This window comes from Capsicum annuum, chromosome 6 (genome assembly GCF_002878395.1).
Source record: "Capsicum annuum cultivar UCD-10X-F1 chromosome 6, UCD10Xv1.1, whole genome shotgun sequence".
Lineage (NCBI taxonomy): Eukaryota > Viridiplantae > Streptophyta > Magnoliopsida > Solanales > Solanaceae > Capsicum > Capsicum annuum.
In genome coordinates, this window is record NC_061116.1 from 187256192 (window position 1) to 187328280 (window position 72089).

Sequence of the window (72089 nt, forward strand, 5' to 3'; positions counted from 1 at the left end):
TTGCTGCTTAGGAAAGAGGATAGGGTATTGTGTAAGGACTGTAAAGTCATTTTGAGTGAGAATCTTTCGACTCAACATACGTTTTTGGTAGTGGACTTGGGTATAAAGAGAGATAAGAAGAAAAGGCATGAGGAGGGTAGACCTAAAATTAAGTGGGGCAGTTTAATGCCGGCGACTGTGCGGGTAATAGAAGAGAAGATGGCAGGATGAGGGTGTGGGAGTGTAAGGAAGATATGAATGATATGTGGGATAGGGTGACTAGGTACATCAAGGAGACTGCTAGTGAGGTATTGGGTATTTCTAGGGGCCAGGTGGGCCACCGTCAGAAGATTGGTGGTGGAATAAGGAAGTTAAGAAGAAAGTGGAGGTGAAAAAGGGGGCATATGCTAAGTTGGTTGAGAGTAAGGATGAAGAAGAGAAGCGGGCCAATAGGGAGGAGTACAAGATAGCAAGGAAGGAGGCTAAGGTAGCAGTTACGGCGGCTAAGAAGGCAGCTTTTGAGAGCTTGTATGCGAGGTTGGAGGCAAAAAAAGGGGAAAAAGGTTGTTTAGGCTTACTAAGTCTAGGGAGAGAAAGGGTCGTAACCTTGACCAGGTGAAGTACGTTAAGGGGGAGGATGGTGGAGTATTGGTGGAGGGCGAGCTCATTAAGATGAGATGGCAGTCGTACTTTGATAGGTTATTGAATGACGAAGGGGATAGAGCTATTGTGTTAGGAGATCTAGAGCACTCTAAGGAGTGTCGTGATTTTAGGTATTGTAGATACTTTAAGGTAGAGGAGGTTAAAGAGGTGGTTCGCAGGATGCGTAGGGGTAGGGCGACGGGGTCTGATGATATTCCAATGGATTTTTGGAAGTTTTCTGGTGAGACCAGCTTGCGATGGTTGACTATTTTATTTAACGGCATTTTCAAGTATGCAAAAATGCCCGAGGCTTGGAGATGGAGTACTATAATCCCATTATATAAGAATAAGGGCGACATTCAGAGTTGCAACAACTATAGGGGAAAAGTTATTGAGCCACACTATAAAGATTAAAGAGAGAGTAGTCAAGTTGAGGTTAAGGAGGTTAGTGACTATCTCGAAGAACCATATTAGATTTATTCCTGAGTGCTCGACGACGGAGGCAATTTATCTGCACATGGTGTTTATCGACTTGGAGAAGGCGTATGACAAAGTCCCTAGGGAGGTTCTTTGGAGATGCTTGGAGGTGAGTAGGGTCCCGATGGCGTATATCAGAGCAATCAAGGACATGTATGATGGAGCTAAGACACAGGTTTAGACAGCGGGAGGAGATTCAGATCATTTCCCTATCTTGATAGGGCTACATCAGGGATCTACTCTTAGCCTGTTTTTGTTTGCTTTGGTGTTGGATGTGTTGAAGCGACGTATTCAAGGAGGGGTGCCTTGGTGTATGCTTTTTGCAGACGATATAGTTTTGATTGATGAGACGTGGGGGGTGTGAATGATAAACTAGAGGTGTGGCGATAGACCCTTGAGTCTAAAGAGTTCAGGTTGAGTAGGACCAAGACAGAGTATTTGGAATGCAAGTTTAATGACTTGCGGTAGGAGAACGATGTGGTAGTAAGGTTGGATTCCCAGGCGGTATGCAAGAAGGATAGTTTCAAGTATCTTGGGTCCAAGATTCAGGAAAATGGTGAGATTGATGAGAATGTCTCCCACCGTATTGGGGCGGGATGGATGAAGTTGAAGCTCGTCTCAGGGGTGTTGTGTGATAGGAAGGTGCCGCCCAAGCTTAAAGGCAAATTTTACAGGGTGGCAGTTCGTTCGACCATGTTGTATGGAGTGGAGTGTTGGCCAGTCAAAAACTCTCACATCTAAAAATTAAAGGTGCCAGAAATGCGGATGTTGCGTTGGATGTGTGGGCTTACTAGGGGTGATAGAGTTCGGAATGAGACCATTCGGAAAAAAGTTGGAGTGGCTTCGATGGAGGACAAGATTTGAAAAGTTCAATTGAGATAGTTCGGGCACGTGATAAGGACGGCACGGATGCCCCGATTCGTAGGTATGAACGACTAGCATTGGATGGATTCAGGAGGGGTAGGGGTAGGCTAAAGAAATACTGGAAAGAGGTGATTAGGTAGGACATAGACCAGTTGCAGCTCACTGAGGACATGACCCTAGATAGGAAGATCTGAAGGACGTAAATCAGGATAGAAGGTTAGTAATAGTTTGGGTCGTTGGAGTAGGGCAATACTGGGTGGGTGTACTTTTTTTATTATGCCACATTGTTGCATGCCTTATTACGCATTTGTTTACTATTCTTTGTTTATTATCCTTTGTGGGTGGATTAGTTATGTCTTTTCATCTTTTCCCATGCTTTATTTCAGATTTAATTAGTATTTCGTGTCATGAGCTGGGGGTCTATTAGAAACAACCTCTGTACCTCATTGGAGGTAGTGGTATAGACTGCGTACATCTTACCCTCCCCATACCCCACTATGTGAGAATACACTGGGTTTGTTGTTGTTTGTAATCCAAACTAACGCACATGCTATAAGTTTACTTTTGTGTGCACTTAGCGGAAAAGACTACGACAAGATATCAACTTGTGAAACTGTAAAGGAAATGTGGGACAAATTGGAGGTAACCTATGAAGGAACCATTAAGGTAATGATTCAAAGATCGCTGCTCTGGTCAATGAATATGAGTTGTTCAAAATGGAAGAAAATGAGAACATTGAAACAATGTTTGCGAGATTTAGTAAAATCATGTGTGAACTAAAATCACTAGGATGATCTATCCATATAGCCTGCAAGTCCAGAAGTTGGTCCAAAGTGTAACACCCCGTATTTCACTAGCATAATCTAAGTCCCAATACATGAGTATATATATATAAAAAGAGTTTAAGACATTCATTATTTTCCAGTTTAGAGCCTGCCCTTGTGTAGGAAATTTAATTAGCTATCCAAAGAAATAAAATTTGCCGAAATCCAATAGCCAGGTAAGAAGTTATGGCAATTTTAAGTTTTAAATGTTAAACACTATCATTTTAACCCTTAACGCGTTGTGTAGGAAGCCCAAATTACAATTGTCGATTTCCAGTGTGACTCTGTGATCATTGCACGTCGTAGAGAAGGCCAATTTCCCATTTGCCAATTTTTAGTGGGCCTCTGCGATCATGGCGCGTCACGGAGGTGGTCAAATTGGCATCCACGGGCTTACCGTGATAGTGGCATGTCACAGCGTTTGTCTAGGTCCCAGTTTTCCCTTTTTCAGTGGTTTAGCGTGATAGTGGCGTGTTGCGCCAAGGCCAAAAATCAGGATTTCAGTTTCCAGCTTGTGTTTTTAAATTCGTTTAAGGGTATTTGGGTCTTTTTTCTAAGCCCTAAAATCGTCCTAAACATAAAATTTAATCCTTAATTGGCCTAAATGTTCATCATTATTCACTTTCTCTCAAATTAAAAATCCCCTTTTTCAAGAAACTCTAGCTCTCAAGAATCAAGGCCAAATCTCAAGAACTCACCATCAACCCTTCCAAATTCATCCATTAATGTATGTTAGATGTTTATCCGTGGATTCCTTTCATCCATGGAGCCCAAGTAACCCTTTTTAAACTATAAAATTATGATCTTTTCAAGTTAATTGATTTTAAACTATGTTTTCATCCATGAATCTCTATGTGCTAGTGATTCCATACTATGTCACCATGAAATTATTGTTAACATTCAATCTTCCATGTCTTTATATTATTAGTCATTGAATTAAACCGTGATTCACTACTATTATGATGGATCCATTCTATTTTGATAATTTTCATGACATTCACATGATTATTTTATATCATGAACTACAAGTGTTTGATAAAATGTCTACAAGAGTAAATGTTTTCATGAAAGCCTTCATGCTTTGTCCCCTAAGCTTTAGTGTCCTTTCAATATTGTTGTTTTGAGCCCTGGGGGTATTGAATACCCAAAAACCATAGCTGTTTATTTAGTCTAGTCTCAGTATATTATAGAATAGTCTTCAGATTATACTATGAGCATAATCAGAATAGTCAGATATCAGTCATTAAACTCAGAACAGTCTAATATCTTAGTGTCTTTCAGCTGGGAGTAGGATTTAGCACCAAGTGAGTGTAGGGATGGCGGCTTCTCTATTAGATAGGCAGAGTCGTTAGTAGCAGTCCCTATACTCCAGAACTACGTAGCCAGTATAAGATATGAGTAGTCACCCATTAGATTAGGCTTGACTATCTCACAGGGGTCACCCATCGATTCAGGCTTAACACCCTTAGTCCTTTGGACATTATATCAGTTTAGTGGATCTAGACAGCCAATGTTAGTACTCGTGGCAGGGTATTAACACCCTTCTAACTGGAGTTACAGGTTGGACCCCTATTAGATTAGATTGGGAATGTTGGTTAGATGATACCTCCCATAGTCTCAGATTTAGTCTCAGCTACAACTCTAGTCAGTTATTCAGTTTTAGTGTTGTTTGACCAAAGCATACAGATACCAGTTATTTCAATATTTTAGTTTACAGATTTTAGTCAGTCCATGTTATATGCTTGGTCATGCATCCATAGTGCCTACAGATTTTTATGTATTTTTAGTATTTACAGACTCTCATGCATATATAGTATTTACATGCTTTACATAACTCCAGTATCCATAGATTTTATGTCCTATACTCAGTACTCCATGCTTTACATGAATATTCAGATAGTTTATTACTCTTAGTCATGAAACCTTGCATATTAGCCTACCTCATTTAGCATACCAGTATATTTAAAGTACTGATCACATAACTTTTCTTTTGTGCTATAATGTATCATATTATAGGTGGTAACGTTCAATTTTTGGATCGCACTGTCCCACAAATCATCAACAATACAGTAGCAGTGGTGAGTCCTCATCATTCGAGGATAGATTATATTACTTTATGTCTTTATCTCAGTAGTTAGGAGAGTTAGTTGGGGGCCTGTCCCATCAACTCTTAATCAGTCGGTCATAGAGGCTTTTCAGACATTTGAGTTAGCTATTTAGTATTCAGATTTCCAGTTGACATGTCAGTTTATCAGCATTTTCTTAGATTTGGACAGTTGTTTTCAATAAATTTATATTCCAGTATTGATTCAGTAATAAAAACTTATGGCAATGCCAGTTAATCTTTCATATTTGTAATGTTATTATTCAGTGCTCATAGTAGGTACCAACTCATGGGTTAACTTGTGGTCCCTCAGGACTGTAAGCACCGTGTGATGACTAGGGGGTGTCCCGAGTCGTTACAAACTTGGTATCAGAGACTATGGTTTTAAAGTGTCTTAGAAAATCTGAAAGCCGCATTGAGTAGAGTTTTATGCATGGTGTATAGCATGCCACACTTATGGGGGAGAGGCTACAAGGCATTTAGGAAAAGTTTACCTTCTTTCAGTATTCATGTCGTGCGAGTGAGCATGAGCTCAAGTTAAACTCTCAATCTAATCAGTTTCCTCCTTCCATTTACAGAACATGCCTCCCAAGAAGAATAGAAGAAGAACAGAAACTCAGCCAGCCTTTTAGCCCATCCAGGAAAATCCTCTGGACGAGCATGTCTCTCATGCAAAATTTAGAGTTGCATTCACTACTCTAGCAAACTCTGTAGTAGCACAAAATAAACGACCAGCTATTGTTCCAGCCAACCCAATGGCTAATACTGCTGCAACTATAATTCAGGACTTTACCCGGATGAATCCTCTTTTATTTACGGGATCCAAGTCTGAAGAGGATCCATAGGAATTCTTAGATATGGTTCAGAAGGTAACGAATGCTATAGGGGTGACGTCTAGTTAGAGTGTTGAGTTGGCTGCATATCAATTACAGGATGTAGCTCATACTTGGTTTAAGTAGTAGAAAGTTGATAAAGGTATTGATACAGGGCCTATAGAATGGGAAGAGTTTGCCATGGCTTTCTTAGACAGATTCTTTCTACTAGAGTTGAGGGAGGCCAAGGTGTTAGAATTTATTAATTTGAGGTAAGGTAACATGAGTGTAAGGGATTATTCTCTTAAGTTCACTCAGTTAGCTATATATGCTCCTCATGTGGTAGCTGACAGTAGGTCCAAGATGAGTAAGTTTATGTCTGATAGTGTGGTCAAGGATTGTAGGACTGCAATGCTGATTAGTGAGATGGAATTGTCTATACTGATGGTCCATGCTCAACAGATAAAGGAGTAGAAGATTAAGGAAGGGGAGAAAGGAAACAAGAGAGCTAGGACGGGTAGTTTTAATTTCAGTCAGCCAAAGTCAGAGGGTGGTAACCGTCCTCCATTTTACCAAAGGTCTTCAGCCCTAGTGCCCTTTTCAGCCAGTTCCCCAGTATCTAGATTTTAAAATGACAATAGGGATAGGGCACCAGGCTCTACGTCCCAGGTCAGTGTTAGTAGTGTTCGTACTAATCCTCTATGTCAAAAATATGGCAAACACCATCAAGGTGAGTGTAGAGCGGGTAGTGATATGTGCTTTGGGTATGGAAAGTCATGCCATCAGATTCGAGAGTGTTGGGTAGTTGCTCAGAAAGGTAGGGATGCGCGTCAACAGGGCCTGTCCCATCAATCGTCAGTTCTATCCGGCCGCCCAACTCAGTAGGGTGCCGCTTCCAGTGCTACCAGTGGTCAGTGTCCAAATAGATTATAGGCTCTTCAGTCCCGCTAAGATCAACAAAATTCTCTTGATATAGTTACTGGTATGGTGCAAGTCTTTCTGTTACATATTTATGCTTTACTAGACCTTGGAGCTTCTCTTTCTTTTGTAACTCCATATATAACTGTCAATTTCAGAGTTAGTCCCAAAACTCTAGCAGAGCCATTTTCAGTGCCCACTCTAGTAGGTGTTTCCATTGTAGCCAGGTAGGTATACAGGAACTGTCCAGTCACAATATCTCAGAAATTTACCTCATTGATCTTGTAGAGTTAGAGATGACAGATTTTGATGTTATTCTCAGCATGGATTGACTCTACTCATGCTATGCCTCAGTTGATTATAGAAATAGAATAGTTCATTTTCAGTTCCCAAATGAACTAGTTCTTGAATGAAGGGGTAGTACTACAGCTCTCAGGGGTCAATTAATCTCATACCGTAGAGCCAGAAAGATGATATCCAAGGGGTGTGTCTACCATCTTGTGCGAGTCAAAGACTCTAGCTCAGAAACTCTTACTCTTAAGTCAGTCCCAGTAGCAAATAAATTCTCAGATGTATTTCCAAAAGATCTTCTCAGAGTTCCTCTCGAAAGGGAAATAGACTTTGGAATAGACCTTCTTCCAGATACTCAGCCCATATCTATTCCGCCATACAGAATGGCTCCAGTTGAATTCAAAGAGTTAAAAGAACAGTTAAATGATCTCCTAGATAAAGGATTTATCAGACCCAACGTCTCCCCATGGGGCACACCTATTCTATTCATACGTAAGAAAGACGGTTCTCTCAGATTATGTATTAACTACCGTCAGTTGAACAAGGTCACAGTCAAGAATAAATACCCACTTCCTATAATTAATGAATTGTTTGACCAACTTCAGGGTGCCAGTTACTTTTCCAAGATAGACCTTAGATCAAGCTATCATCAGCTTAGAGTCAGAGAATGTGACATTTCAAAAATAGCTTTCCAAACTCGGTATGGTCACTTCAAATTTCTAGTCATGTCCTTTGTTCTTAGCAATGCCTCAACAGCCTTCATGGACCTGATGAACTGAGTGTTCAAATAGTACTTGGATATGTTCACCATAGTCTTTATTGATGACATTCTTGTTTACACTCATAGCGAAAATAATCATGCAAACCATTTCTGAATAGTACTTTAGACTCTTAAAGCTCACCAGTTGTTTGCTAAATTTAGTAAGTGTGAATTTTGGATAAGATCAGTAGCTTTCCTTGGCCATATTATTTTTGGTGATGGCATTAGGGTTGATCCTTAAAAGATCGAGGCAGTGACAAACTGGCCTAGACCAATCTCTCCATCAAACATCACGAGTTTCTTGGGTTTGGCTGGTAATTACCATTAGTTTATAGAAGGGTTTTCTTCTATTGCATCCCTCATGTCCAGATTGACTCAGAAGAAAGTTAAGTTTCAGTGGTCAGATTTCTGCGAGAAGAGTTTTTGGGAGTTGAAGATTTGACTCACCTCATCCCTAGTTCTTACGCTACCAGATGGTTCTGATGGGTTTGTTGTGTACTGTGATGCATCTAGAGTAGGTTTGGGTTGTATCTTTATGCAGAGATGTAAGGTCATAGCCTACGCCTCCAGACAGCTTAAGCTTCATGAAAAGAATTATCTGACTCATGATCTTGAGCTAGCAGCAGTAGTATTCACTTTAAATATTTGGAGGCATTACTTGTATGGGGTGCATCTAGATGTATTCATAAATCACAAGAGCCTTCAATATGTGTTCTCTCAAAAAGATTTGAATTTGCATCAGAGAAGGTGGTTAGATTTATTGAAGGATTATGATATGAGTATTTTGTATTATCTGGGCAAGGACAATATAGTAGTTGATGCTCTCAGTAAAATGTCTATGGGTAGTGTAGCTCATGTTGAGGATGGTAAGAAGAAGTTAGCTTAGAAAGTTCATCATCTTGCCCGACTAGGTGTCCGTTTACTCAATCCAACAGAAGGTAGTGTATGGGTCGAGAGTAGCTTAGGGTCATCTCTAGTTTTCGAGGTGAAAAAAAGTAGGATAGAGATCCCAGTCTAGTTAATTTAAAAGAATTAGTCAGACATCAGAAAATGGAGGTCTTCTTCCAAGGGGGAGATGGTGTATTGCGCTGTTAGGGTAGATTGTGTGTGCCGGAGTAGATGATTTAAGGCAAGAAATTCTTAAAAAGCGTATAGTGTGCGTTACTCTATTTATCCAGGGGCCACTAAGATGTACCGTGATTTGCTAGAAATCTATTCGTGGAGTGAGATGAAGAGAGATATTGCAGAGTTTATAGCTAAGTTCTCTACATGTCAGAAAGTTAAGGTTGAGCACTAGAAGTCTAGTGGGTTCATGCAGGAGTTCAGTACTCCTATGTGGAAATGGGAGGAAGTGAACATAGACTTTGTGATAGGTTTGCCTTGTACCCATCATCAGCATGATTCTATTTAGTTATCGTAGACAGGATGACCTAATCAACTTATTTCTTGCCATTCCATACCTCTTATTCAGTCGAGGACTATGCCAAACTCTATCTCAGAGAATTAGTTAGGTTGAACGGTGTTACCTTATATATCATCTCAGATAGAGGTACCTAGTTTACCTCTTACTTATGAAAAGCATTCCAAAAGGGTCTTGGAACCCAAGTCCATCTCAGTACAGCATTCCACTCTCAGATAGATGGTTAAGTAGAAAGAACCATTCAGACTCTTGAGGATATGCTGAGAGCATGCGTTATTGATTTTAAGGGTAGTTGGGATGACCATTTTCCTTTGATTGAGTTCGCATACAATAACAACTATCATTTCAGTATCCGTATGGATTCATTTGAGGCTCTTTATGGTAGGAGATGTAGATTTCCAATTGGTTAGTTTAAAGTAGGTAAGGCTGCAGTAGTAGGGACTGACTTGGTGTTTGATGCCTTAGAGAAGGTCCAGTTAATCCGAGCAAGGCTTAGGGTTTCCCAGAGCCGACAGAAATTGTATGTAGATGTAAGGAGAAAGGATCGTGAGTTTGAGTTTGGGGACTTTGTATACTTGAAAATATCTCCCATAAAGGCAGTGAAGAGATTCAAAAAGAAGGGGAAATTCATTTACCCAATATGTCGGTCCTTTCAGAATTCTCAGTCGCCTGAGAAAGGTAGCTTACGAGCTTGAGTTGCCTTCAGATCTAGCCTCAGTACACCCAGTGTTCCATGTCTCATTGTTAAAAAAGTGTATTGGTGATCCAGCTGTGGTTGTTCCCTTTGAGATTGTAGATATTCAGAATAGTCTTTCCTATGAGAAAGATCCTGTCAAAATTCTTGATCATCAAGTTCGTAGATTAAGGAACAAAGAAGTTCCACTAGTCAAAGTTCTTTTCCTGAATCAGTCTGTTTAGGGAGCCACTTGGGAAGCAGAAGCAGACATGCGGACCAAGTACCCTCATCTTTTATCCGTGAATCCAGATTCAGTATAAGGTACCAATCTTCTTAAGATTTTCTCTATCACACTCAATTTTAGCAACACATTATGTTCATGTCAGTCGTGCATTTATAAATAAGTTCAGTCATGCATCAGACATGCATATTTAGTGTGTAAGCTTAGTCCATTAGTTTCCTCAGCTTAACCAGTTTCATTCAGGAACGAATAATCCCAAGGGGAGATATTGTAACACCTCATATTTCCTTAGCATAATCTAAGTCCTAATACATGAGTATCTAAATATAAAAATATTTGAGACACTCATTATTTTCCTGTTTAGAGGCTGTCATTGCATAGGAAATTCAATTAGTTTTCCAACAATATAAAATTCGCCAAAATCCGATAGCCGGGTAAGAAGTTATGGTGCTTTTAAGTTTTAGAAGTTGAACACCGTCATTTAACCCTTAACGCATCACGTAGGCATCCCAAATGACAATTGTCGATTTCCAGTGTGACTCTGTGATCATAGCGCATCGCGGAGCAGGATAATTTCTCTTTTGTCAATTTTCAGTGGGTCTCCGCAATCATGGTGCGTCGCGGAGGTGGCAAAATTGGCATCCACAGGCTTACCACAATAGTGGTGCGTCACGATGTTTTTCCAGATCCCAGTTGTCCCTTTTCCAGTGTCTTGACGCGATAGTGGCGCATTGCGCCAAGGCTAAAATCGAGATTTCAGTTTCCAGCTTGTGTTTTTAAATTCGTATAAGGGTATTTGGGTCTTTTTCCTAAGCCCTAAACTCATCCTAAACATGAAATTTAACCCCTAATTGATCTAAATACTCATCATTATTCACTTTCTCTCAAATTAAAAATCCCCTTTTTCAAGAACAAGAAACCCTAGCTCTAAAGAATCAAGGCCAAATCTCAAGAACTCACCATCAATCCTTCCAAATTCATCCATTAAGGTATGTTAGATGTTCATTCATGGATTCCTTTCATCCATGGAGCCCAAGTAACCCTTTTTAAACTATAAAATAATGATCTTTTCAAGTTAATGGATTTTAAATTATGTTTTCATCCATGAATCTCCATGTACTAGTGATTTCATACCATGTCACCATGAAATTATTGTTATCATTCAATCCTCAATATCTTTATATTATTAGTTATTGAATAAAATCGTGATTTACTACTTTTATGATGAATCTATGTTATTTTGATAAGTTTCATGACATTCATATGATTGTTTTATGTCATGAACTATAAGTGTTGATAAAATTTCAACAAGAGTAAATGTTTTCATGAAAGCCTTCATGCTTTTTCCTCTAAGCTTTAGTGTCTTTTCATTATTGTTGTTTTGATCCCTTGGAGTATTGAATACCTGAAAACCATAGATGTTTATTTAGTCTAGTCTCAGTATATTACAGAATAGTCTTCAGATTATACTATGAGCATTATCAAAATAGTCAAATATCAGTCATTAAACTCAGAACAGTCTAATATCTCAGCATATTTCAGTTGGGAGTAGGATTTAGCACGAAGTGAGTGTAGGGATGATGAATTCCCTATCAGATAGGCAGAGTCATTAGTAGCAATCCCTATACTCCAGAACTACGTAGCCAACGTAGGATATAAGTAGTCACCCATTAGATTAGGCTTGACTAACTCGCAGGGGTCACCTGTCAGTTTAGGCTTGACACCCTTTGTCCTTTGGACAATATCAGTTTAGTAGATCCACACAATCAATGTTAATACCCGTGGCATGGTATTAACTCCCTTACAACTCGGGTTACAGGTTAGACCCCAATTAGATCAGATTGGAGAATGTCAGTTAGATGATACCTCCCATAGTCTCAGATTCAGTCTCAGCTACAACTCTAGTCAGTTATTCAGTTTTAGTGTTGTTTGACCAAAGCATACAAATACCAGTTATTTTAATATTTCAGTTTATAAATTTTACTCGGTCCATGTTATATGCTTGGTCATGCATCCTTAGTGCCTATAGATTTTATGTATTTTCAGTATTTACAGACTCTCATGCATATACAGTATTTACATGCTTTACATATCTCCAGTATCCATAGATTTGTTGTCCTATACTCAGTACTCCATGCTTTACATGTATATTCAGATAGTTTATCACTCCTAGTCATGAAACTTTGCATGTCAGCCTACCTCATTTAGCATACCAGTATATTTAAAGTACTGATTGCATACCTTTTCTTTTGTGCTATGATGTATCATATCATAGGTGTTGACGTTCAGTTTTCGGATCATATTTAGTCCCACAGATCATATTAGTACACTAGCAGTGGTGAATCCTCATCATCTGAGGATAGATTATATTACTTCATGTCTTTATCTCAGTAGTTAGTAGAGTTAGTTAGGGGCCAGTCCCATCAACTCTCAATCAGTCGGTTATAGAGGCTTTTTAGACATTTGAGTTAGTTATTCAAATTTCCAGTTAATATGTCAGTAGATCAGTATTTTCTTAGATTTGGACAGTTGTTTTCTATAGATTTATATTCCAGTATTAATTCGGTAATAAAACCTTATGGCAATGTCAGTTACTCTTCCGCATTTATGATATTATTATTTAGTGCTCATAACAGGTACCAGCTCATGGGTTAGCTTGTGGTCCCTCGGTATTGTAAGCACCATATGACGACTAGGGGGTAGTCCCGAGTCGTTACACAAAGTCTCCCAAAGATTTGGGGAACCAAGGCTGCCATTTTGGAAAACGAAGATCTTCACAACATGACATATGACGAACTATGAGGTAACCTTATTGCATATGAAAAAAATTAGAATAACGGGTACCACAAGGAGAAGAAAAAGAAACCAGTAGCCTTCAATGCTACTCCAATCAAAGAAGTGGACATTCTTAAAGAGGCCAACAGTGAAGGAATGGCTCTTATAAATCGTGGAGTAAGGAAAATCATAAGATAGAGACAGTGAAGATCCTAAGAAACCAAGAATAATGATTTGACCAGAAAAGATAAACGTTGCTATTACTGTGGAACGCCTGGCCACTTCAAACAGAACTGTCCAGAATTGAAAAGTAAAACATCTAGGAAAAACCAAAATTTTAGAGCTTGGAGTAATGAGGATGAAACTAAATAAGAAACAGAGCTCGCTAATATATGCTTTATGGAAACAGGTGGACCTAACGAGGTAAGATAACACGACTGTCATAACTGTAATACTCTTGAATCCAACTTGGATATGATAACCGACGAGCTTTAAAAGTCATAGATGAATACAATAAACTAGCTCAAGAGAAGATGAGTTGTGAAGCTCGATTTAAACAAAAAATCAAAGAGGAACAACGAAACTGGCAAATAGAAATAGAAGCATGCCAAATTGAAATCAACCTGCTTCATGAAGAGCTTGATGATGGAAAAATAAGATTAAACAGTATTACGACTTCCTCAAACCATAGTTTCATAAGATCAAATTCATTTAAAAACTATTCAAGTTTCTCATCAAGGTCGTTTAAATAAGCTAAAACCTCATTCTCCTCTCGAGGACCCATTTGTTTTATCTGTGGATGGAGAGGGCACAAATCCTATAGTTTTAGGCATAAGCCTAAAAGTCTGTGGATTTGGAAGCCCAAATAAAGCATATCTAACCCACAATGACCCAAAACCGCTTGGGTATCCAAGCAGAACTAAGCTCTTATTTTGCAGGAACATGTCCACAAAATCTATAAAAGGGAAGGATGGATAACGGATGTTCCAGGAGTATAGCCGGAGAGAAAGGGATCTCTTCTATTTTAAAAAATATATATGGAAAAGTAGTCAGATTCAGTGACTATGCCGGAGGCAATATCACCAAAGTCGACTATGCCCTCCTGAGAGTTAGCACTTGCATCTGAAACGATGTACATAGATGAAGATAGGTTCCCTCCAAGAGGGCACTGACCTCAATAAAATCTCCAACAAGTTCAGAATCAATACGAATTATCTTTATCAGTTGCTACCCTCAAATGTTTAAACTACCTCATATGGGTTTAATCATGAAGAAATTTCTTATGAACAAAACCATGTTTTTTGAAATTAAGTAACTTTTTTTTAAAAAAGGTCAATTTGATAAAAGCCTAAGTCATTAAATAATTCTTTTTATGTTTTAATATTATTCTTGATAATTCTAACATTTTTTTTTGAGAAACTCTATTCTGATGAAAGTTTCCATCACATGAGCGATGCTCCAAATTCATGACTCATCAAGGAACAATATTTAGTTGACTCGCCAACAATTGAAGGAGTATATATAGCCTTTTGAAAGTTGCTACACTGAAATTCAATGAATCGTGCATCAACGAGTTGATTCTATTTTTTTAATATGTGACAATACTGTGTTGTTAGTCTATCTATGCATTCGGGGTAAAACATATTGACATTAAGCATCATTCTACTCGTGATCTTGTAGAAAGTTGAAATTTTTTCTTTTATTGCTAGAAGAAAGATCTTGACTTTCCAGAAAAATATTTGGCATTAATGTTTTATGAGTTATATTTTTGGACACAAATCTTTTTACTTAGTTCAATTCATACCTTTTTCACCAAAAAGTTTTATTTTAAGAGGAAGTCATTATTAATTCACCGTTTCCCACACCACCAAACTTTTCTCTTCCCCATGCAGTGTCCTTTCAACTCCATCAGTTCCCTTTCACTTCACGCCCCTTCAGATCTCCATTCTTATCCTTTCTGAATAGTCGCCTCCCCTAGATTTTCTTAACCGGCTTTCTTTCTCACTTACCTCTTTTTTCTCCTCTTTCAATCTATCTCTTCCCTTTTTTCCCCTTTTATACTCATTCATCCCTATCTTTCCTACTATGACAAAAACCCGATCAATAGCTAATCTCACCAAAACTTTTCTTAATCAAAATTCCTCCAACTTTGACCCTATCCTTCTCTCTAATCCTTTGAAGAAGCCTCCTCTCACTCTATCCTATCAACAGTGTCCAAAAAATATACCGCCTCTAGTCTCTTGTAGTCCTCTAACAAAAGAAGATACTCTTTTTTGGAGTCTCTTCCTCTAGAGGACGTGCATAAGTTATGGACTATCACTCACAAGGAGAAGTTTCTCACCTTCAAGAATCTCTCTGTTGTTCCTGGTCGAGTAATTAATCTCTCTCTCTAATGCCCCAAATCTGGTACCCAAAATGCTACATGGTGCCCATGACCCCTAAGGACCACAAGCTAATCCATGATCGATATCTGTATCAGAGTACTATATGATATACTGTATAAATGCGAAATATAAGTTATAAGGCCATAAGGTTCAAAACTGTAACATGTCTGATAAAATAATATCTGAACGAGGCATAGAAATACCCAAAACTAAAATAATCTGTCTGAGCATACTATAGTCTGAAAGCCTCTAACTGTCTGAATAAGGAGTTAATGGGACATGTCCCCCAACAAACTCCAACTACTAAAATAAACTAAGTAATTAAATAATAAAGTAATGATCATGTCCTCGAAGGATGAGGACTCATTACTGACTCTGACTGCTAGAACTGGAATATTACTGATGCTCTAGAGCTCGTGCTTCTAAACCTATGGTATAAAACACCATAGCGCAAATGCGTCAGTATGTTAAATATACTGGTATGCAAATAAGGTAGGCTGAATGCAAAGAGTTCATATGCTTGAACAATACTAACTGACTGTATAACATGAACGTGAGAATACATATATGCATACATAACTGTAACTGAGGTCGTGACAAGACTAAATATTAAGTTCTGACTACTGAATATACTAATAACATGGATTTATTGATATCTGAGTTTACTAGTAACTGATAACTGAAAGACTATTTTTAACAGTCCTGATTATAAATAACTGATATAAGTGTTATACGGAGCTGGATGACTGTATCTGACATTTCTAAAATCTATATAACTATCTGAGTTCTTTACTAAAGTGGGTGACTGTATCTGACAGTCTTGAATTCTGATGGAACTAGCTGAGTTTTGAACTAAGTTGAGTGACAGTGTTTGAGAGTACTAATTTCCTTAGAACTGGACTGAGTTCTATTCTGAAGACTGGATCTGAAACTAAAATTGTGGGAGGTAATCATCTAACTGACATGCCCCAAATTTGAACTGGTGGGGTCCAATCTGTAACCCCAGCTGGAAGGGTGTCAGTATCGTACCACGGGTAAAGACAAGCTATGAGTAAACCCTCTCTGATAGGGAGCTCTTCCATCAACCCCTTCTATAAGGAAAACTCAAATAAGATGTATAGTCCCTAGACTCGTCGGGATACATCTCAACCTATGCTGGCTACGTAGTTCTGGAATGCAGGGATTGCTACTAAGGATCACACCCTCTACTGGCTAACAGTATGTGTCCTCATCCCTGGGTTCACTCGGTGCTGAATCCTACTCCCAACTGAATAGACACAAAACTGATTTCCTAGTTCATACTAGGATGGACTGATCTATTGCTGATTTTACTAATTAACTAGATTGAACTGAGTTCACTGGATCTCTGTTGACTGATGAAATACTACTAAATTCTATTAACTGAAAGAATGCTACTGAGTTCTGCTAGCTAACTGAGTTTACTAAGGTCTGAACTAAATACTACTAAAACATGATGATTGATTGAGATCACTGAGATTCTAAAGATTACTAAGATTACTAAATGGAACTGGACTGATACTGAGTTTACTGAATTTTCCTGAGTCATATGACTAACTGAATTCTACTAATCATGGCTTGACTGAGAGTATCATGAAAACATAACACTGGCTCTAGGCACACAGCTAAATTTTTAGGTATTTAATACCCCCAAGACTCGATAGCATAAAATTAAATCATGGTACAAGCTTGAAAGGACAACAATGGCTACATATATCCATAATTCATTGACTAAGACATTTCATCAAACATTTTACATGCACTAACTTGTACATGAATGGATATTTCATAATAACATGCTATGAAGGCACTATTTTCTTCATATAGGCATTTTATCAAACACGTGGAGAGCATGCTTTGGTCATGCAATAATCAATAAATCAAATTATCATGGCTACATAATTCAACTTGCAAATTGAAGGTTTTCTCATGAATATTATGAAAAACATCACATACTAGGAACAATCATTAGAACATGTAATTTGAAACATGAATCAAAACCCAATAATAACATAAACATGAATTTCAATTCAACTAAATCATGAACATTCATAAATACAAAATCTTTGGATTTTGAAAAGAGATTCTTGAGCTTCATGGGTGAAAGGGACCCATGGATCAACACTTGACATACCTTGATTGCGAGTTTCTTGAAGTTCTTAGAGGGATTCTTGAGATTTGCTTTTGAAAATTGGGGCTAGGGTTTTCTATCTTTGAGATAGAGTGATTTGTTTCTTGAGAGATATGGGTAAACAATAAGATAATAGGTCTTTTTAGGGTTTAATGTCGTGTATAGGTTGATTTGGAGTTTTTGGAATTTACCAAACAACCCCTAAAATTAAATGATGAAACCTGAAAAAAAATCCCAATTTTACATGCTGGCGCGACGCTGTGAAATCGCGCCAGCTCATTAGAAACTGGACAATTGGGAAACTGGTTGGTGGTAGGATGCGGTGGATATCACGTTGCCACCTTGGTTGGGAACTAGAATGGCACCGCGATGCGGTGGAAGCGCATTGGTGCACTAGAAATTGATAATTATGAAATCGAGCCTTGGTGTAACTCGCTAATATCGCACAGGCTCACTGGTTTTTGACGAATGCCATTTTTGCTGGCTCCACAACGCGCTAAAGTACCAGGTGGTACACTGTCTTACTAAAATGGCTCTAACTCTCTGCCTGGGTGTCGGATTTGGGCGAATTTGGTATCGATGGAAAGCTTATTCAATTTCCCACACAAAAAAAGTCAAAATCTTGAAAATTTCACATGTATAAAAGTGGATTTATCTTTTAAAGCAAGTCTTTAACATTTTTTGGACGAATTTAAGTTAGATAGAAGTACATGGTATTACACTCTCCTAAAGGAATCCCACTACAATATCGATCACTTTCTCAAAGCTCAACACTTGTCGATAATGTTTTGCCTATGTGGATTGAAAGTTTTTGAAGATCCCATCCGCATGTTCTTCACGAATCTTTGTCTTTCCCCTGACAGCGGGGAACTGGAAACCCTGGTTCTTGGTACTCGTATTATTCTAAATGACTTTTTATTTGAGAAAGTATTTGACACTAAATTCTCGAGTGTTGTTCCTTTCATGAACGACACCTGGCCGAAGAATTTTAAAGCTTGTTTTGATAAAGCAAAATAGACCGCCTTAGATCCTGACTCAAACAGCAACTCTTTTGGTCCTCTATCCCTCAGTTTCTACAATAGGATTTTAGATCATATCATTGCAAACACCTTGATTCCTCGAAAAGGATCTCTTAGTAATATGACTTATAGAGATGTATTTATACACTACTGCCTGATCAAAAAATACAAAATCAACTGGAGCACCTGGATTCGTGAATACACGATAGAAAATGCAACTGGCTCTCATGCCTCGGCGAGTCTACCATATGGTTTGCTTATCACTAGAATTTTTCTTCACTATAGAATTGACATTTCAGCCTATCTAGTGGTAGAAGTCTCTGCCACCTATGATTCAAAGACCTTCGCAATAATGGGCTATGTTTTGATTAAAAAAGAATGGTGTAAAAAGGTGACTGTCAAAGGCTCATCTGACACATCTAGGGTAAGTAAACCTGTGCCTAAATCTATGTCCTATGAAGATAAGGAGACTGAAGAACTTAAGAGCAGGCTCATGGCCATCAAAAAAGGAATATCCAGCATCAAGAAGTCGACTACCAAGCTACTACAGTAGGGCAAAGAGACAGGTATCGACATAGGCAAAGTGTGATTCTCTCTTTATGGTTTTAAATAGGAAGGAGTGAGAGTATTTAACAGAATGTTCTCCCAAGTTGATTCCATCAAGTCTGAATCTTCCTCCTCCTCAAATGAGCTTGCTATCTGTATTCAGAACTCTTACTTCAAATTTATCAAAAGTGTTGAGAAATCTTATGATCGTTTTTGCTCTAACATGCACAACACTCTTACTTATTTCCTTGCTAAATGACGCTGAGCTCTTTCATTCAAAAGAGGGTTTGTCCCTTCTCGTACTCTAGCCTATATAAAGACACTACATACTCCTACTCTGACGTGTTTTTGCTGCCACTTTCTCCATAACTTTGTATGTCTAGTATTCTATGTTTTGTGGCTTGTTATTTTCTTACTGTGTTGTGTTTTTGCTCTATCCTTTTCCTTGTTTTGTGGCTTGGTATATTATTTTTATTGTGTTGTGTGTTTGGTCTATCCTTTTTTATTATATCAAAAGGGGGTAAAGATGTGTATCAGTTAACATGACAGGGGAAGAGCAAGATAAGGGAAACAAGTCAACTATCATCATATCAGAGTCAACTTCAGCCACTAAGATAGAAAGTCAGGGGGAATTATCTAGCATCTTAACACCATCTTAACAGGGAAGTCAACCGATGTTTACTCGTGTTTGTCATTATGAAAAAATGAGGAGATTGTTAGCCTCTAAAGTATATGTTTTAATAATGACAAACTAACAAGTGGATCTTTACAGGATATTAAAGACTATTGATAAAGGAAGCAAGCTCCAGGAATGGAAAGATATCCAATCATAAAAAGAAGGATCATGGCACTCAAACAATATGGCAAGAAAATCAATCAAATATCTCAGAAATGGAAGAAGAATTATTATCCCAGAATCACGATCTCTATCCCAGAATTATGGCGGAATAGATAAATCAGAAGATCAATCAGGAAAAAATAAGCAAAAAGAAGGAAGGCCATAATCGTTACATGAACATCAATCTAAACAAGACTGAAAGAAAAATATATCACAGACATATCTGATATGGACGTGATCCAAAGCCGCATTTGGACATATCAAACAACTATATTCCTCAATCAAGGAATCAATTTAAATCCTTGATTAAGAAGAAATCTCTTGGGTTTCCTTATGAAGAGTAGCAGTCGAAGAAAATAAAAGATAAATACTGAAGACAGACACGGGTTACGCAACTTCAAGGAGAAAATTCAAAGTGTCTCATTCGTAGTCTTACAAGGCTTTGTAACTTTTAGTTTACAATTGTTATATAAAGTGTAGGATCTAGTCAACTTTGTAACATCAACTGAAGCTGTGTCACAAGATTTAAAGAGCAAAATAAGTCTTCAAAACTTATTTCCTATCATTGTACTCGAGTCCAACATTCAACGATCTAAGAAAACTTTAAAACCCAAGGGGACTGAAAGTAGGCACCACATTGGTGTTCCGAACCAGGATAAATTTTTGTGTTATTACTTTATATTTTGTTTATGTGCTTAAATATTTTAAATCTAATCTATTTGTGAAGTGCACTAATCTACAGGCGAGTCAACTGTAAGGAGTCAATAGTTGACTCACAGAAAAATTTTAATTTACCCCCCCCCCCCCCCCCCCTCTTGCATTTCACATAGGGTGTTCTTCCCTAAAGAACTCCTGAAGGTAATCTATTAATCAAGAAAGTAGCATTTAGAATCCACTCACCCCAATAGATTAGAAGCACCTAGGAATGAAATAACAGTGCTCTTGTAATTTCAAGTAAGTGCCTATGCTTCCTTTCAACTATCCCATTCTGTTATAGGGTAGTAACACATGAGATCTGATGAATAATTCTGTGTGAATTTGGGAAATTTGATGTTGCTTCACTTTTTCCTAATTTCATAATATTATCAGATCTAATTATCTTTATGTTAGACTTGAACTGACTTTCAACCATTTACAAGAAACTTTGAATAACAGAGAAAGCATTATTTTTAGCACTTAAATAAGTATGCCCATATTGTCCTACTATAGTAATGTACTTTAGTTAGGAAATATCTATAGTTGTTATAAGTATGTACTTTATAGTTCACCATATATCAATATGAATAAGATCAAAGTTTACCTTAGTTGTAATCTGACTAATGGGAAAAGGCAATCTAGACTGCCAAGCTTTTGGACAAATATCACAATAATAGTTGAAATGAGAAGGAATAGAATTGAACCTGACATTTTTCATTGATGAATAAGGCATATGCCTCAGTCTTACATACCATAACCTTACATCATAAGAAACATTTGAATATACTGGATAAGATGCAAAAATTAAATTAGGGAAAAAATTGAACTACTAATGCTAGAACTTGTATGAGACTCCAAAGAGAGATTCTAAATAATACTAAGTTGATTGAGAATGGACTGTAGAAAATAAAGACCTTCTTTTGATTTACCAAAAAGTTGAGACCTCTTCAATAAAGAGCCCTACAACAAACAACTATTAGAATTGAAAGAAATTGTATAGTTTAATTGATTACTGAATTTATGGACAGGCAAGAGATTATACTTTAAACTTGAAACCTATAAGGCATTGTGTATAGTCATATCAGAAAATAATTGCACACTTTCTATATTTGTAATAATTGTAGAATGAAAGTTAGGTAGATTGATGTTCATTGGAACCTTAAGAACAAACAATTTGATATAAAATTTAGAAATTAAACACATATGTTCAGAAGCTCCTAAATTCATGATCCAGGAGTTGGAGCTGAAACTTGAAAAACAAGTCCTAAAGTACTTTAGAATAGCAACAACTATTGTATTTGCATTGATTTCAGTTCTTGCATTATTGACTAATAACTTCTGTAGTTTTATATGCTTTATCTTTTGAATAAAGTGATTGAATTACTTCTTGTTGAAATGTTGGTTGATCAGATCCATGTAAGCTCTAGAATTATTTTCCTTCATACTTGGAGATGCATTTCTTCTAATCAGTCCTCCACCATTCTTATCATTTTCAGCACGTGTAAATTGAAAATCCTTAGAAAAATTATTCAATTTAAAGCAATTTTTCATTACATGACATGTCTTTCATAGTAAGTACAAGAAACATTTGGATTATATTTCTCTTTTCCTTTAAATTTCGGGTTGTACCTTGGGCTCTTCCTGACTATTAGTAATTGTACATTCTAGGTAGACACTACCTATTCTAGATCAGTTATTGTGGGTGGTGATGGGAACCTTTGAAATTATTCTTTATTTTTGTTTTGATTAAAACTACCAATCATTAAATATGAGAATCAACAGGAACAAAGGGACTCATATACCTTTTCCTTTTGACTCTCATCTTATAGAATCAGTGAGTAAGCAATGTTATTATTAGGTACGAGTTCGTCATAAAAATGCTACCCCTAGCTTAAACATATGTGTCATTAAGTACCATGAGGAATCGCATAAGCATTTCATCCTCCATAGATTTCTTCAATTTATGTTTACCCTTACAAATACAACACAACTCATTTATCATGTGAATTAAGAAAAGATAACATATACCATAATCTCTTAAACTTTGTGAAATACCCTGCAATATTGTTAGTTCCTTGTACTAATCTATTGAGTTTTTTTTCATGTGAAATAGTTTTTCACCGTTTGATTTACCAAATTTGTATTCTAAACTAACCCATAGATCCTTAGCAGTCCTACAATATATCACACTATCTACTATATCCTTTGAAAGAAAATTAATAAACCAAGATGTTATCATGTCATTGCACTTACTTCATGGATATAGATTCGATGATGTTAAAATTAGTGAAGGATGGGTACCAGTGATGAAACCTAACTTGTTCTTAGCTGACAATTCTATAAGCACTAGTCTCTTCCATCTCTAGTATCCCCTTCCATCAAATGGGTTTATGATCAAATCAATAATAGGTGAATATGAAGAATTGATATAGAAAACATGGTTGATATCAATGGTTTTTGCTGTTACAACACTTTTTGTTGATGATTCAGAATTGAGAACTGATTCAGCAGTCATTCTAGATCTGATGAAAATTTTAAAAATTGATGGTTGATTATTGATTATCATTTTGATAACATGAAGAAAATATAAGAGAAATGCAGAAAATGAGAAACATATATGAAAAATTTCTCCTATGTTTTATTTGATTATCTATCCCTATATACAAGAAAGACTATATGTTGTCCTACTTTTTACTAGCTATCAACTTTATGGAATGCAAGTAACATGAAAAAAAAATAATTAAAATACTATGTATTTACGATTCATATACTTTTACAGCTAAAAACATTAGAAAAAGTTATCAACTTATTTTCGCATTTTGGGTCTGTGTTGAGTTTGTAATTAGTGGTCTGGTCATGTGGTGTTGAAATTTCAACAAGCTACTAGTAATACACAAAACTGACAAATAACTTAGTTGATTGACTATTTGAACTTTTACCTTATTGATGAGGATTCGATTCTCTTAATGTTTTCTTGCAGGACCCCACAAAAATCAAACCAACTCTTTCAAAATATTTTTTTAAAAAAAAAAAAAATTATAATGCAATTACCTTAGATAGTACAAACACAAAACAAGTCAAGCAACAAGTATATATGTGTTTAGGCCTTGTACAGAAAAGAGGAAAAAAACAGATACGGCCTCAATAAATAAGGTTAGCAGTAGAGGGCTAGTTAGAAATTTGGGAAAAGGCTCAAATATGCCACTGAACTATCAGAAATGGCTCATTTATGCTATCCGTTAAAAGTTGGGTTCATTCATGTCATCGCCGCTACGAAACTGGCTCATCCATGCCATTACTTTTAACAGCCGGTTTTAAAAAAACAATTTTGCCACGTGGCAGCATATTAGAGGTCCATGTCAGTTAAAAAAAAAAGAAATTTAAAAAAAAAATTAAATTTTTTTTTGATGCATTAAAAAGAATCTACCCAACTTTTTGATCCATTAAAAATTAGTTTTATCTATGCTTTTAAAATTGGTAGGAAAATGAGATTCTCTAATGTTAAATTTTTAAAAACAGACAGACGATTAAGATTAACTATAAATTTCATGCCGAATAAAAAGACTTACAACCTAGAATCTTGCAAAAAGATCACATCTTAAACAATGCATATGTTCAACAACACCAACATCATAAAACAGATAACATTATTGTTACACTTCAAGTAAAAACATCATATAAATAGTTAAACACCAAGAAATTGTACTAACAACTCAAGAAACTTACTTTTAAACAACCCCAAACTGTTTAATTCTATGAAAAAAAAAGTGGAATTTTACTCAAAAATTGTACTGATGAAAACCCTAAATTTCATGCCGAACACCCATTATTATTTTAATGTTGAAAGTTAAAGCTCAAACCAATAATATGCAAATAAGTATTGTTGAAACATAAACAATGTTATACTAAAGTAAGTAATACCGTGAACATGAATCCTTTGCCATGTAACATAAAATAAACGCAGGATGAATACATAGAGCCATAGAGGGAAGGACATCCTATATGGTGCTTCCTAAAGAAAACAAGCTTTTCGAGTAAATTCCATAACAACGATTAAACACAGCACTCTTCACTAGTCTGAAACATTTTCTTTCCAAGTGATAGATCACGACCACATCCAAATGCGTAAATATTATTTCTTCACTCCATGTCTTGAAGAAAGACGTGATCTTCTAATTAGACCCATAGTTGATCAAATCGATGCTATATTCCTTTATCCAAGTGCAACTTATTTTATCCTTAAGTATCCACAAATCTAGAATTGAACTCCTACGAAAGCGACGTGCGTCTGGCACGCAAAGCATCTCTTTCAAATCCATTAGATCCAGGCCAAAAATACTTTCAAAAGGCGATGGGGATTGTACAGTTGTGAATTTTTCATTTTCAAAGTCAAGTGAAATAATCCGACTAGTATGGGAATAAGGATAACATAGAGTCAACCAATACATACATTCATCTACTAACAAACCTGGCAAGCACGGATGATCAGAAGGTGTGTTTGAAATTTTTTTCCATCTATTCAAAGAAATGCCACCAGATAGCTTATTGAAGCAGTCATCAATATTTGCACAATTCCTTGATATTTTTTTTTTTTGTTAGGCTCCTGCAATATCATCAATATTAGATACTGCACTTGTAATTTTAATAGTTCATTTTTTCTTTTCTACCATAAACCTGAATGATATTTACTAAGTTCAAATTATAGCATGGATATTCAGTTTTATCGTTGATAAAAGACCAATGATAAAAAAATATCACTCAAATAAAGTGAGAATTAATATAAAGTTGGGTGGATTCTTTTTAATGCATAAAAAAAAATTAAATTTTTTTTAAAAAGAAAAAAAAATAACGTGAACCTCTAATATGCTGCCACATGATAAAACTGTTTTCTAAAAATTAACTATTAAAAGTAATTGACATGAATGAACTCAATTTTTAATGAATAATATAAATTAATCATTTCTGATATTGCAGTGACCTATTTGAGTCTTTTTCAAATTTTGACTATGCTGAATTGGCCGGACAGCAGAAGTAGTAGATTAAAAGATAGCAGGTCCAATTTTACATAGGAAACCAACCACCTCCATCGCTACATATTACTTACTTAAACAACCTTTCCTATCCTATAAAAATAAAAATTGTCTTCGCAAGCAAAAAGTCGAATTCATTGAGCTACCGCCGCTTCAACAAAATCATCTCTCTCTTTAAGTATTTTTTCCTCTCTTGTTCACCGTTTGTGTAGAAGGAAGTAGTAGCGTTCAAGATGAGTTACAACAACGATCCGTGAGTTTCTTCTTCTCTTTTTCTTTTTGCGGGGAAAAAGGGTTAGGTTTCGATTGTTTCTTTTTTGATTTATTGGTTGTGTTTTTGCCCTTTTTGTTGAATTTTGGATGACCCTTTTTCGTTTCGATTTTGATTTATTTTTTGTATTTTGCCCCTTTTGGTCGATTTGGGTCGTTTTTGGATGACCCTTTTGGTGAACCGGAGTTTCTGATTATGGATTTCAGCGGGATTTTTGTGATTTTCGGTCGATTTGGGTTGTTTTTGGATGACCCATTTCGGTGTTTTGTTGAGTTAGCTTTTTCAGGGTTGTGAATTGATCCAGATTTGTGTGGATTTTTGTGTTTTTTTTTTGTGGGTTATTCGATTTTTGGATGATCCGTTTTGGTGATTTAGTTGAATTAGCTTTTATGGTTGATGAATTGATCCAGATTTGATTGGCTTTTTGTGTTTTTCTTTTTGTGTGGGTCATTTGGTTTTGGATGGTCCATACTGATTGCGTTGAATTTAGGGTTCTGATCATGAATTGATCAGAAAGTTTGTGGCTTTTTGTGTTTTTTTTTCCTCCGGTGGGTCTGAATCAATTTTGGATGACTCTTTTTGTTTGTGATGAGTTGAATTGGGAATTCTATGCGTGTGTTGCTTTCTTATGATCTATTTTGAACAACAGATAAAATTGTGGTTTCTAATGATGATTTTATCTGGATTTTTTGTTATCTTTTTGCGAGATCCCTGTTGTGTGATGAGCTGAATTTGGGTTACAGATGGCGTATTGATTGGGAATGTTTTCATCTTCCAGGTACGTAGATGAGGAAGGAGAGGCATTGGTGGACTTTGATGAGGATGTCCGATCAGATAATGAGCAACAAGAACACTTCCTTGGTGACAATCTGGACGATGACGATGCGTGGGATCAGAGACAGCGAGAACGGTCACCGACCCCCGTATATGATGATCCTAATAAGTCTAAGCCTAGGAAGAGGTTGGTTAAGAAATCTTCGGCTAGAGAGAACACACCTGATATTGGTATAGGAGATGAGGATTCTTATGGCGGTGCTGCTGCTGATGACATGGTCAGCATTGTGCGTGATGAGTCGGACGGCGGTGGTCCTTCATCATCCTCTGCCGGTGGTGGGAAGAGGAAGAGGTATGGTATGGAGTTTAGTGAAGAGAAGAGGAAGGAGAAGAAGAGGAGAGAGAAAGGAGAGAAAAAGCTAAAGTTGAGAAAAAATGGGGGTTACTCTGGAGGAAGCAGGTTAAAGGACCAGGAGGGTGATCAGGAGATGAAGGAGATGTGGGATACCATAGCTGGTGGTGACTCTGAGGTTGGTGGCCCATATCTCTGTTGTTATTATGTTTCCAATAGTTTTTGTAACTCTTAAAACTCTTTCTTTTCCTTTTGGGCAATCCTGACTTAAATATGAGTTGTTGAAGTTCCTTTCGGGAAAAGCAAGAGTTAATAATAATGATAGTTTAGTCTCTAGAAGCTAATAGAGTTGAATGGATATCCGAATTGAAGGTAGTTTGGTTTTAATGAAATGTTAGTGATGTGTTCGTTTTCAAATGTGTAGGATGACCAAGAAGGTCCAAAAACGCTGGATGATGATAACTTCATTGATGATAGTGGCGTGGATCCAGCTGACAGGTATGGAAGCGACAATGAACCACATTCTCCCAGCAGTGCTCCACAGGTAGAAATTGGGATCCTTGTAGTTCTTGCTATATTTTTTAAATCATCACTTCCCAATATTGCAGTTGCTTTATGCACGAGGTTTAGTAAAAATCTAAGGAAGGGTTCTGTTTTCGGAGCTTTCTTGCTTTTATCTTGAGTGCTTCGGTGCCTGTGAAACCAATTGATGATTTGGTTGATACATTTGTTCTTATTTGAATCTTTTCAGGCTGAAGAAGGGGAAGAGGATGACGAAATCAAGCAGCTCTTCAAGGGAGGCAAGAAGAAAAAGAAAGCTGAAAAGAGTGCAGCAGAAATCGCATTGCTAGTAGAGAATGTTATGGCTGAGCTGGAAGTTGTTGCAGAAGAGGATGCAGAACTGAATAGACATTCCAAACCTGCTATAAATAAACTAAAAAAACTCCCTCTTCTCATAGATGTCCTGTCTAAGTGAGTGAACTTGTCATTTATTTTTCATGGCAGTAACTGAATTTGTATTTTGAAAACTAATCTGTACACTCACACTTCCAATTTCTTAATTTGCAGGAAGCAACTTCAGCAAGAATTTTTAGATCATGGAGTGTTGACTCTTTTGAAGACTTGGCTTGAACCCCTTCCAGATGGTAGCCTGCCCAATATAAACATTCGTGCTGCAATCCTGAAGATCCTTTCTGATGTATGACCATGGTTTCTAGATTCATGCTAGTTATTTATCTGATTGCAGTAATGTCGTCTGACTTGACACTTCTATGTTTTATGTCCTGTAGTATCCAATTGATCTTGAGCAGGCTGATAGAAGAGAGCATTTGAAAAAGAGTGGTCTCGGAAAGGTACCTTTCACGTAGAAGTGGTAACGTAATAGCTTTCAAGATGGATGCATAAGGGGGAGACTTATTGTTCACTTGCTTGTTGGATGCAGGTTATTATGTTTCTCTCGAAGTCCGATGAGGAGACTACATCTAACAGGAAACTTGCTAAGGATTTGGTTGACAAATGGGTAAGTTGGATTTAACTATTTATTATTTTCTTCATTCCCTTTGTGAAAGGAAATATAAAAGGAGGGATTCTCTGTTGGGGTCCTGGCTTTCTCCATTTACTGGTGTGTGAACAATCTTTGGCTGCTAATAGCTGAGTTGGTTTTCAAGTTCATTACTGTATCTGGAGAATATGTTAGGCAATATCTTTCCAGCTATAGCTTATTGTCATTCAGCTATATAGCTTTTCTGGGGTGGTTGGAGATTGCAACTCATGCTGTGAAGCTATGTATATGGTATTTCGAAATAAAATGGTTTATAGGATTTTTTTCTTTTTGGGTAGGTCATATCTTTCTAATAGAATATAGTCCTTATATGTTTATATTTAAAAGAGGGTATCTTCTTACTGGAAGATCTTCCACCTATAAGATCGCTATAATTATGATCTTCTTGTTTGTTATTGCACAGAATAGGTGCTTATCAATGTGTAGAAACTGAAATTTGATTATGTTTGATCCAGAGTCGACCAATATTCAAAAAGAGTACAAATTTTGAAGACATGAGAAACTTTGAAGATGAGAGAGCTGCTCAATACAGGCGGCCTTCCTTGAAAAAGTATGTAATATTTTCAGTTCTTCTATTGGTCCTCATATCCGTTGTACAAGAAGTCTGAATCTTTACCATCCATAACTATATTTTCTATCTTGTCACAGACCCATGAATAAAGCATCAGGAATGGAATCCAGAGACGATGACCTTGACTTGGCTGGATTTTCACAGTAAGATGCTCCAATGTTGCACCTTTTGATCCAAGTATATCTTTGAATTGGGTGCTGTCTGCTGCGTCTTTACTTTTCTCAAGGTTTAATATGCTTGCAAATCTGCAGAGGCCAAAAATCTGGTCAGTCATCTACCAGACAACTTACATCAAGGCCTGAAGCAATGTCAATGGATTTTGTGGTGCGTCCCCAGTCTAAGATTGATCCTGAAGAAGTTAGGGCCAGGGCTAGAGCAATGGTTCAAGACCAGCGCCGGATGAAGGTGTGTACCTATTGCCAAGTCAATTTGTATTTATATTATTTTCTTCGCTTTGCTCTCGTCCATCTTAGGTTCTTCGCACTAGAGGTATGTAAGAACAAAAGGGGGTGCTTTATACGATGGAGCTATTGATACCCTTGTCAGAAGAGCCAGTAATAGTTTTCTACTTAAAAAATGAAGTGCTCAATTTGACGTTGGATCTTGGAAATTCCTCTTTACTATTATGCTCTTGTGAAATCCTTTAATTTGGAGGAAATGATGTAAATTGTAAGGCTGGAGTTTCTGCTAGTCCGTGCATTCAGCGAATAGATCTTGTTGTGCACAATAACCTGATATTAATCATCCTCTGTACTCTCTTCTTTTTGGGATTGTATCATCCTCTGTATAACTATTTTAACCATCTGGAGTTTGATTTTGTTATGATGTTATTTCCTTTGCTGCTACATATTAGGAATTGCTTCTCATCTAACACTTGAATATTGTTATGTTCATTGCAGATGAATAAGAAACTGCAGCAGTTAAAAGCACCAAAAAAGAAGAAACTCCAAGCTACAAAACTCAGTGTGGAGGGTCGTGGCATGGTGAAGTACCTCTAGGCTCTATTTATTGTGCTTGCCCTTAATAGGGTAATTTGGGTCAGCTACACAGCAGTTCAATGCACTGGAATATGGGTGTTCTTCTGAGATCAGTATCTGGACAGTGGCTAATCGAAGTGCCTTGTGAATGTGGGACATGTACATCATTTTTGAAACTAGTTTGAGGGCTTCTAGTATGTTGTGCTACTGATCAGACGCCATGATTAGTGGTGTCGTATGTTATTTACTTGTATTATTCCTTCCTCAGCCGCCTCCTGAGGATGTCATCTTCAATGTAATATGTTGGCATGTCAGCTAAAAACCAAATAAAGATAAGGTAGCTGATACTCATTAGTTTCGTTTCCCAGTTCCCAAATAAGTTCCAAGTCATTAATGTAATGGAAGTCATGGCTGTTACTACGGGTGATGCAACTCGGAATTAGTTATTGCCGTTTGGACTGTAGTATGATGTTTTCCTGAATCTCTTTTGCCAGGGGTTCTGCCCTTTCATAGTTTCATTTATTTGTTAGTTATAACTATAGAATGAGTTGAGAAAAAAGACCTCATTCTTTTCTGAAGGCAAAATGTACTTTTTCCTGTAAGATTAAGCAAAGTATTGTTTCGTATCATATATTGCTCCAAATTGACTTAGCCATGCTTTTCGGACAGACCTATAGTATCAACTGTTGTTCATCGGTGAGTGCTGGAAATGGTGCACTTTTTGGCAGGAAGTGTCCTCTCAATAGGCTTACAGCCTTGCCTTGCTTGAACCTGAGTGCTGGAAATGGTGCACTTTTTGGCAGGAAGTGTCCTCTCAGTAGGCTTACAGTCTTGCCTTGGGTTTATTGAGGAGTCATAGTTAAACCGAAGAGAGAGACTGAATATTTGGTCCCTCTTAGTTTCTGGTAAATCTGATATTTGTCCTCTTGATATCCAACTTCACCGAGTTCTTTGCCTAGAATGCAACCAAAATTAATATAATATTCTACACGCTTTGCTTGTATTGAGATGGAAACATAAAAGATAATCTAGATAGCATTCTCGCAGGCACAAATTTTGGGAACTCTGATACTTGCCTAAATAACATTTTCTGTAGTTACAAAAGGTCTTCAGCCATATACTTTCAGCAGACCTATGACAAGTTAAAATAATGCACTAAAGGCATAGTTGAACTAAGGTTACTTTGATCGAACGGGACCGTGGTCTCTAGATCACCCTCCGTGGACATAAGCCCACCTGGAATGACCAACTATTTAAGTTGGAGTACTGCACAGAAAATAAGAGTCAAACTCGTGAATACAATGGACTTTTAAGTGGGTTAACAAAGTAGATTTTGATTGTTTTTTCTCATTTCTATTAAAAAAAATATATGCTGACCATAATAGAATTTCTCATTTATGTTAAAGATAAACTCCAAACTTGTTTAATATTTATTTTTGTTGGTGAGAGGGTTGTTTTGGAGAAATGTATGTCCTAGGCTCCTAGCCTCTCAAGTTTGATTTCAGGCCTGGCAGTTCATTTATAAAATACTACTACTATTCTCGTTGTCAATACTTATCAATACAAATCCACTAACGACACGCTAGTTCCTTGTTTTAAAGTACTCTAAAATTTATGCTGACATTAAAAAGGAGAAAAAAAGGTGATACATAGCAAATGAATTACCAAAACGAATAGTTTAGTTATAATGGTGTAATCTATCATATACAATAATAAAGGTAAGTTTCATTCTCAACATTTGCATCCTCTTATACATTAAATAAATAAAACATTACAATTCTCAACATTTGCATCCTCTTATATATTAAATAAATAAAACATTATTTAATATCATTTATCTATCCTACAAAATATTATTTCAAAAAATTTTTATTCCAACGTAAGAAAATATGGGTGAGATGGAATATAGAGGTGGGGAGGAAACGATATCTTAAAATGTTATTTATGTAACTTGTTTACTCTATTTCGTTTATAGAAGACATTTTTTAAAGTAAAATTTTCAAGAGATATGTTTTTTCAAAATAATTGATCGTTAAAAAAGATTGAAGAATATTTTGTTTTCCTCTGTGGCGAGCATAACCATCAATCATACTCCCTCCGTTTCGAATTAATTGGTCGTTATAGACTTGGCACACCCATTAAAAAAATATTAATTAGGTGCTTATTTATCAAATTGACCTTATTAATTATGATTTGAATATATAAATTTGAATAAATATATTTTATTTAGTCATTTAATATCGAGGATAGTATAAAAAAAAAAATTCCCTTGATTTGACAATTAAATTGAAACAAATAACGGAGGGAGTAGTAATTGTAATAACAACAGTTGAGAAGGCATTATTTTAACATGTCGTAGTGCAAAAAAGGGAGTGAAGCTACTTTGAACATTATAAAAGGAATGTCAAAAGTGGAGTGCTGGTGGTTGACATCGTTGTTGCCGCCCCGCCATACTCATTTCTCTCTTCAAATTCTTGAGCTTCCTCCTGCACACTTGCAATTCCAAACGTATCTTCTTCTTTCTCTCTTCTCTCTCTATTGCTGATACTCCTTTCAATCTCAAGTCCATCCAATTTGCTGATTGATAATTGTAAATTTGTGAAATATTTGCTATTTCCTCTTTCTGATTTCAGTTATTCTTCCATTCCTTGGTTAGGTGACACATCACCTTGTAGTTTTTCTTCACTGAGTTTGTATTTTAGATGATCAATAATCAGTGGTCTCTTGTCAATTTGAATTTAATCCGGTTTATCTGTATGGAACTGTATTAATACAGAACTGGGAGCTACTGAATTCATTTTTTTTTTTTGACATTGTAAATTGTGAAAGATTTGATATTTTCTCCTCTAATTTCATTTCACATTAAGTAAGTAGGGGTGTGTGTGTGTGTATGTGTGTGTATATCTTTCCACAGTATATGTTTAGTTAATATAAATGTATAAGTTTCAAGTGTATATTGGGTTCGAAACTGAAGCAATGTGCCTGCCCATCTGATCAGCAGATCATTTTCAGGAAAGTCAGCTCTTTTTTTATTTTTTTATCCGTGGTGTCCGGTCCAGGTTGCGTGCACCTCGACTAATTCCACGGGGTACATGCCACGTCCACCAGTAACAGGTACCACCAGGCAACTTTTTCCACGAAGGGTATCCTAGTGTTTGTTTCTATTGGGAATTGAACCTGAGTCCTCATGGTGTTCAACACACTTTATTGAACCACTAGGCCACACCTTTGGGTACCAGTTTCTTGTATTGCTTCTATTGCTTCTGTCATGATTTTAGTGAAAGTACAAGTTAAATGATAAGAGGGTGTGGAGGTCTTGTATTAGAGTAGAAGGTTAGTAGGGATGGAGTGTTATCTTGCTTTTCGAGGGGTTTAGCCTTATTCTTATAGTTTCTTGCTTTTTATCTCTGTCATCATATGTTGTTTATTGTGTCTAGGTTATCGCACTATTCTGTGGTTGTTGCTGTTCCATTATTAATTGCTTTGTTTTCTTCACTGTCATTTTCCCTTTTTCATACCTACTTTGATATGTTGTACTGGAGCCTAGGGTCCTCCGAAAACAACCTCTCTACCTCCACAAGGTAGGGGTAAGGTCTGCGTGGACTCTACCTTTCCTAGACCCTATTTGTGGGATTTCACAGGGTACATGTTGTTGTTGTTGTTTTGAACTGGCATTATTTGCTTTCGTTTTAGTGAAATCAAATCAAGGATCTCTGTTTCCTTTGATTGATACTTTTGCTGTTTAGTATCAGCGTTAATTGGGCCTGCATAGAGTGAAATTGTTTCAAATGATTCATATAGTCTATGCCCACTTTGTTTCGGATTGACCTGTCAAATGAATGCTTAGTATCATACATTAGTTTTTTCTTTTTCTATTTACTTCTTCACAGTCAAATATTAAGGATGCAATCTTTTCTTTTTTTCTCCTGCTTCATTTTCTCTTTATCTTTTTCCAGACAATGAGTAGGTCTTTTTTGTAATTCTGGATTGCAGCTAATCTCTGTCAAGAAACAGTTGCTCGGTTCATCCAAGAAAGAATTAAAAAGAAATGGCTGTGTAAGTGTGTTTACTTGATCTTCGAATGTGTCCATTTGTATATAAGCTTTTGCATAAGATGTGTCTAATTGCAATTGCTATTTATGGTTAAATAGTGTAGCCTCTGCTCCTGGAAAGGTTCTGATGACTGGAGGTTATCTTGTTTTGGAGAGGCCAAATGCTGGTATTGTACTGAGTACAAACGCTCGTTTTTATGGTATTGTGAAGCCACTTCACGAGGAAGTTAAACCCGAAAGTTGGGCATGGGTGAGTGATATCTTCCACACTAAACTGGGTAATCATTCGATCAGGAGTCAATTCGATAATTTACTTTTTCTCTTCTCAAGAAGCACTTTTGTATTAGTTTTCCTCCTTTTCCCTTTGTAAGTAAATTATAAATTACCCATCCTCTTATACCTTTTTAGGGATGGGCAGATGTTAAATTGACTTCTCCTCAGATGGCGAGAGAAACTATGTACAAACTGTCTCTTAAGAATTTAAAACTTCAGACTGTCTCTTCAAGGCAAGTACTGTAAATCTCAAAGCTTATACCTTTCCAATTAGAGGATCTGTTATTATTTCATAGTGTTTCCTTTTGAATCGAACGATATTTGTTATTTAAGGAATAATCACTTAGATACTTGTATAATTCAGTCTGTTTCTTTATTAGAAGATATAAGTGTCCAGAAATGTAATAACTACTATGTTCGTTAATCTCAGTGAATCAAGAAACCCCTTCGTAGAACATGCAGTGGAATATGCCATAGCTGCTGCCCATGCAACATTTGACAAAGATAAGAAGGATATGTTACATAAACTACTTCTGAAAGGTAATGCCTGCCTCTTTAATTTTGCCTTTCTTTCCTGATGATAAATCGTTTGTTGAAATTGAAGTTAAATGCCTCATTTAAAAAGATAAAAATAAATCTCTCAACATTAATAGTCATGCAGGTCTTGATATAACAATCTTGGGATGCAATGAGTTCTATTCGTATCGGAATCAGGTGGTCCTCCTTTGCATATTACTTATATTTGAATATTTCCAATTTGACATGTAATTCAGAGATATAAGCATATATGCTTATTTATTCTAAGTTTGGGTTGTAATTTTACCATGGCCTAAATGTAAAATCCGAAGCTCTGACATTCGATTCTGTAATTTGTGGCAGACATTAAATCCTAATAACATGTCCGACAATTTTTTTGTTATACCCTTTGATCCATTTGATGGGACCATCTTGACATGAGCTTTAGATATCCATTTCTTCTTAAAGTACTTAAAAATTTGACTTGATGATAAGAAAAAATCAAATATTTCTTGAAATTAAAATTTGAATGATTGAGAGTTGTAATTGTCGTATAGCACACTATTATATGTAAAAGCGTGCCAAACATTTTCCGGATGTCCCAAAATAGAATGTCAAATATCTTGGATGAAGGGAGTATTGAAACATTGACTTATTGCTATATTAGTTGTGCACTGTGCAGTCTGAGCTTTGCTGAATTTCTTGGATGGTTTTAAAGAAAAAGTTGCTACGTCAATACTCTATCCGAATTAAGTAATCTAAGCTGAATTTTATCTTGAATTGACAAAGGCGAATAATGTTTGACCAAAAATCTTATGTTTAAAAATAACGAACAAGTCAAAACTAATCAGAAGTGCTATGCAGTAATGTTTCAGTTACCTTTGTCAAAACAATGGTTTTTTGTTACATAAGACCAGATTGAATAAGTAAATCTTGGTATTTAAAGTCACATGCATTTCATACCAGAGTCAAACTAGAACACTTAATTTGGTTGATGCCACTTATTTCCTTCATCAACTCTACTTAATGCATGAGCATAGGACAAGAAATAGTAGTGTCTTCTAGTAGGGATTTTGTGTGTGGCTGGGATGGTCAACTTGGATGCATCCTTTTTCATAATTTGATGACCGACTCAATTCAAATTTCTTTGCGGAAATCTCAGTTGGACAATATATACGTAACAAAATACATGGCCAAAGGCTTTTATTACCTTTTTAAAATTTTTTTGCAAGTTTTTTGACATTAATCTATTAAATACGTCTTGTAGATTGAAGCACGTGGACTCCCTCTTACACCTGAGTCATTGGCATCCCTTGCACCTTTTACATCAATCACCTTTAATGCAGAAAACTCCATTGGAGAAAATCAGAAGCCTGAAGTTGCAAAAACTGGATTGGGGTCATCAGCAGCTATGACAACAGCCGTTGTTGCTGCTTTGCTTCATTATCTTGGTGTTGTTAATCTCTCTTCTTTTTCTATGGATCAATCTCACGGAAGGAAAGATGTTAGTGATCTTGATATTGTTCACGTGATAGCTCAAACTGCCCACTGCATTGCACAGGGTAAAGTTGGCAGTGGATTTGATGTTAGTTCTGCAGTTTATGGCAGCCAACGTTATGTGCGGTTTTCACCTGAAGTGCTTTCTTCTGCTCAGGTCTTTCTCGTCTGTCCAATTTATTTAATCAATTCCGAGTCGTAGTTTAATGATAGAAGAAATGATGTTACAATTCTCGAAAGGAAAAAACAAAAAAAAGAAGAGATGGCATTTTCTCATTTAGCTTTGAGTGTAAGTGAGAAACAGGAAAAATGAAAACAATTGGCCTAGGTTACTATTTCTTTCTATTTTAATCTCCCAAAGACTTCTTCTCTCATGGAAAGTCCACATCTGAATTTAAATAGCTTTTGGCCTGAAAAATGATAATTAAAGTTGATACTCTTCTCAAATCGAGACAGCGTCTAGAAAATATACATAAATCACATCATTAAGATGCTGTTTGTAGCACCACAAGGTGCTATTCTCCTATTTATTGTTAACTTGATAGAATGACGCTGTTCTGTGATGCAAATAAAGACAGTAAGGTGAAAATTTATGTTGGGCTAGGCATGAAGCCTGGAGAAAGTGGTACCACCTTCATGGCAAAGTAAAGCTATGGTGGAACTAAGTTCAGAATAACCGCTTGGTTCCGCTGGGCCTGTTGTTCAGCAGCCTGATAAAACTTGCTTTAAATTATTGACATTGGTTCTAAGGCGAAACTTTAGCTTGGCTGCTTGAGTCTCTAGTTGTGCCCTATAACTATCTATGGTTATTTTCATGAATTAGAGAATAAAAAGGGTAAAAAGGGAAGCTGCAACTAAGATAGTTCTGCGCTTCAAAATGTTGGTCATTTGTATACATGAAGCCTAGTTTCCAGAAATTCAAACGATCTACTCTCTAGTTAGGTTATTAGACAAAGCAGTCATGCTAGAACCACCTCTAGTCAAACCTGTTATTGGAATTCTAACTTTGGTCTTACAAAGTGCCTAGTAGGTTAATCATATTATTGCCCAGTCTAAAGCTAATGTTGGTTGCGTGGAAGTTGTATGGTAAGCAAGCTTTTGCTTTCTATTTGGCAAACCACTTTGACTAAAGTCATCCATGTAGATCAATATTTTTGTCAGAAGTTCCAGCAGTGATGCTTGTCATTTCAGGTGTGACACGACCTTTTTTATTTCATTCTGTGGCAAGAACAATGTCTCAGTTGGGCTTCGCAAAGGTCTGAAGCTAGGTTTTCTTTCTGTTGGTAGAATGGGAACAATGCATACTTATCTTCTGAGATAATAATGATTATATCACATATGCTAAATGTAGGTTACCATATAGGAAAAACTAATATAAGGAAAGAGCTTTAGTAGTGAAAAGATAATATTGCAAGGAGTTAAGAGATTCTGCAGATTTTGACATCTTAATTTTATTGGATCTCCCAAATAGCTCTGACTTGTTGACTATTTTGGATTTGCAGAATGCAGGTATGGCAACACCACTAACAGAAGTCATTTATGATGTCCTGAAATCCAAGTGGGACCATGAGAGGACCAAGTTTTCATTACCTCCATTGATGACTCTCGTGAGTCCGATAATGATGTTCTATAGTTTCTTGAATATTGTGTGGTTAACTGTGATCAATGTCTTATCTGCTGCTAGTAAGATGGATGATAAAGAAGTCTGATTTTACCTGATAATCATGTCTTTTGAATAACACTGCTTCTAATTGTTAAAATTGGTCTTGGGCCTAACTCACACCCCAAAAGCTAGCTCATGAGGAGAAGGATTGCCCAAGCCTTATAAAGAGACCACCCATCTCATTAACCACCAATGTGTTGAAACAGCTCCTAACTACATTCAAATTCACACATAGCTGCCATTGCAGCAGTTACCAAGATCGAGTGAAAGAAGGGAGAAGAGAGAAATGTTGAGCTAAGATAAAATTTGTGTATTAAGAGTTAGTTACAATATGGGTTGATTGCATCTATTTATAGGCTCGCATACTCATCACATGAGCATCTAGAAGCTTCCTAACAGCTTACTAACAACTCCCTAACTAACTCAACTTACTCTACGATCAGCAGCTAACAACATCAAAATAAAACCAATGGAACAGTAACTACTATGCTAACCAACTAACTGCTATGGTTGTACAAATGTGATAATTTCTACAATAAGTTTCAACACTTCCCCTCAAGCTGCAAGGTGCAAAATGTTGAGCACACCAAGCTTGCTTAGGAGGTGTGAGTGTTGATCATGACTCAAGCTCTTGGTGAGAATGACTGCAACCTGTTGGCCAGTCTGCACATACATAGGTTGAACCAACCCTTCCTTTATCTTGTCTCTGATAAAGGACAGTCTACCTCAATATGTTTGGTCCTCTCATGAAAAATGAGATTTGTAGCCAGTTGAATAGCTGACTTGCTATCAGAGAAAATGGTAATAGGCTTGGTGATTGGTACCCTTAGTTCTGCAAATAACCCTGCCAACCATGTTACTTCTGCCAAAGCTGAGGCCATGCTCCTATATTCTGCCTCAGCTGAGCTCCTGGAAACAGTGTAATGTTTCTTAGATTTCCAAGATATCAATGAACTACGAAATTGCACCACATAGCCTGTAACAGACCTCCTAGTGTTTGGACATGCAGCCCAATCTGAGTCATACCAACAAATCAACTCTGTTGAAGGATGTGCCTCGAGCCAAATCCCTTGTCCTACAGTTCCTTTTAGATGCCTTACCACTCTATTTGCAGCTTCTAGATGAGATCTTTTTGGTTGTTGCATGAATTGGCTTAGTGTCTGTACTGCATAGCTGATATCAAGCCTTGTTATGGTTGCATACATCAATTTTCCAACTAGCCTTTGATATAGTGTCACATCTCTCAACACACCATCTCCTTTTACACCAGTTGTTTCATCTACTTCAACAGATGTTAGCTTGATATTAGTCTCCGCTGGAGTGGAAGCTGGTTTAGCACCAGCAAGCCCTGTATCAGATATGAGTTCCAGAATATATTTTCTCTGGTTTAAGATCACTCCACTTGGAGATCTTAGCACTTCAATGCCTAAGAAGTACTTAAGCTCACCTAAGTCTTTGAGCTTGAACTGCTGATGTAAAATACCTTTTTCTGCATTTATCATCTTTGCATTATCACCTGTTATCAAAAGATCATCTACATAAACCAGGATCACCACCATTCCTTCTGACCTTTTCAAAGTAAAAGGTGAATAATCATAGCTACTCTGAGTAAATCCTGCATTGAGTAATGCTGAAGTAAGCTTTATATTCCACTGTCTGGATGCTTGTTTAAGTCCATATAATGACTTGATCAGTCTGCAAACTTTGTGCTGCCTTCCTTCTTTAAATCCATCTGGCATTTCCATGTACGCCTCTTCCTCTAAGTCACCTTGCAGGAAGGCATTGTAAACATCCATCTGGTACATGTACCATCCTTTTGATACTGTCAAATCAATGACATTCGTTACTATAACCATTTTGGCTACTGGAGAGAAGGTGTCATGATAATTTAATCCTTCTGGTTGGCTATATCCCTTAGCTACCAACCTTGCTTTGAACCTCTCTACTACACTTGACTTTGTACACCCATTTTGAACCAATAATGTTCTTGTCTGGAGGCATGTCAACCACCTCCCACGTGTGGTTGTCTTCCAGGGCCTTGACTTCTTGCTTTATAGTTTCAATCCATCTCTCATCTTTGCTGGTTTCACTGTAGGATTGAGGTTCAATTTCTGATGACAAACTGCACACAAACCTCTAATATTTGGTACTAGTCTTAGCAAAAGATAGATAATTTGCCAGAGGATACCTTGTCCCCTTTCTTACTCCTGGTAAGGTATAGTCCATCAACCAAGCAGGTTGTTTGATGGCTCTAGATGATCTCCTTGGAGCAACTTCTGTAGATGTTAATTGTGGCTCATCTGTACTTGTTTCATTATGAGTAATCTCATCTTGGATGTTGTCATTTTCATGTATTGACATATCTTCATTGTGTGATTCATATGAGTGTTTATCATGATCTGTGTAAACATCTGTTTCTTCATCTTTATCAGCATGTATCAGTGAACTTGGTTGAATAAAACCTGCAGGTGATTCTGAACTTGCCTTATCTTCAAAAGGGAATGAGTCTTCTTTGAACACTACATCTCTTGTGACAAACAACTTGTTAGTGCACCAATCCAAAAGTATATAACCCTTCTGAGTAGTGGAATAGCCCATTAATACAGCAACTTTAGCTCTTTCAGAGAACTTATCACCCTTTGGTAGTACTAAAGCATAACACCTACATCCAATTACTCTCAGGTATGTCAAGGATGGAACTTTGCAGAATAGCATCTCATAGGGACTTTTCCCTCCAATAGATGCAGATGGTAACCTGTTAATAAGGTAGACTGCAGCCTTGACATTCAAACCCCAAAACCTGATAGGCATTTGTGACTGGAACCTAATAGCTCTTGCTACATTAATTATCTGTCTATGCCTTCTTTCAACCACATCATTTTGTTGTGGTGTGCAGGGACAGCTACTTTGGTGTATCACTCCTAGTGACTGAAACAATTCTTTACACTTAGAATTACTGAACTCTGTCCTATTATCTGATCTGAGTATCTTCACTTGGACACCAAACTGATTGTAAATCATAGTAAAGAAATTTTTTATGGCAACAATACATTCAGACTGCAGCTGTAACAAATGTAACCATGTGTATCTGCTATGATCATCAACAACAGTTAAGAAGTAGTATTTCTTATCAAAAGTAGGTGTCTTATAAGGTCCTCAGAGATCCATATGTACAATATCAAAAATTTTGTAGCTCTAGAAGTGCAAACAGGGAAGATCAATCTAGTTTGTTTAGCCAGTGGACACGCACGACAGTTATTTATAGTATCTACATCACTATTATGTCATTATATTGAGAGTTCTTAATGCTTGAGTAGAGGATGTCCCAGCCTCATATGCCACAACCTACAGTCATGCACCTCTGTTCCTGCAACTTGCTTCTGATAGGCTACATTATTAGAAGTTCCAGTTACTGCACATACATTCTTAAGGATGTATAGTCCTCCTCTTTCCTTACCAATACCCTTCACCTTGCCACTGTGAAGGTCCTGAAACACACAGAAGTTAGGGTAAAAAGTAACAAAACAAGATAGTTGCTTAGTCATTTTAGACACTGACAACAAGTTCAGCTTAAAATCTGGGACAGATAACACATCTCCTACAACCTCATCCTTTAAGTACATTTGCTTCCCCTACATGTGATATGTCAACTTTAGCTCCAGTAGGTAAATTTACTTTATCACATATGGTTTTATCCATTTTGTGACAGTTTGAAAAAACATCTTTGTGTGATGCAACATGATGTGTGGCTCCAAAGTCTACTATCCATTCATGTGGAACACTATGACTAGAAAAACAAGTAACAGTATCTGTCGTGTTAGTTTGTTCTGAGTCATGTGTCTTCTTGTTAATCAATGCCATGATTTGTTTGTATTCTTCTTCTGAGAAACCTTGTGTCTTTGCTACAACAGCATTGTTGATATCTTTATTACCCTGGCTACTGGATTGATCATTTAAGCATGAATTGTCTACCTTAGGTCCAAGGAAACTTTGAGCTGATAACTGATTGTTGTTGTGACCAGTAGCTGATTGCCCATATCTACCAGTTCTGCCTTGACCACTATAAAATGGTTGATTTGGTGTTCCCCTTGGGTTGTAGTTGTTTTTCTTGTTCCTCGAGTCATTTGGATATCCATGCAGCTTGTAACAATTCTCCCTTGTGTGACCAGTGAAAGTGAAATTGCAGTAATCACACCTTTTGTTCTTGTATCCTTGACTTCCATAACTTGATGTTTGATTCCTGTTCCCATATCCTGCTTCTGCATTATTTCTGTGCATTTGCATAGCAATAGGTTCAGTCTTATCACTGATAGCTGTAGCACAAGCAAGTTGTTGGATCTCATCTTCAATTATCATTGCATATGCTTGATTTAGTGTAGGTGTTGTCCCCTTCATCAATATTTGTCTCTTTGCTTGATCATAAGCATCATTTAGGCCACTCAAAAACTGTAGGAGCCTCAGCTGACATAGGTGCTCTGCATAATCCTTAGACTTAGGTAAATTACATGATGGAGTGGGAATAACTGCATCAAGTTCACTCCATAAGTTTTTCAACTTAGTGAAGTATGTTGATACTGAATCTGTTCCTTGATGAAGGTTATTGATCTCCCTGTGTAATTGATACAACCTCATGCGATTTACTTTATCAAACCTTTCCTTAAGATCTTCCCATACCTCATAAGCATTTGTTGCATACACAAAACCACTGAGTAATTCTGCACTTACAGAACTCATTAACCATGAAAGGACCACTGCATTACATGTCTTCCATTGGTCATGCTGCTCCTCTCTGTATATTTCCTTACTACAAGCTCCAGTTACAAAGCCATACTTCCTCTTTCCCAACAGTGCAATCTTCATAGATCTACACCAAACTCCAAAATTTTCTGAACCAGTTAGTTTGATAGGGATTAATGCAGCTCCTGCTACATCTGATGCTCCTAGGAACAGGGGATCACTAGGATCGATCTTAGGTGCCACGTCTGATTTGCAAGCTACAACTAAATTGAAATCAAAATATCACGGGAACCTTGGAATCTATAACTTGTACACAGAGATCTATGGCTCACAAATGGAGATCTAAACTCCTCTAAGCTTACTAGGTTACAAACAGAAATCACATAACAGGAAACTCACTATATTGCAGGTATATTCTCATTCGATTGTGGCTTCTTCAGATCTACGATCGCCTGCTCTGATACCATGTTGAAACAGCTCCTAACTACATTCAAATTCACACATAGCAGCCATTGCAGCAGTTACCAAGCTCGAGTGAAAGAAGGGAGAAGAGGGAGAAGAGAGAAATGTTGAGCTAAGATAAAATTTGTGTATTAAGAGTTAGTTACAATGTGCGCTGATTGCATCTATTTATAGGCTCACATGCTCATCACATGAGCATCTAGAAGTTTCCTAACAGCTCCCTAACAACTCCCTAACTAACTCAACTTACTCTATGATCAGCAGCTAATAACATCAAAATAAAACCAACGGAACAGTAACTACTATGCTAACCAACTAACTGCTATGGCTGTACAAATGTGATAATTTCCACAATAAGTTTCAACACTAATTACACATCTTCACATCCTTTTCGACCTCCAAACTCACTGTTGACTGGACGGAAGATTGATTATCATGCAGTCATAGCAAAACACAAAAAAGTTTCATACCTGTCAAATATAGACTTATTGTTGGTGCTGTGGTTAAAAAACACAAATTTTGCTGTGTTAAGTTTAAGTGGTTTCTTCAGCTGCGATGGTTAATTAACTTTGTTGGAAAGTCACACGTGCAGCTTATCATGCTTTTGCTAGTTCACTTTAATGGGATTCTTTGCCATGTCTATATAAACACTAACATTAAGTTTTTTTTCTAAATTTTGACATTATGCTGGCCTACTACTATGGATTCTTTCTTTATCTTTAGAGGCACACTGCTACGCTCTACTGCTACAGAATTTGACTCATTAATTTCTATGTAAACTGTCTATAAAGCATGGTATTTCTTCCTTTAAGTTGCTGAAATTGATTGCTAAGCATCTTGCAGTTACTTGGAGAACCGGGCAGTGGAGGATCTTCTACCCCATCAATGGTTGGTGCTGTTAAGAAGTGGCAGATGTCTGATCCTCAGAATTCTCTCGAAACTTGGAGAAAACTGTCAGAAGGAAATTCTGCCCTGGAAATGCACTTTAATACCTTGCATAAATTGGCAGAAAGGAACTATAATGTTTATGAACACGTCATCAATGCCTGCAGCCTGCTTCCTGCAGAAAAGGTAAAAATTCTTTTTGTCAAAATTGGAAAGGAAGGTCACGATCTAGTATTATGTAGAAATGTTTGCCAACTATCATATTCATTACGCAAGTTTTATTCACTTCATTTTATCCTTAATGGCAGGTATAATTATCCTTGATGCACTTAGCCACTAACTCGTTCTGGAAAGGCTTACTCTGCTAAGTATCTATGGGTGTTTGAAGTGCTGAAAATTGGCTTAACTTTACTGAGTTGAATCCTAGCCATAGCAATGGCTACTTTCACCTTTCTGATAAGTCCTACAACAATTATCACGCCTAAATCCCAAGTTGCTTGGGATTGGATACCTTCTTGATTAGTCATACCCACTAAAAAACCACAGAAAACTACTGCTGTAATAAGTAATAATTGAAAAATGCACTAAGAGCTAATGGAAACAATGAACACAAACATACTGCAATTGCAGGCTAAAAACATGTAGAATAAGGGGTTTTCCCCGTGTTCGAGTTCATTCTTTCTATTCTTTTATTTTCATGATACCAGCCATATATTAAGTTCATGCTTCAATCTTTCTCTCCCCCACCCCCACTTTTCTTTTTGTTTCCTTCTTCCTGCTGTCTTAGCCAAATCAAGAAGTTTTTATCCGTTCGTAGTATTATAGAACTCATTCCAAAAGATTCCCTCTTTTCAATACTTCCATACTACTACTGATTTTGTGTTGTAGTTTCTCCTTGCATCATATCAGGAAGGAGCGAAGGATGACCTTCTAGTTCCACTATAATAGACTGGCAAACCTTTTCTGAGGTAGTGGATCCTCCAATCTGCCCTCTTTCTGTTAAGAGTTGTAATCCCCCCCCCCCCCCCCCCCCCCCCCCCCCCCCCCCCCCCCCCCCCCCCCCCCCCCCCTCTCCCCCAAAAAATCCTTATTCGAGTCCTTTAAATCTCTTGTTGCTACCATTAGCTGGAAATTCTTCTCCCTTAACACCTTTGTTGTATCATTTTTCTTAGTGAAGCTTCCATTTATTGTCTCAGACTCAATACAACAAAAAAGTCTCTCAATTCTTTTCTCCTGCATGTCTGTATGACTTTTTCTAGATTAACTAGTTAGACATTCCAAGTACTTGCAAATATTTGTATCTTTAAATCGGGTATCATTACTTTTAGGTTGGATTATGGAATATTCCTTCCACAGTTTATGAAATTTTATTCGAGAACTCTTAATTTTTTTCTGGTTTTCACCATGAACAGTGGCTTGAGATGGCAAATGAACCAAGTGAAGCCGAAATTGTTAAAGAGTTATTAAGAGCCCGAGATGTGATGCTTGGAATCAGGTATTATATGCGCAAAATGGGAGAGGCTGCAGGAATTCCGGTAAGCTTGTTGCTACCATGCAACTGTATATTTCTATCTTCTCGCATCTTTCATTCATTCTTGACATAGATATGAATAACTTCAGGTCAAAATTAATTGGGACATCAATCTTAACCCGTCTGTAAGTTCGTTTCTGAAGAATTATCTTCAAAGACTACCTCTCTTGATGTACTGATATCCATTCCTGTTTGGTTCATTTGAATGTCAAGAAAGTAACAAACAGAAAGCATTAGATCAAAGTAAAAGAAAAAGAACATAATCTTTCATACATAGTTGTATCAATGGGAAACGTTCTACAATGAGAAGAACCTTTTAAAATTCCCTTCAAAATCCTACAAGTGTTACCAGATTCCATATGCAGGAGCAATTGTAAGCTTGGGTCCTTTCCAGTTGAACAAGCACCAAAAAATGGCACTAAGATTTAACTTTAACCTTATTTCTTCTCTATCAATCAACAGTCCTTTGAGGATTTTTCCATCTCGGACTACGTGACTAGTGTCACGACCCAAGCCTAGGCCCTGGACGTAACGGGCATTCCGGACCAATGAAGGCCCGAGTAGACCCCTTAGCATTATATCATAAGCATAGCCATTAATAAGGTGCGGAAATAGACCCATAGATAAGAAGTGCAACTTAAATAAAAGTTTAAAACCAAATATTGAAGTGCGACATAATGATATCTGTTTACATTAACATGACCCCGACGATATGATTTAAAAAAAAAAAAACAGTCAAAGACTAAATAGAAGAAACCATGTGCCTTTTGAAAGATGGAGGGCTCACCACTTGCTACTTGTCTCGAGAAAATCTTAGTGCTGCACAGAACCACGGAAAAATGCCTCCGAACATACATCATGAAAAGATGTAGCGTCCGGGGACGGTCAGTACGACGAGTACTGGCATGCGACCCAGGGGAAAGGGACAAAGCCATTTATAGAACAAGTCATAAGAACATAAATCGTAATCTAATTAATAATTAGAGGGTATATGCAGTAAGCAGCTCGACATGTGTGCTTGTGTTGCCTGTTTCAGCTGCTTCAACCGTGATTTTACTATATTACCCCTAATTAACTATTATAAGTCATTATGTATTAGAAAATTAGTAATATTTAATTAAAAAACAGCAAGTCGACATGTTTGCTTGTGCTGCTTCAACCGTGATTTTACTATATCACCCCTAGTTAATTATTATAAGTCATTTACATTTTGAAATATTAATAATTTTTAGTAAAAAAAGTAAAATAGACATTTCTGACATGTCTGCTTCAGCTGCTTCAACTGTAATTTTATCATACTACCCCTAATTAATTATTATAAGTCATCGAAGTATTAAGAACTTAAAAAATATATAAAAAAAAATTGATTAACTATCGAAATTTTAGTTATGCCACATAAACTAGGACGGATAGAGTATTCACATCTTATTGAAAAATTATGTAAAAAGCATTATAAATTGCGTAATTAACAACTTAAAAAATTTAAGACATAAAATATTCAACTAACTCTCAAAATTATATCAGTGACACTTAAATTGGAATAGAAGAAAAAGTATCATAAATGACAATAATTAAAAACTTAAATTATTTTAGTGCTTGATTATCTAAATTCTATTTATTCCTACACTCCTCAATTTCACTTTTCTAGTAAAGAAAATAAGGGATAAGTATTTCAAAACACAAACATAACCATTAAATAACTTTAATTCTGAACTACATAGTTATCACTGACATTAGGTAACCCATGGACTATATGGGTCCGGTATTCACTTAATCGGAGGGGTCCTCAATCCATGTTTCCTGCATGAATTGAGATGAACATAATTTAGCCATCATAATATCCTCATAGAGGAAAGCATCATAAGGTTGTCCCGTTAAGGGGCAAACCATCCCTACATTAGCAAAACATAGGATTCAGGCATTGGGTCACGAGGACTTTCGCCTTCTTGGTGAACTATACAGTTCTCTTTAAGCCCAGTTTAAATATTATTCATAAAAATTTACCCAAAGACTCTTTCATAAAGTCATTCACATTCTGGTATCATCATACCAAGACTTGCAAGTCGTCCATATCATGCTAAAGTCTTTATCATTAAACATTGTTGACTCTTGACCCCATCATTGAAAATCATAAACATAATCATCGTTTAGTTTCCATAGAGTTTTAAAGCATGTTATAAAAATTCAATACTTTCAATAGTTCAAAAGGATGTGGTGTCATCTTCGTTCATCATGGAAACTCAAAGCTTTTTCGAAAGACTTAAGGTCATAATTTTGATCATTTATAACATTTAACTTTTCAAATTCATATAATGAAATCCCACTTTCAAATAGTATGTTCTACTCTCAAAACTCTCTACTAGTGGTTAGAAAACAATTCATAACAAGAGTGAAATCAATATCAAGCTTTTTCGTAAACGTAGTCCTCAACCCTAGTTTCAAAACCATCAATGTAATATATGTAAATACTTAATAAATTATCACTTTATTGTATTAGTTGAAGTATGGAGTGTTCAACATATCTTTTGACGAGAGAATTTGTAGAAAGGCTGAGAGATTGACCTTTGAACCTTGAATCGTAAGTGTTCTTGCTTCGTGGAACTTTTGGGGAGATGAGTAATATGTTTAGATTGTTAAATTTGTGCCTTAGGGATTTGGGAAGGTTTTGTATAGGTGGGGAATGATTTTGGGTAAGGAAAAGATCTAAAGATCCTCAAAAAACGCGTAAATAAATAAGAGGCCTTGAAAACCTAAGTTGCTCGGACTCTCCCAAAATGTTGCCACACCCAAGTCGGATCCTTTAAATATGCACTACTTTTGAAGGATCCGACACACCCAATGACATTTTTGAAGAGTCTGAGCAACATAGCTGAAAACAGCCGGGCCACCTCAAAATCATGGAGGCTGGCCTTCGTGACGCTTTGATATCGCGGAGGTCCATCTCCGTGACATGGAGATATCGCGGACCTCCACTGCTTTGAGCCAAAATCTGATTTTTATTGTCCCCTTGCTCCGTGACACGAGGATAACGCGGTTGCACACTGTTTTCGGCTCCGAGATATATTTTTCTCGCGTTCTTTGCTTCCTAAAATCCCGGGTTCAAGCTAACAACATTCTCAAAGGTTCTAAACTCCAAATAACTAATTTTTCTTAGCTCTAAAAGCATAGCAAGAAACGTTGGAAATTATGGAGCGTTACAGTTAGGACCCTTGCTTTCAGTTGCACGTCAAGTTTTGACATGCTACTGCACATCATAAACTAACATAAGAATATGACTTAATAAAATCAAAAGCTCTTAGGATTCAGCTGCGTTTCTGTCTTCTCCCATGTTTTTGACCATTCTTTAACCATGTGTTGAACTCGCAGATAGAACCTGAATCACAAACTCACCTTCTGGATACAACAATGAGATTGGAGGGGGTTCTGTTGGCTGGTGTTCCTGGTGCTGGTGGATTTGATGCAGTCTTTGCTGTCACTTTGGGGGCTTCAAGCAAAAATGTGACAAAAACTTGGAGTTCTCTCAATGTTCTTGCTATGCTAGTGACAGAAGATCCCCGTGGTGCGTCTTTGGAAGACAGCGATCCTCGAGCAAGGGAAATTACTGCAGCTGTTTCTTCTGTCCAACTTCAATAATGACCAGCGTGTAAGGATATTACATCCGATGGTTTTATCGTGCCGTATGACTACAAAACATCAGATTTTACAACACAAAAAGGATATATTAGAGCTTTATACAGGAAGGTCAGGATCACCTTCATCAAAAAGCACCGAATGAGAGCCTGTTGTAATTCTACCCAAAACTTTGATCTTAGAATTAGGCCCCTTTTATTTCAGAACTCTGTATGTTTATTTTCAAGTGTGGAATCAAAAGTTTTGCTTCATTCCTCTGTGAGTCTATCTTACTGGGATTAATAAGTTAGGAGTTTCATGTCCATTCGGTAGTTGGTCCCACCCCCAAGCATTGCCCACAGAACAAACTTTAGTTCTTAAAAGTTGCTTGCTGAATATTTCATTTTGAACTGTACAAAGGCAAGGACAGTTTTAACTTTTGGTTATTTGGTACGAGGGATAAGGGATAATAGTCGGGATAAATGCAAGATTATTCTATTTTATGTAGGTTAGGGGTATTATTTAGTCTCGGAATTATTTATCTTACCATTTATGCTATAACAATGGGATAAGTTTGGGAAGCAAGCAGGCACTACTCCTAGTTTTTTCTCTTCTTTCTTTTTGATTTGAGATTTGAGATTCCTTAAGTAACTCAGTGAATCTTTTCTAAGAAGGGATTTGAAGAAGAAAATGAAATAGGATCAACCGTGTTGGTCGTAATAGATAGACTTTCATGTTACTTCTTGCTTCAGCATGAAAGTTCCATTTCAGGGAAGGACGACATACAATAATACTTTTCATTTTGTCGAGCCTCGTCTTATACATATGGTGAGATAGGTTATCCCATGGAATAACTTTATTTATCCCATCCATACCACACAATTAAGGGTCAAATTGGAAGAGGGAAAAGAATAGTTATTAACCACTCATCAGTAGTGTTTATGAGAGCAAGTTCCATCTTTGAGACGATGGAACCTATTTTGGTCTCCCTAACAAGTTCTTTTTCATAAATCATTGGAAGCTTAGTTTATATATGTGAACGATAAACGTTCTGAGTTCTGACAATCCTAACTATTCTTGTAGGGAAGTACAGATGTTTGTATTAGTGCAAAAGCATTTTCCAACTTTTGGCAGCCACATTTACATGCAGGTTTATACATTATTTTTAGACATAATACATAAACAGAATCTTTAACTTGACATTAAATTATAACTATGATTTTTAATTTTGCTCATACACAAGTCGGTTCTTTAGCTATACAAAAGCTGAACAAGAAACACTTCAATCCTCCCTGACAAAATGCGTGATGACACTCAAAACGATGCGCGTGAGAGTAAAAATTGAAGCCCACAACAGTAAAAAAAATGATTAAATGACTATTAACCCTTAATGAATCCTATATATATATATATATATATATATATATATATATATATATATATATATATATATATAGAAGAAGGAAGCTCGTTTAATGAGCCAATACAAAGGAATAATTTCCGACCAAAATCAAAGAAATGGAAAGACTATAATAGTCAATACCATATAAATTCTAAAGCTAAGTTTATGCCAAACAGACTCTCAGTAGGGAACGCTGGATCTACCCAGTTTTTGGATCTAGATTATAAAAGAGAGCCTGGAGAATTTCTAAATTTATGGGCTAAGAATTAGAATTATTTTTTATTCTAGGGGAAGGAAGCAATTATACCAGTAATGAAAAATACTTAATAGCCACAAGCACCTTTACTGAAAAGGTAGATAATTGGTTTAAGAGAATATCAGAAGAAGCTGAAAAAGTTTTCAAAATAGAAGTCATAGAACATTTTAACAAATCAACTCGTGCAGGAATAGATCACTTAGTGAGATATGTAAGAGTTGAATTCTTAGGAAGCCAAGGAGACATTTCTAAAGGAAAAGAAAAGCAAAGACTGCTAGCCGCAGAATGGCTAGAAAAACTTCAAATTTGTAAAATGAAGTATATTCAAGAATACTTGCGAATTTGAAACATACTATTACCAATTATTTGATAGTAGTAAAAACATGACTCCAGACGTAGATAAATACTATCAAAAGTTACCAGAATATTGGGCTACCTATTTTAGAGAAGAATATGCGAAAGAAAATCAAACGCATGACTCTCTAGGAAGAAGGATTTCCTTCCTTAACCAAAGACTTAGCCAGCTTTATATGTTACATAATATGCAAAGAAAATCTAAAAGAATTGGTATTCAAATTTACTGTGAAGACATAGAGGTAGCATTTCAATGGGGATGTCATGAAAGAAATTCTTTAAAGCGAAAAAGAAAAACCAAAGGATTTAAAAGGAAAAACATTTCCAAGAAAAATTATGTACCGAGAAAAAGGTACTTTAAAAAGCAAAGAAATTTCAAGGAGAAATCAACTGATAAATGCAAGTGCTATAATTGTGGAGAAAAAGGCCACAAAAGTTATGAATGTAACCAGAAAAGAGTTAAAATATATAAAATAGATAGAGAAGAAATTGAGTCGGACCTAGAGTCAGTTTCATCTATTAAAAGCGAAGACCTTTATGTAGAACTCTATGAAGAATTCTCAGAATCAAGTATTGATTCAGAAGAATGAATCAAGAAATTGAGAACTTAGAAGAAACCACTCAGATTATAGAGGCTGAAGAAGATCGGCAAGGATATGCATTAAAAGCAATATTCGATGGAGAATTGTTAAGAAAAATTCAAGGATTAAAATTCAATCTTCGAGCAGAAGATAGTATGTTCAATAGATTACAAAGAACTTTTTCAAAAAATAAAATCTCTTATCATGAATATCAAGAAATTGAAAATGCAATTGAAATCACTCAAACTACTGGAAGACATAAGCTTAACTTATTAACAAAGCCTATGATCGACCAAATTTCAAGAAAAAATTCAGAAAGGAATAGGAAAAAGATGAATTTTGTTCATCTTGGAGGAATTCAAATAATGGTTAAATCCACTTTTAAAGAAGGAATAGATTCCCCAATAGTAATTAACCTTTCAGATAAAAGATTTATTAATACCAGAGAAGGGAATTTAGGCATTGTTGAAGGAAATTTGACTTATACCAAATTATTATTCACCTATTATCCCAGGTATTGTATATCATTAAAAAATGCAAATTTTAACGAAGCTTTAAGTTTGCACTTTCAGGTAAAAAGAAAGGATTTATTTAAACCAGGTAATCATATTATGAGAATATATTATCAAGCTCTGTATACGGTTACCAATTCAAATTATGAAAATGTTTATAAAAATAAAAGTCTAGTCGAAATTGATCAAGAATGCACAGGAATAGCCAGAATAGTTGAAGCAAAAATTCAACAACCAAATATTCCTATAGAATATGAAATTCATGTGGAAAAAGCTATAGAAATAGGGAGATCCACAGCTTCAAATACAAGACTCTCAATAGAATATGGGAGAAACTCCATACGAAAAGGTAATTCCATGAGATTTAATAGAGAAAGCTCTAACAATATTACAGAAGTTTCAGGAAGATTCTTTAACGAAAGCGACTGAAACAAGTAAACAATCCTAATACAGTCAGGACCATCAGCAAATCTTGTCAAGGAAAGTATCCTATACGGATTAGTTAGCTTTAAAGGTAAACCTTATATTTACAAAACGTTTGAAGGAAATAGTTGCGAATGTTCGAAAATGGTAGAATCACCAATACAACTTGGAACAATTAGAATGAGAATTCCTTGCTATTAGTAGTCATGAAAATGATTACAATATAATTTTAGGAGGAACATTTCTCAATAACTTGGATCAATACAATATCCAAAAAGAAGGAATCCAAATAACCTAAGGAAATGAAACTTGTTTTGTTTCTAAAGTCTAATGCCCAAAGAAACCTCTTTTAGAGTATCGGTATTCGTAAAATTTATAACCTACGAAACAAAACTGACTTCCTGTTGTCTAATAGATAGTGACTCCGAAGTCAGTTTAGCAAAATCATTTTTAATAAAAAATTGAGATATTAATAATATTAATACCTTTGTTATTGGTATTACAGGCGATAAAGAAAAATTAACACATGAAAAAGAAAATGTAGAGATAATTTTGGGATCTAAATTGTTTCTATAAAACATATTTTTGCATACAACAAGCTTGAAACTGATTTATTATTAGGAAATAATTTTATACAATAGTTTCAAAACTATCACCAAACTATATACATGGTTCGTTTTAAAACCCCATGTAATCAATTTATAAAAATCCCAAGGAAACACAACCCCTATATTTTGCTAAAAGAAAAAGGAATCTTTAAAAAGAAATTTTTAGATACCCTAAAAACTACTCCTGTAAATGCTAGAGATAATAAAACAGGATTTACAAGTTTCTTATGGAGAAAATCCATTAGAAAAATGGAATAACAACCATGAAAAGGCAGTTTTAACTCTTAAAGATCCTAGTATCATTATAAGAGTTAAACTCATGCTCTATAATGAAGAAGATATAACTGAATTCAAAATTCAGATACAAGAAATCCTCAATCTTAAATTAATAAGAGCATGTAGGAGTTCACACAGCAGTCCTGCATTTATCGTAAGAAACCATGCAGAACAAAAAACAAAAGCTCGAATGGTAACATAGAGCTAAATAAAAATTGTGTTTTTGATGAATATTTTATCCCAAATAAAAATAATTTAACTAACCTTGCTAAAGGAAAAAACTACTTTTCAAAATTTGATTGCAAAAGCGGATTTTGACAAATTAAACTTTCAGAGGAATTAGTCCCTCTAACAGCATTTAGTACTCCTAATGGGCATTATGAATGGTTAGTAATGCCATTTGAACTAAAGAATGCACCACCAATTTTTCAAAGAAAGATGGATAGAATATTTTATGAAAAGAACTTTCTAATTGTCTACATAGATAATATTTTAGTTTGTTCAGAAAACTACCAAGAACACTTAACACATTTGAAAGAATTTTTAAATATTTGTGTTAAAAATGAAATTGTTCTAAGCCTAAAGAAAGCAGAGATAAGCAAAAATAAAAAAGAATTCTCAGGAATGATAATTTCATAGAATGGAATAGAATTACAATCTCATATTTTAAAGAAAATAACATAATTTCCTGATAAACTAACAACAAAACAAGAAATACAAAAAATTCTTGGATGTTTGAATTATGCAGGAGAATTTATTCCAGATCTTGCAAAAAAGAGAAATCCTTTGTAAAAACTCATTCGAAAATCAAATCGACTTGGATGGACTAATGAACATACTCTTTGTGTTCAAAAATTAAAGGAAGAATGTGCTAAGCTACCAAAGCTTAGATTACCAGAACCAGAAGATAATTTGGTTTTACAAACTGATGCTTCAGACTATCATTGGGGAGCATTGTTACAAACGAATTGAAATAAAATCTATAGATATATTAGTGGAACATTTAACGAAGTTGAATTTAATCATTCCACAAATAGAAAAGAATTATTAGCGGTAATAAAAGGAATACAAAAGTTTTCTACATTTTTATTACCAAAACAATTTGTCGTTAAAACAGACAATACACAAATATCAGGACTGATATTCAAAAAACTACCTTCAGAACCACAATATAGAAGATTACACAAATGACAGGTATTATTGTCATTTTATACTATCAAAATTGAAAATGTTAAAGGATCTGGCAATGTTTTTGCAGATTTTCTTTTAAGAAACGTCCAATATGGACGATAGAACTCAAGTACTGGTCAACAGAATATGACAAAAAATAAATAACATTGATGATGCCATAAATGAAAAGACCAACATGTTGTTCGAAATTCAAGACGAACTTGTAACCTCGTCTGAAAAGGCAAAAAAATTACAATTTGAATTGAGTCAGCTTAACACTGATCAAGCTGAAAACATGACAGAATTTCAATTCCTATGCGAGCATCTGAAAACCAGACCAAAGGGACGACAAGTCATCCTACAAAAAGTGGCAGGAGACGTCCCACTAGCACCTAGTGCCAAAAATATCTTGATGGTAAACAACCCGGATATGCCGATGGCTAAGTCTTCGGACAAAGCCAAAAGCCGAGCTAACAAAGTGACAGGAGATGTCCCACTAGCACCTAGTGCCAAAAACATCTCGACGGTAAGCACGGATATGCCGATGGCCGAGTCCAAGGACAAAGCCAAAAACCGAGCACAAACACAAAGAAATTTCTCTGAAGTAGTAAAATCAGTAAAAACTGAAACAATCTCTGAGAAAATAGAAAAAAGGACAAACTTTTCCTCAGAAAAACAGTTTATTTCTTTTTAGGTAGGAAAGATTCATCCGAAGGAATATGAATACATAACTTTCATAAAAAGAATATACAATCTCCAAGAAACCTGTGGAGAAACTTTTGGAGTTATCGAAATAAAGAGCTTATATCTAAGGATTTCTATATTCCTAGGAGGATCGGCTAATTTCACGGCCAAATTATTTGAATTCGTTTACTTAGACTATGTTTATTCAAAATCAAATCTGTCTGAGCTGGAAGGACTACCAATATATTTGACTAGTTCAATAAGAAATTACGCCGAAGAGGAAACAGTCTATTGCAGATTCTACAGCATAGCTATGGAATCTCAAGATGATCAATTATATTTTTTCACTTTTAATTATATAACAGTGAAAAAGTTAAGAGACTTTAATATCAGCGCCACAGGAGTTGATAAAAAGGTTCCATATTTTAATAAAAAATAGATCCAAGCCAGAAGAGCTTTAGGAATAATGGTCGTCTATCACATCCTTAAAAATAAATATGAGGAAAATTACAAGGTTCTAAACAGGGATACACACTGGATCCTTATGATCAAAGAAAAATCAAAATCAGTAGTCCTAAGGGACAAAATTGCTGAATTTGAAACACACCAATTTCCAGCCACTTCAACAACATGGAATATGGCATGCAAATTTTTGGAACATAGACATCTCAAGAAGAATGATGATAAAAGCTCATCAATGTCCGAAGAAATGTAATCCATAACTGTAAAGATGAAGCCAGTAATGAAAGAAAAGACATAAAGAAAAAGCATCTACCTCAACATAATTGTCAGCACCAGACGATAAAATGATAAAGAAGAATGGACCCCACGATTCAAAAAGCAGTCAATCAGATGAAATAAGAATCTTATCTCTTATCTTATCCTTCTAAGATGATAAGGGGCCAAAATATAAATAGAAGAATTCTGAAGGATAACCAGAAGAAAAATAAAAATTATAATTCTAACCCTTCTTGTATCTACAAATCTTATCTCTGAATATTTTTTATTAGAAAATTCTAGGTATCTTCTATATGAGTGAGTGAGAAACACTTTTCCCACAAGGGAAAAGTAATAAATAGTTTGCGTAAAAGTATAAGGAAGATCTGATTAAATATTTTTCCTATGTTGTAATATCTTCATGAAATAAAAAAGTTTGTTTTATATCTTTTGTCATTCTTATATGTTGGTTATAAATGAGGGTTGCGATCTTCAGCCTCGACGAGGAAGGACGGCACAGTAGCCTGAGACAGTGAGTCGTAATAAGCTAAATAGTTTTTCATAGCCGGAAGGAGAAATATTGCGGTGTTGATACAACCAATATAGAAAGAAAGTCGAAAGGTATATACCTAAACTTTATCATTTCAAGAAGATATTAACATAAGAAAAATTTGTCTTCATATCTACTTTATATGTTCATGCATATTATGTGTTACTAAGTACCTACAAGGAATATAAAAATTATGAATATTCATTCTTATCATCATGAAAGTAGTACAACCACAATTAAAGAAGTACAGGAAAGGGTTTTGGAAATCCAAAACAATTATACATAGAATTAACGGAGACATGACGAATTTGCAAAATTATCTTAGTAAAATCTATCGGTTAAAAACTATTCACTTAATTTTTGAAATTAACAATTTTAAAATACTATTACTTAGAGCTTTAGATAGAAATCGTGCTCTAAAAAACACACAGGCTTTTCTGTTAAAAAGATACAAGGCTAAGATAAAGAAATACATTCTTTATACTGCCTAATGAGTTATTACACTATTTTCTTAGATGAAAAAATATTAATCACCATTTTAAAGGTGATTAAATTAAATAAAGATTTACAAGGAAAAATTCTTGAAAAAATTATAGATCATCTTGTCCAAGAACAATGGTCTATTCATGACTATTCATATGTGGATAGTGATGATGATCCATACTATTGGTATGATGATGATTATTTCACTGATTAAGTGAATAAAAATTTCGCATGCATACCTTGTTTGCGAACAACTCCATTTTACAAATCAAATTTCCACTTATTTTATTTTTATTTTCTCCAACAGCTCTAAAAATTTTAAAAAAAGAAACCCAATTAGAAAAAGTACGATCAATTATGTAGTGCTCTTTTGTTTCTCCTTAAGACGATGATGTCTGCTTCATTTGTATATCCGAAGAGCTAAAAGTTATGAATGAATTGTGCAAATTTCATATTAAACGGCTTCTATTTTATGAAGTTTTAATGGAAAATTTCAATAATTTTTCCTTAACTGAAAGGGAATAAGAGATAAATTTTTTGTAGGATTTTCATCTGATTTCACATCTTCTTATAGATGAACCTTTCAATTTTGATCGGACTTGAATGTTATTTTAATGAAGGCAACCTTTAATGAATATTTTTTATTTTTTTAAAAGGAAAAAATCTAAAATGTACATGTATTTTTGATGATGGTATATTAAGTGTTTTTTTATTATCTAAAATCTATTTGTATCATTTTAATTAGGTGGCAGCATTTGGTTGGAGTACTAGTCCATGTATGAACAATTTTCACGCATATGTGTTACAAGATTGAAGTATTTTTTTGCTCAATTTTTGTATAGTTAAAGGGCCTACTTGTACACTGGCAAAGTTAATATCTAAAATCTACATGTATCTTTTTAATTAGGTGGCAGTATTTGCTTGGAGTACTAATCCACTAGGAGCGATTGAGTTTCACGCAGGTGTGTTGCAAGATTGAAGTGTTTTTTGTTTAGCTTTTGTATAGTTAAAGGGCCTACTTGTACACGGACAAAGTTAAAGGACATAGTTATAATTTGATGTCAAGTTAAAGGTCATGTTTATGTATTATGCCTTATTTTTACCTAATCGTAATATCCAGGCCAATTTATACGTACCTCAATTATTTTTGTGGATTTATTGTGACCTCATATTAGCACAGTTAGTTATCAAGTAACTTTATCAATCAAGATTTAAGCATAAACATTCTTTTTTTCTCTTTACTGAAATTTGAATCTTGATCTCCTATAATTTATATCCCATTTGGTTTCACTTAGTCCACTTTCATTCACTCGTGATCAGGGGCGGATCTATGTCGAAGGTTTGACGTGCCATGACATCCGCACTTCTCGGTTGAAACTTTGTATATTTATGGTATATGTACCAATTAATGTATAAATAATATGCTTGACATGCATAATATCACCGAAACTGCTGGTGAAAGTGGTCGAAATAGCTGGGTTTTACTCCAGCACCGGGGGTTCGAGCCCCGCTATACACTGTATTTTTAGTTTTTTAGAATTACTTTTAGCACTATTGACTATATTGTTTGTTTTCTCTTTAAAAAACATATTGTGGCTATAAGGAATAGAACCCTTGACTTCTTGACAATACCAACTAGGCAAGCCTTCATGTAATACCAACATTTGTTGATATATATAATTATAGTTTACTCTTTGAATATTGACTCCACTATCCTAAAATATCGTACGAAGTATACATTATTGTTTAAAATAAGGTGGCACCCAGAGCTTCTGAATCCTGGATCCGCCTTTGCTCGTGATCCTCAAAGATACTCATGCTGGCCTTGCCTGAATCAAGAACATCCAAATAGGTAGAAGCTAAAATCACATCAAACAAATCTACTTTCCTTTTTCCCTCTAAGATTTCTCAAACAGTTTTAGTCAAACTATATTTCACCGGAAATGTTTAGGTATTTAGATCATCCCCAAAAATTAGCAAGAGCTGCAATAACACGGGAATTCGAGCTCCACCATTTGCTATACATATTGATCGAACTATTCTACAAAAAACATATCTTCTTTAAGTCTAAACTTGAAAACGTGCTCATAAATATGAACACTTTTCATCTGAATATACCTCATCTAAGCTAGGTTAATATTCTTGACTAGGTCTCTGATAATGGGGTTGTACTCAAATGAACCTGGATTATAAATTCTTTGAAGATTGAACAGCCATAATCCACGCTGCACCGGTTTGAAAAAAGCATAAGTAACCAGAAGAATGCTAGAGTAGGAAGTATTCAAAAACAAATCCAAGCTTCAAGATTTGGCCATGAACTTGCTTTATATCTCCCCGACAGAAAGTCAAGGACAATGTATAGTTGATATAGGATCTTAGTGGAACATGATTTGATTCTGCGAGTTGTACAACACAAATATAGAAATTTTGAGAAAAGGATCGAATTTATTCTTGGGAAAGTGTAACGCCCCGAGTTTGTACCCCAAATGCTACACGGTGCTCACAATCTCGAAGGACCACAAGCTAACTCATGGCTGGTACCTGCTGCAATAACTATGTAATAAATACGACTATGATTGCGGAAATAGGCGGAAACATATGCCATAAGGTTCAAATCTACAAAATAAATCTGAATGCGGTATCAAAATACCAAAACTGAATATAAGTACTGAAAAACTGAACAACTGTCTGAAAATACTCTAGTCTGAAAAGCTTCTAAAACTGTCTGAACTGTGGAGTTGATGGGACAAGCCCCCAACTAACTCCGACTACTAATACTAAAACTGAAATACTGTACATAATAAGCATGTCCTCGAACTACGAGGACTCACCACTACTCTGACTACTAAAAGTCTGATCTACAAAAGGATGCTCGGGAGCCCATGCGTTGGAACCTATGATATAAGACATTATAGCGTAAAAGAAAATATGTGCCAGTACTTTGAATGTACTGGTATGCTCAGTGAGGTAGGCTAAAATGCATGGGCTCATATGCATGAACAATACTAACTGAATAACATGAGTATGACTGAATGAGAGTACATGCATGAATATGAAAACTGTAACTAAAAACATGATAGTACTGGATACTAAATCTGAATACTACATAACTAAGGTCTTAGTTTACTGATACTGTATTATTGATAACTGGATGACTGTATCTGACAGTCCTGAATTTTGTGGAACTATACTGTGTTCCGTACTAAATTGAATTAAGAGACTATAACTGATAGTCTTGAATCTGTAGAATTGGACTGAGTTCTATACTGAGACTGAATCTGAAACTAAAATTGTGGGAGGTAATCATCTAATCGATATGCCCCCTGATTTGGGGTCCAACTTGTAACCTCAATTGGAAGGGTATCAATACCGTGCCACGGGTAAGGACAAGCTATGAGTTAACCCTTTCTGACAGAAAGCTCTTCCGTCAACCCTCGCTAATTGGAAAAACTCAAACGAGATATATCAACCCTAATAATATCTGAAAGGAAGATATCTCAACCTATGTTGGCTACGTAGTTCTGAAACACAAGGATTACTTCTAAGGATCACACCCTCCACTAGCAGGTGAGTCCCCATCCTTGGGTTCACTCGGTGCTGAATCTTACTCCCAACTAAATAGATACTGAATTTTTTTTAGTCTGTACTGAGCTGGACTGACTGTTATTAAGTTCACTATTTAGTTGAACTGAACTGAGTTCACTGAGTTTCCATTGACTGATGGAATACTACTGAATTTTGTTAATTGATAGAGTTTACTGAGGTCTGAACTGAATACTGAGTTAGACTAAACTATTACTGACTCTACTAAGTTTTCCTGAGTTTTGTAACTGACCGAGAGTACTACAAATCGTGCCATGACTGATACTGTTCTATGACTGACCATGGCTCTAGACAAGCAGCTAAATCGTTTGGTACAAGTACCCCCATGACTCAATAGCATAAATTAAGAGACATAGCATAAACATGAAATATGTAAACTATAAACTTGATCATCATTCATTCATTGGGTCGTTTTAACAAACACTTGCATGATATATCTTGCACATAGGCTAACTTGGCATGAATTCTTGCTCTTATTAGTTCACATGAATAATTTATCAAACACTTGGAAGGCATAGAACATGCGCATAACACTAATCAACATGTGAGCACAAAAATTCAATCATCAAATTCACAATTTGAACGCTTTAACATGATCTCACATGATAAGACATATAAATCAATAAACTCCACATGAAACTTAGCATAACACGTGGATTTGAAACTCAAATAATCATTATAAACATGAATATTATCAAACCCATCATGGTATTCATGAAATCCATATACTTGAAGTTTAAAAACTGATTCTTAGACTCCAAGGGTGGAAGAGACCCTTGGATGAACACTTCACATATCTTGATGCTTGATTTTGAGAAGATTGATGGTAGAATTCTTGAGATGTGAATCGTGAATTGAAAACCCTAAGACTTGTTCTTGAGAGATTTTGAGAGAAAGTGAGTATACTTTTGTGAATTAGGGATAAATTTCACGTTTTGGGGGGCTGAAAATTGGGAAAAAAAGACCCAAATACCCCCAAGAATACGGTCTTTTAATAACTGAAAACTGTACCATCGACGCGTAGACCGACTTGCTGCGGCATTAGCATCGACGCGATAGCCAACGCATCGCATCAAATCCACGTCGACTCACTGAAAATTAACGCTGGGAGCTAGGGAAAATATTTATCAACGCGATAGTCGATGCGGCGCTCCAAGATCGCATTGATTCACTGTTTTAGGTTTCCAAAGGAGGTTCAAATGAAGTCCAAAAAATCCAAAACTTGTCCGAAAAAACCTACGGATATTCCTGATTATGAATTATCTCAAATATCAATATTTGGAGGACGTGAAGGTTGTTAAATAAGATTGCCAACTTTTGAAGGCTAAAATAACACTAAGTCTGAATACTTAGCAAAAATATTCTAAGTCTAGGGCCCCTTGACAAGCCTAAATGACTTAATTAAGCTTAGGATTTTGCGGGGTCTTACAGAAAGTAAATGAAAGGATTCCTTATCACTATAACTTTAGCTGCATAAAATCAGTACAGCTAGTGAAGAAGTATAGAGAACTTTAGTTGGTAATTGAAATGAAAGAATAACAAATATGAATAGGACTGATGTCCTCTTCTTGTTTTCTACACCATTGTAACATCTCTGTGAGTGTTATTTTTTGGGTATGCAAAATATGCATTTTCACAGCACTACTTCAACACAAGTTCAAGAATAAATTAAGAACACTTATGAAGTTGTACAACACTTTCAACACAAGATCGCAATGATCTTTCAAAGAAGTGTGTTTTCAATTTCTGAAAGAAAAATAGATGAAGTATAAAAAAAGTCAAGTCCTCCGAATTCACAGAGTATCCTTAAGGAAATAATTCCCCTTAAGTACTCGAGGTTGCGGAATTTTTCTCCTAGGATAAAATGACTTCACAACCAGAATGTAGCGGTACCTCAAACTTTCTGGTTTTCTTCGAACTCACTCAATGGGAGATGATCACACAGAGTTTTTAGAAGCAAGAGAATATTTTTCTTATGCAGAAATTTTTCATACTAAACCTGTGGAAAAAATGCAGGTTTATATAGTCATAAAGTGCCCTTTCCAACAGACGGCAATGGTTTATCCAAAAAGGTGTATCCTTTGAAAGAGTCATGTCTGTTTATTTGAAACATTGTATCTTTTTCTGAACAGACACAACTATCCGAACAGTCACTCTTTTTCCAAAATAATGTGTCTTTTTCTCAAAGGGTTGTGTCCCTCCATTTTTCATTTACACCAATTGAACCCAACAATTCCCCACATGAATGGGGAATTACTATTATTTATAAAACTTTACGGACAAGTATATGATCATCAAGTAAACACTGATTGCATCTGGATAAGTGGGTTTTCCTTTGAACTTTTTGTAGTGAACATGCATCGGATGCACTCTGTCAATCGGCAGATTTGATATTTTTGAACCGTCGAGCTTTAATGTACACCTAGACAACACATGTCACATAACCAGTCTTTTACCATCTATGGTTCTCACGATTTTGTTCGTTTCAGCCATGAACACGTCCCAGTCTCATGAGAGCTTAGAGAATAGGCCTTTACTAACATTCTCCTTGAAACGGCTTCGACTTCGCCCTCACATAGGTGATTTATAAACGTTCAATCCTATAGATTAAACTATTTGATCAACTATGCCAAATTTAGATAATCATTAAAAGACTTCACACCATAAGTCTTATCCTCGTTTACTAAACATTGTCTACATCATGAGAATGGGTTGGGTATATTGACAATGTTGAACCTATCAGACACAACTTTGTTTGATCTTCTTGAACCTAGCTCTTGGGATTTTCAGTCTGCTAGGTAGAGTTACCGCCATGTTGACTTGTCCTAGGCCGTAAACCCATTTCCTTGGATGTCCTCTCAACTCTTTCTCTAGACAGGCCTTTTGTAAGTAGATCCGACACATTATGCTTTGACTTTACATAGTCAACAGTGATAATTCCACTAGAGAGAAGTTCTCTAACGATATTATGTCTCTATCTTATGTGACGAGATTTACCATTGTACATTATGCTCCCTGCCCTACCTATTGCCGCTTGCTATCGCAGTGTATACATACTGGTGCCACTGGTTTAGGCCAATAAGGAATATCTTCTAAGAAATTTCAGAGCTGTTCTGCTTCTTCACCGGTTTTATCCAATACGATAAATTCAGATTCCATTGTGGAGCGAGCAATACATGTCTGTTTGAATAATTTTCAAGAGACCGCTCCTCCACCGATAGTAAATACATATCCACTTGTGAATTTTACTTCGTTAGATTCGATGATCTAATTTGCATCACTATATTCTTCAAGTATCGTGGGATATTTATTATAATGCAAAGCATAGTCTTGAGTGTATTTAAGATACCCCAAAACTCTTTTCATTGCCATCCAATGAGTTTTGTTAGGATTACTCATGTACTGACTCAACTTACTAATAGCTCATGCTATGTATGGTCGTGTGCAATTCATTATATACATTAAATATTCCAATACTCTTGCGTACTCCAATTGTGAGTCACTTTCACCTTCATTTTTTTGAAGTGCAAAGCTCACATCCAATGCAGTCTTGGCAATACTGAATTCCATATACTTATGGAGTTCTATTGATTCTTATTTCTAAGATCACATCCGCAAATCCAAGATGTCAAACTTGCTCTCAAGCATTTATTTCGTTGCATTTATATCAGAAATATCTCTACTGATGATCAACATATCATCCACATACAAACAAACAATGGCTTGATAATTTGGAGAGTCTTTAATGTAAACACATTTATCATATTCATTTATCTTGAACCCATTTGCCAACATGCTTTGGTCAAACTTTGCATGTCATTATTTAGGTGCTTGATTTAGTCCATACAACGACTTAATAAGTTTATACACCTTATTCTCTTTTCCTGGAATCACAAAATCCTCAGGTTGTTCCATGTAAATTTCTTCCTCTAATTCTCTATTTAGGAATGTTATTTTCACATCCATTTGATGGATTTCAAGATCATATACTGCCGCCAAGGCAATTAATATTTGAATTAACGTTATCCTCATTATTGGCGAGTATGTATCAAAGTAATCAAGGTATTTATTTTGTTTAAATTCTTTTACAACAAGCCTTGCCTTGTATTTGTCAATAGTACCATCAGCTTTCATTTTCTTTTTGAAGATCTATTTAGAACCAAAAGGTTTATTTTCTGAAGGAAGATCAACCAATTCTCATGTATGATTGCTTAATATTGAATCAATCTCATTGTTGACTGTCTCTTTCCAAAAGGATGAATCTGAAGATGTCATCGCTTCCTTAAATGTTTGAGGCTCATTTTCTAAGAGAAATATTACAAAATCTGATCAAAACGAAGTTGAAGTTCTTTGACGTTTACTACATCTTGGATTCTCATCATTATGTACATTCTCACTTGGTTCATCTCGAGGTCGTTTAGACCCCCCACTAGACTGTTCATGTCAAGTTTTATACGGATAAATATTTTTAAAGAATTCAGCGTTATCTAATTCAATTACCGTATTTTCATTAATATCCAGATGTTTGGATTTATGAATCAAAAACCGACATGCTTTACTAATTTTAGCATATCCTATGAACACGCAGTCCACCGTCTTAGGTCCTATCTTAACCCTTTAAGGCATAAGAAGTTGGACCTTCGCTACACTTTGAAATATTTCAAGTTGGGTTTCCTTCCTTTTCATTTTTCATAAGGAATTGATTGTGTCTTACTATGGGAAACTCTATTGACTATTCGATTGGTTGTAAGGATAGCCTCCCCCATAAGTTTTGCGGTAAACTTGAACTTATAAGTAAGGCATTCATCATTTTCTTCAAAGTTTGATTTTTTCTTTCCATAATTCCATTGGATTGAGGTAAATATGGGGTTGTAGCTTGATGAAAAATTCCATTCTCTACACATATTTGCGCAAAGGGAGATTCATATTCTCCACCCCTATCACTTCTTATCGCTTTGATTTTTTTCTCTAAATGATTTTTAACTTCAGTTTTATATTGCCTAAATGCATTTATTACTTCATCCTTACTATTTAGAAAATAGACATAAAAGTATCTAATGCAATCGTCAATAAAAGTTATAAAATACTTTTTCCCACCACATGATGGTGTTGACTTCATATCACAAATGTCAATGTGGATTGAGTCTAAGGGATTGGAATTCCTTTCAACAGACTTATATGGATGCTTAACATACTTTGATTCCACACACATTTGACATTTTATTTTGTTGCAATCAAAGTTTGGCAAAACTTCTAAGTTAATCAGTTTTCGCAGTGTTTTGTAATTTACATGTCCTAATCATTCATGCCACAAATCATAAGACTCAAGCAAGTAAGAAGAAACTGAACTTTTATTGATTTTAGCATTCATTACATTTATTTTGAATAGGCCCTCAGTGAGGTAGCCTTTTCCTGCATACACTTCTTCTTTACTAAGTATAATTTTTCTAGAAACAAATACACATTTGAATTCGTTCTTGTCAAGAAATGATACTGAAATCAAGTTCTTCCATAACTCCATTACATACGGGACATTGTTCAAAGTCAACACTTTGCCTGATATCATTTTCAGGCAGACCTTTCCTGTTCCTTCAACTTTTGCAGTTATGGAGTTAGACATATATATCTTCTCTTTGCCTTGAGCTGGAACAAAAGAAACAAATAACTCCTTATTAGCACAAACGTGGCGGGTGGCATCGGAATCCATCCACCATTCTCGAGGATTTTCCACTAAGTTACATTCGGATAGCATGACACACAAATCGTCCATTTCTTTCTTGGACTCAGCCATATTTGCTTGATCCTTCTTTTCTCTTTCTTTGGGGCATGACAATATGATGACTTGTGGCCAATCTTGCGACAGTTAAAGCATTTTTCCTTGAATTTCTTTGAGTTGATTGCTTTTCTGTCTAGCTTTTTTCCACTTTTTGGAGTTACTGTGGTCGTCTTCTACACTATTTGCTCCAATCGACCTTCTTTTCACGGCTTTATTGTCTTTTTCAATGCACATTCTTACTATAAGATCTTCGACTGACATCTACTTTCGCTTATGTTTCAAGTAGTTCTTGAAGTCCTTCCACATAGGTGGTAACTTCTCTATTATTGCTGCGACTTAAAATGCCTCGTTCACGACCAAACCTACAATTAAGTTCATATGAACATTAAGAATATTTTTAAAATATTCAACTAAAGTATTCATCAAAATCATACCTTCCATGAGGAGATCGTGGATGATAACTTGCAGTTCCTGGACTTGAGATACAATAGGCTTACTGTCAATCATTTTAAACTCTAGGAATCGTGCAATGAAGAACTTTTTGATTCCCACATCCTCAGTCTTGTACTTTCTTCCCAGCGCTCGCCACAACTTCTTTGTCGTCTTTATTCCACTATACACATTGTATAGTTCATCTTGGAGGCCATTTAGAATGTAATTCCTGCATAGGAAATCTGAGTGTTTCCACGCCTCCCTAACAACAAATTTCTCCTGGTCTAAAGTTCCTTTGGGCACCTCAGGAGCTTCTTCAATTGTATACCATTGAAGACATAGAGTTGTAAGGTAGAAGAACATCTTTTGTTGCCACCTTTTGAAATCTACACCTGTGAATTTTTTGGGTTTCTTCGTTGGTGCCATTGCTGATGGGGCATTCGTACGACTCGTTGTGGCAGCATTAATTGTTGCCACAGTCGTTGCAGTATCATGCACTTGACAATCAGTAGTCATTTTCCTGTCACAACAAGACAATAACTTTAGTATATAAAAATACTATTAATAAAGTTGCAGCAACTTTAAACACCCCTTGTTTTTAGTTTAATGATGAAGTTTTTATGACCTTCAATCGTTAACCGAGTGATCTTTAACTTGTGATGAAGATTTTATTTCTTCAAAACACCAGTTAAGTTCAAACAAAGTAGAAAGCTAAAAGCTTTAATCTCCAGAAACCAAGCAATACAGATTCCGAAAAAAAAACTTTTGTGAAAAGAAAATTTCACCAAACAAGTAAAAAAAAAAATTCTAAAATTATTTCCTTAAGATTGTTGTTTTTCGGGTATACAAAATATGAATTTTCGCAACACTAGTTCAACACAAGTTCAAGAATAAATCAAGAGCACTTATGAAGTTGTCCAACACCTTCAACACAAGATCAAAATGATCTTTCAAAGAAGTGTGTTTTCAGTTTCTTAAAGAAAAATAGATGAAGCAGAAAAACCAAGTCCTCCAAATTCACGGAGTGTCCTTAAGGAAATAATTTCCTTCAAGTACCCGAGGTTGCGGCATTTTCTCCCTAGGATAAAATGACTTCACAACCAGAATGTAGCGGTACCTCAAACTTTCTGGCTTTCTTCGAACTCACTCAATGGGAGATGATCACACAGAGTTTTTAGAAGCAAGAGAATATTTTTCTTATGTGGAAATTTTTCATACTAAACCTGTGGAAAAAATGCAGGTTTATATAGCCATAAAGTGTCATTTCCAAAAGGTGGCACTGGTTCATCCGAAAAGGTGTATCCTTTGAAAGAGTCATGTTTGTTAATTCGAAAGATTGTGTCTTTTTTTTTAACAGACACAACTATCCAAACAGTCACTCCTTTTCCAAAACAATTTGTCTTTTTCTCAAAGGGTTATATCTCTTCATTTTCCATTCATACCAATTGAACCCAACAGTGAGAACATCTGAAATGTTCTATTTGCTAAAGTGGTCCACATAGTCATATGACATCAAGACTTTGGATGCTGCAACTAGCAAATCCCTCCTCCACTAATGTTCATTACAATTCAAATTCATTTACGTATTCAAAATCTTTAATATTCACACCATGCGTTTGCAATCAAACTTTTAAGCACTACATTTTACTACTTATTTTTCTTCTATTAATAGCAACACTATATTGCTCTGTCCGTTTCAAATTACTTGTTCCTATAAAAATAGTTATTTCAATTTACATGTCGAATTTATAAAATAAAAATTTTTTATTATATCTTCCCTTCCTACTCTTAAGGGTCGTTTGGTTGCGAAAGAGTTATCCTAGAAAAATTAATCCTGAATTAGCTATTTCGAGATTAGTGAATTAGTTATTTCGATATTAGTTATCCCACCATGTATATGTAATAACTTAGTCATTCACTATGGTATAAATGGTGGAATAAATAATTTTGAGACTAATCGATACCTCAAACCAAACATGAGATAAAATAATTCAACAACAGGCACCAGGTAATTCTATCCATCAAGGCTAGAACAGTAAGAAAGAAATTACTTACTATTTGCCTCTGTTGGAAATTGAACATGAGACCTTAAGGTGCTCCACCCAACTTCATTAAATCACAAGGCCACACCCTTTGGTACAGTAATCCTGCATTTTATCCTGAAATAATTTATCCATTATACCTCACATCAAATGAACCCTTAGTATAAAATATAGGATAACTTACATAAATTCTTGAATGTTTAAGTGTTATAATACTTTATCCCAACAATTTGTTAAATTACATCATATCCCGGATTTTTTAAATTTGTGATACATATATTATAGTGTGATACATATAATTAGTGATACATTTAAAACAGAAATTTTTTTCTTTTAGAAAGTAACAGATCAATTATTACGTGGAGTAAAAATAGGCACAAGTCGTGAAAATGATAAATATGGTCCCAGATGTATCATAATGATACATCTAGTTCCAAATGTATCATAATGATACATCTAGTTCCAGATGTATCACAATGATATATTTCGTAAAATCACTCACTAATCATAAAATTTCAATATCACACCAAAATAAATAATTTACATATGTCAAACATATGTTGAATGTATCAAATATTTATAAATAATTTAAAGTTAAATATTTGTTAAATTACATCATATTCTGGATTTTTAAATTTCTGATACATATGTTATAACGTGATACATATAATTAGTGATACATTTAAAACAGAAAAGATTTTTATTTTAAGAAGTAACAGGTTCAATTATTACGGGGAGCAAAATTAGGCACAAATTATTGAAATGATAAATCTGATTTCAGATGTATCATAATGATACATCTAATTCCATATGTATCACAATGATAAATTTCATAAAATTACTCACTAATCATTAAAAAATCGATATCACACCAAAAATAAATAATTTACATATGTCAAACATATGTTAAATGTATCAAATATTTATAAATAAATATATATTAAAGTTGTATCAATTGGTGATAATTTGGAAGAAATTTTAGGGGATGAAATATTTAAAAGAAAAATCTTCAAAGCTAAATAGATTGCATGTATTAATTGTGGAGTAAAAGTATGGTGATTCTTTTTTATTCATATGTATCAAGAGTAAAATACAAAATCTGGGATTTTAAGTAATTATTTAAAAGAGAAAATTTTGGGTAATAAGGCCTCTTACATTTGTGATTTTGTGCAATTTATTCTAAAATATAAATAGCTCAAATAACCCCCCTAAATATAAAATATAAATAGCTCAAATGACCTCTTAGTATAAAATATAAATAGCTATACAGACTAAAAGTAGTAAAATTGAGAGTTTCAAAACATCACTAACAATATTGACTTAGTAAAATCTATATATAATATAAAGGAAGGTTCTAGAGAAGGTGATGTGGCTTCTCTCTATGATCTTCATTCCTATATCTCATTTTTTGATTTAAAATTGAAAATATATGGGAAAAAAGTAATATAATGCAAACATAAAAAACATTACTTATTGTAGTGAAATAAATTGGGTTGTTGAGTGTCCTAACTCCCTCCACGGATAATAACAGATCGGCCCATTATGTAAGAAAACAATTCAATAAATACTTTTTCACTTCATATCCTTATTAACTCCACCAACGGATGGAGTCATAACGTAAGGAAAACATTTGTTGCCTTTTTTCTTAATATTTTTCATTGATAAATTTATTTAATAATTAAAAAATTCATCATATTTATTACATCTAATTATATCTTATGACTTATAAAAAAAATCTTCATCTATTTACATCCTCTACTTAAATAGCATGTCTCCTAAACTCTCGTTTCACTCTATAAATAACATGCATCTTATGCATTTGTTGGATGTTCATTTTCATATTCTTTTTCAATAATAATAATAATTATAATGTATATGTATATTTTTCTCCTTTTTATCAATTTTTTTCCTTCTTCAATCATGTGTTTCATAATCGAAAGAGAGAACTTGAAAAAATTGATGTGGCAATACGGCTACCACTTCAAAGAAGATCATACATATATTCTTTAGATTTTCTATGTCAAAATAGTCAAACATAAATTCATCAAGCTAACCACCAGAGTTGGCATAGTGGTTCAGCGCTATGTCCCTTAAGCAAGAGGTTGGGGGTTCGATCCCCGTCTCTGACAAATGGAACTCTATGGCCAGTTCTCTACCGTAAAATGCGCTGACAGAGGAATGAATGATTAGTCTCACGGCAGCTAGCTGTGGGAATACCTTGGAAAAAAAAAATCATCAAACTGAAAAGGAATGTTTGATGGTGATGTAAAATTTTTAGAGATGAGTTTAAAAATTCATTTATACATATCTGGTATTCCTATACATAGCAGTATTACTTAAATGTTTTGTGATTTTGTAATTTTCTTTAAGCTTTTACCAAAGAAGTTGACATATTATACTATAACCATTTAATTTGTTCGTGAATTTCTGATTTGTGTTAAGTTTGGTATTAAAATATGCACACGTCTATTCTCCATGATGTTCATGAAATATTTTTGTGACAGTTATTCGTCAAGATTTAACCAGGATCAAAACTCTCAAAGTTGGATCTAGACAAATTTGCAAAAGGTTCTGAAAGATCAAGCAGAAGAACTCTACAGAAATGTCATTAATCTTTCTTGACACAGATGTTGCAATTTCTTTTTTTTAATTTGATGTACAATTTCTAAAAAATAATATACACATCTGAAATAATTATGCTTTTTCCCCATAAGGATAGTTCCTCCAATCATTCTCTTCTAAATTGTAAATCTTTACTTTTAAAAACTACTACAAATATGCATATTTATGTAGAATGACACATGATTCTATGATTGTTACTTTGGATATTGGGAGTATTATATATGAAGTTGTATTGTAAAAGAGGTATATGAAAAGTCTATATACTAATATCACTAGTTAAGCATATATAAGGTGATATAGTATCTTTTTATAACTTGAAAAATTATTTATTATTTTTTTGCTTTTTTTCTTGGATTGTTTTTTCAGCATTTAGCTATTTATTTTATTTTTAACAATTTAAAAAATCTTTAAATTCAATTAAT

At 35.5% G+C, this 72089-nt stretch overlaps 2 protein-coding genes across 9 annotated transcripts; both read left to right on the top strand.

Annotated features, from left to right (window-relative positions):
- The first annotated feature begins 25440 nt into the window (after nt 1-25440).
- Nucleotides 25441-30432, top strand: LOC107872864 (protein IWS1 homolog 1). Of its 2 annotated transcripts, none has more exons than XR_007056525.1 (11): nt 25441-25698; nt 26495-27020; nt 27267-27386; nt 27594-27814; nt 27911-28040; nt 28132-28194; nt 28284-28361; nt 28859-28953; nt 29052-29151; nt 29226-29379; nt 29874-29914. XR_007056525.1 is itself a non-coding variant. In XM_016719510.2 (11 exons), exons 1-11 carry the CDS (start codon nt 25679-25681, stop codon nt 29970-29972), a joined length of 1572 nt encoding a protein of 523 aa, XP_016574996.1. In that variant the 5' UTR covers nt 25441-25678; the 3' UTR covers nt 29973-30432. The 2 variants fall into 2 exon arrangements, 1 of the variants encoding a protein (XP_016574996.1); XM_016719510.2 differs by having other exon boundaries at nt 29052-29117; nt 29874-30432.
- A 1887-nt stretch (nt 30433-32319) lies between these two features.
- LOC107872863 (phosphomevalonate kinase, peroxisomal) lies at nt 32320-49589 on the top strand. 7 transcript variants are annotated; one of them, XM_047413601.1, is made up of 11 exons: nt 32320-33065; nt 33945-34007; nt 34108-34253; nt 34412-34509; nt 34707-34816; nt 34938-34990; nt 36060-36446; nt 37792-37896; nt 43995-44222; nt 45449-45571; nt 48934-49589. In XM_047413601.1, exons 1-11 carry the CDS (start codon nt 33044-33046, stop codon nt 49198-49200), a joined length of 1602 nt encoding a protein of 533 aa, XP_047269557.1. In that variant the 5' UTR covers nt 32320-33043; the 3' UTR covers nt 49201-49589. The 7 variants fall into 7 exon arrangements, with proteins under 7 accessions (XP_047269557.1, XP_016574993.2, XP_016574994.2 ...); XM_016719507.2 differs by having other exon boundaries at nt 32321-32541; nt 34103-34253; XM_016719508.2 differs by having other exon boundaries at nt 32332-32459; nt 34103-34253.
- The last annotated feature ends 22500 nt before the right edge of the window (nt 49590-72089 follow it).

Coding starts and splice junctions, on each gene's coding strand:
- LOC107872863 (XM_047413601.1), top strand. CDS start 33,044: ATGCCACGTCCACCAGTAACAG. Junction 34,510..34,706: donor CTTCAGACTGTCTCTTCAAG/GCAAGTACTGTA, acceptor CGTTAATCTCAG/TGAATCAAGAAACCCCTTCG. Junction 44,223..45,448: donor GCCTGCTTCCTGCAGAAAAG/GTAAAAATTCTT, acceptor CACCATGAACAG/TGGCTTGAGATGGCAAATGA.
- LOC107872864 (XM_016719510.2), top strand. CDS start 25,679: ATGAGTTACAACAACGATCC. Junction 28,041..28,131: donor TCCTGAAGATCCTTTCTGAT/GTATGACCATGG, acceptor TATGTCCTGTAG/TATCCAATTGATCTTGAGCA. Junction 28,954..29,051: donor AGGCGGCCTTCCTTGAAAAA/GTATGTAATATT, acceptor ATCTTGTCACAG/ACCCATGAATAAAGCATCAG.